We start from the raw sequence: 63,273 nt of genomic DNA, 5'->3' as shown, positions 1-63,273 counted from the left end.
AAAAAAGGCGTCCTGCCCCCAGGGCTTTGCCTAAGGCTTCCCAGCCCCAAGCGCAATTCAAAGAGAGCGTAATCTGAACACCCCTGATTGCTCTCTCTGAAACAACAGAAGCACAGCATCTGAGCTTTGTTTTATAAGAGCTATTGGCTATCTAAGATTTTCCCAAAAAAAGAAAAATATATATACATATGTGTGTGTATATATATCGCTTTAAAAAGGAAGGCCGTTTTTATTCCAGCACACGGAAGGTTTTTCCTGTTTGTGTTTTGTGTGCCAGATAGCAACGGTTTGACAAGTTGCCACGGACCCACAAATAAGAGTGAATTCAGACTCGACACAAGTTTGCCTCTTCCTGGACCCCTTAAATCTTTTAACGTTTTGTAAAATACAAACTTGTCTTTTTCTCTTACTTTTTTAAAAATTCAGTTATTTACCAACCTGAATTTCTACTTTCTCATATCTCCTATAAATTATAATATTACCTAACTGTACAGATCCTTTGAAACCGTGTACATTTTTGAAGTCCCTGCAACAGCCCTGTGTATAGTACTATAATCCCCATTTTACAGATGGGAAAAATAAAGTGAAGAAACTTGCCCAAGCGTCCCCATGGACTGCAGCCCACCAGGCTCCTCTGTCCATGGAACTCTCCAGGCAAGAATACTGGAGTGGATTGCCATTTCCTACTCCAGGGGATCTTTCCAACCCAGGGATCAAACTGGCGTCTCCTGCTTTTGGCAAGAGGATTCTTTACACTGCACCACATGGGTAGCCCTCAAGGTCATAGTATTAAGTGACAAAGCCTGTATTTTAAGTGACTGTTAAATTTAAAAAGTCTATTTGTATAATCACACTGCTATACTTAAATTTTTAAGTCCCACCTTTCCTCTGCCCTCCCACCCTTTTTTGTTGTTGTTTTGTTTTGTTCTTTAACCAGAGAATGGCAGATTTCGTTGCAACTAAGATCTCCCTTAAGGCCAGCTAAGAGCACTGGCCTCCTCTCATTGTCGCTGATGCTCAACCACACTTGGAATTGCTTCTGTGTCTTTGCAGCAAGATGACTCATGCCAGCAGGAGTACACAGCTCAATAATAATAGTACTACTTGGTATTCTCATAGCACCTTTTTCTGACCAATTCTGGGGACCTCTGAAGAATTATCTTACTCATATTCCCAAATGCTCAAAGAGGCAAATCTTTTTCAACAGTTACAGAAACTAAGGCAGGAAAAGGGTAAATGACCTTGGCCAAAGCAAGATCCAGCCACTAAGATGGAGCCTGGATGAGAATGCAGTTTCATTGGACTTTTATCTCTCATCCTCTAATTCCCCAAGGCCATTCTGTCTTTGGTGAAAAGGAGTCTGCAATTACTGCTATAATTTTCCTGTCCATCTGCATACACAGGGGAAAAAAATAACATCACTTTAATGTTTCTCTCTTTTCTGTTCCTTTGCATTCTCCTCTTTCATTTCATTACTTCTTGACATCTTATCTCCTGCCCAGTCTTTGGAAAAATGAGTGTTTTTTTTTTTTTTTAAATCAATGAATAACTAGCAGGAAATGTTCCACATTACCATCAGTGGTCACAGGATGTAACACAGCAAGACAATGAAGAGGTATTGACTTTATATCATGCTATCATTATATACTGAAAAATCTAAAGTAGGTCTTTAATATCATAATAATAACTTTAGAAATCTAGTACCGTAGTATCATTTGACTTTTTTACTTCATACTGCTGAGAAGTCATTAAGTTGACCATAGGTTGTATGGAGATTTCATTTTACCTGTGAATCTTTGATTTACAAGATTCATGAATGCAAGACATATTTCAAAAAGTGATTTAAAAAAGTGATATTCACTTAATAAAAATGTATATCTTACAAAATCACATTTGCAGTGCTTAAATAGTAACCTAAAATCTTATGTACAATTCCCTATGTCTCAAAATTTACGAAAGGCAGTAAATAAAGTTAGTGACAATATACAAAATGAGGCATATACAAAATGCTCCTGATTTGGAAAAGTAATAGTCCCTGTGGCTTCAGGGAAGCAATTAAAAGTGGCTTCGTACATTAGAATGTGAGGCACTCTGGATAATTTTCGCCCTTAATGAGGAAAGCTATATTCTTTAAATTTTCCTTGAATGTCCTTTCTCTGCAGCTTTATTGCCTTACCCAGGTCTGCTTTACTTTCTATTTGTGTTCATGTAGGAAGCGAAGAATCATGTCTTCTCCATCACTGAATCCTTCCTCACCTTGAGTCAGTTCTCAGATGGTTATTGGATTTCATTTTCTTCCCGGTGCTTTGGCCTCCCAACAGAGTTAGTTTCCAGAAACACATACCCTTTTTATCACTCTGTACCTCTTCAATAACTGACTCAGGTCTAAACTCCTATCTAACCTCTGCTTTTTATTTTTTTTATACTTCCATCTTATGAAACCATTCCATTTCATACATCATGATCTACCTTTTTGAGGCATATCAGCCTATGACTGTTGGAAAAGAAGTTTAAAAGTGCTGAGCACTAAAAGTAAACATCACTCTGTCTATACATACAGGACAATCCTTGTCCTAAAGAGCTTCCAGTTCAAATATAACAGAAAAATACACACTGTGACAAGAAAAATCAGAGGAAAGTTTCTTAAAATATGTAAAAGAGAACAAAATGACATCTTAGAAAACAGCAAATAAATTTTTCCCCCTTTTAATGGAAATGATAAAAGCATGAGCTCTGGAGAGTAGACAAAGAGGCTCTAGAGAGAGAAGTTTCTTTTTCACTATCAAGAACCATCTCTTATTCATGTACATTGTTATTGTTCAGTTGCTCAGTCATGTCTGACTCTTTGCCACCCCATGGACTGCAGTACTCCAGGCTTCCCTGTCCTTCACTATCTCCGTGAGTTTGCTGAAATTCATGTCCATTGAGTCAGTGATGCCATCCAACTATCTCATCCTCTGTCGCCCACTTCTCCTCCTGTCCTCAATATTTCCATTTACCAACAAAGTTTTATGACTTTGATTAGGTTGTATTTCCAACTATGTTTGTGTTACCTTATATGTTGTGTTACTTATTCATTCACAGAGTAAAGAATATTGTAAACAGTAACTTTAATTACTCAACTATAACATGTTTTGTTGTTTTTGTTTAGTTGCTAAGTCATGTCCGACTCTTGTGACCTCATGGACTGTAGCCCACCACGCTCCTCTGTCTATAGGATTTCCCAGGTATCAAACCCACATCTCATGCCTTGACAAGCAGATTCTTTACCACTGAGCCACCAGGGAAAGTGAAAGTGAAAATTGCTCAGTTGTGTCTGACTCTGCGACCCCAAGGACTATAAAGTCCATGGAATTCTCCAGGCCAGAATACTGGAGTGGGTAGCCAGTCCCTTCTCCAGGGGATCTTCCCAAACCAGGGATCGAACCCAGGTCTCCTGCATTGCAGGTGGATTCTTGACCAGCTGAGCAACCAGGGAAACCTCTATATATCAAGAAAAGTTGTGAGGAGGGGCAAATAGCAGATGCAATTAGCTTATTGAAAATCCAGAGAGAAAAGGTGGAAATTGAGGATCTAAAAGAAGACAAATAATATTTCAAAGTCAATGTTTTAGAGATTCTTTTTCTGTTAAAGAATAAACTGATCAACGAGTTATAGTTGAAATTATTTCCCTCATTCATTCAATGGCCATTTATAGAATTTCCCTACTCTATATGAGGTACCAGCTGGGTGAGAGGAATCAGAAATCTTGGCCTTCTCTTGGAGGCTTAGAAAGAAAGATGGAGATGTAAATATTGAAGTACAGTTTAGAAGAAGCATCTCTACCCTTCGCATAGAAATAAACCACAGCAGTTGCTTTTTAAGGGAGTCTTGTGAACCCTCAAGGCTTATCCCAAACTACAGTCTATTCATGTTGATGTTTTGGAGAGCTCTTCAATTCTAAACGGGGATAATTGAAAGAAATATGTAGTAGCACTAGTAACCCTATTATTGGCTGATCCGTCTACCACAGCTGGGGTTCTAGGCTAAGTTGACATCTGCTTGGAGGCTTGGAGACTCCCAGGGATGGATATCAAAAATCTCTTCAAGGAACTTACCTGTTAATCTCTGGATTCTTTCAAATTAAACACCTCTTCCTTTATCCCAGTCATCAAAGCTTCAGTCATCTGCTTTTTTCTTTGCTGTAAAAGGACTTCCACCAGGGAAATCCTTAACATTTCTTTTAATTCTCCACTATTTGCATTTTGGTCTTTTCTCTGGTGGCTCAGTCAGTAAAGAGTCTACCTGCAATGCAGGAGACCTGGGTTCAATCCCAGGATGGGGAAGATCCCATGGAAAAAGAAATGGCAACCCACTCCAGTATTCTTGCCTGGAGAATTCCATGGACAGAGGAACATGGTGGGCTACAGTCTATAGGGTGACAAAGAGTCAGACATGACTGAGTGACGAATACTTTCCTTTTCACTTTCAGTGGTTAAGACTCCATGCTTCCACTCCAAGCGGCACAAGTTCGATCTCTGGTTGAGGAAGATCCCACATGCTGCAGGGAAAAAGAAGTATTCTATGATGCACAGGCAAGAGGCTGGATACAGTGAGTCATGAGTCTGGCTGAATTTCCTGACTTTGCCATGAATCAGTGTGTGACTTTGAACAAGTCATTTAACCTCCTTTCCCGTCTCAGACCTCTGGATTCTCATCTGCCAAGTAAGGGTATTGCTCTATTTAGTATGTCACCCATGATTCTCTTTGGCTCTGAAGTTCTCTGCTTTCATGGGGTGAGCATTCCCATAGCTGAAGCTGGGGATGTTTCACCACTGTGAACAGACACAATCCTAAAACTGTTTAGGATTTTCTGCTGCTCAGATGGTTTATTATAGAAAACTTTGGAAGAACAGTTTAGAAAGTTCTTTCACATGCAGTGTCATATTTAACTTGTACAACGGTATTATTAATGTATTATAATCAAGAATATGGGCTCCACAAATATATTATGCAATCTAGCCATTAAGTGGCAAACTTAGGGCTTGAGCCTGGTCGATTTCGATGAGCCTTAGGGTTTGGATGTTCAATTTCAAATTCTGTCCATAAGGGATTCCCCTCCTAGCCAAGCTCCATTCGTTCACTCTCTTCCTTACCTGTAATCACTCTCACCCTACTGCAGCTGGTGTCTGTTCTCACCACGTCACTGCACCTGCTCTTCTGAGTCACCAGGCCCCTCCTGAAGGCTACCAAGTCCAGTAGATGCTTTCAGCTCCAAGCGTTCTTGATCTCCCTTCCGTAATCCATATGTCACCACTTCCACTCCTTGAAACTTTCCATTTTGGAGTTTCTTAACGTCACTTCCTTGTGGTTCTCCTCCTGCTCTTTGCTCTAAACCATCTGCAGCACAGTCACCTGGTAGCGTATCTCAGTGTTGATTCCTGGGCCTCCCCCAGATCCATTCAACCAGAACCTCTGAGGATTAGACCAAGGAATCCACATCTGACTATCACTTCAGTGATTTTTGTATACATTAATGTCTTAGAACCACCACCTGATATGATGATAATCCCTAGCTTATTTCCAGCCTAGACCTCTCTCCTGAGTTCTAGACCATATATCAAATTTCTTTCTAGACATATTTCTTATGGAATATCCCTTCTGAGTGGTCCTCAAGAACTCAAATTCAACATTCCCAAAGAAGTCATTTTCCTCCAAATATTTGCCCCACTCCATGTGTTCCCCTCTTATTGACTGATTTGTTGTTGTTGTTGCTGTTGAGTCGCTAAGTCATGTCCAACTCTTTGCAACCGCATAGACTGCAGCACACCAGGCTCCTCTGTCCTCCGCTATCCCCTGGAGTTTGCTCGAATTCATGTCCACTGTGTCAGTGAATGGTACCAGCATCCAAACAAACATCCACACCAGAAACTTCAGAATCATCCTACCATAACCAGTTAATAAATTGTATTAATTATTCATTAAATATATCACAAAGCTATCCCCTTCCTCACTTCTCAGGTCCTAATATGAGCATTCATTGCTGCTACAAGGATTGTTTTTTTAAATGCAAATCATATTATGTTTCTTTCTTGCAGAAAATCTTCTCAAGGCTCAAAAAAACTGAGAAGACAGATCCTAGGCCTGTTGCCTGGTATTCGAGACCCTTCTTGCTCTGAGCCCTGCCCACCCACTGGTCACCATGAGTTGCCTGGGTGTGTGCTCAGTCACTTCAGCATCTCCAGCTCTTTCCACCCTATAGACTACAGTCCTCCAGGCTCCTCTGTCCATGGGGTTCGCCAAGCAAGGATACTGAGTGGGTTGCCATACCCTCCTCCAGGGAATCTTCAACCCAGGGACTGAATCTGCATCTCCTGTGTCTCCTGCATTGCAGGCAAATTCTTTACCGCTGAGCCCCCAGGGAAGCCCAGGCTTACTGTTCTCTAATTGAGCCAGGCTCTTTCAGGTCTCCATACATGCTCCTCTCTCTTCCTACAATGTCCTCTTCCCTGTTTACCTAACAAACTCCTACTTATGTTTATACTCTTAGCGCAAGACTTCCACGAAGAAACCATCTCTGGGGGACTTGCCTGGTAATCCAGTGGTTAAGACTCTGCACTTCACTGCAAGGGGCACAGATTCGATCCCTGGTCAGGGGAGTAGGATCCTGCATGCCTGATGGGGTGGCCCAAAAGAAAAACCATCCTTGATTCCTTTGGCTCAACAAGCTACTCCTTCTGCCGTATTCCCATACCTTCTCTACTGAATTGCACTTATAGTTTACATCTCTTTCTCCATCTTAATTCCCTCGGTGAAAACATCTTATTTATTTATCTTTATCACCTAACATTCAATAAACATTGCTTATGTGAATGAATAATAGTACTGATATTTACATAGTGCACTGTATTTTTATGAAGAACTCCTTATTTGATACTTATTTCTGTTTTTATTACTGCAAGTTGCCAGTGAGTCACGCTTCTTTCCTTTCTTAGATTTAACATTCTGTTTAGCTTTTTATAGAATATCCCATATAGAAGAGAAAAAAAAAAATGGCATGAGCCCAAGACCAGCATAGCAGTATATGAAAATAGCTGCTTTCTGGATAACTGTCTACCTGGCTTAAAGAATGGTAAGATTTGTAGTTCTATTGAGTGAGATATTGAAGGACAGAAAGGATTAAGCATTGTCTGTAATTGCTAAAGGGCCTTATGGCGTCTTCTTTTGAATATAAGTTCTTCCTAGAAAAAGCAATATTGATAAAAATAATATGTAGTACCTAGAAAATCAGATACTATAGCTGAATGAACTGGAGGAAAAAACAAACTTACAATCATGAATTATGTGTGTAGCTGTAAGTGATAAAGGTTATCAGATCTCATGCCCTAAGCCCAAGGAATAAATGAAAGAAAGTGAAAAAGGGAATGAAAATGAAAAGGGAGTCATTTTCTCCCTCACTGTTAGTGTTTTGGGCATCTCAGGTCGCTCAGTCGGTAAAGAATCCACCTGCCAAAATTTAGGAGATGCCAGTTTGATCCCTGGGTCCAGAAGATCCCCTGGAGGAGGGCATGGCAACCCACTCCAGTATTTTTGCCTGGAGGATTTCATGGACAGAGGAGTCTGACGGGCTACAGTCCCCAGGGTCACAGAAAGTTGGACACAACTGAAGTGACTAAGCATGCATGTTATTGTTTTACTTTCTGAACAGATGATTTTTCTTTAATATTTTGAGTCACTGCTTGCTTAAAGCAACAGATTTTCTCCCAGCTCATCTTATTATAGAAAACTATGTGCGTGTACATATATGCATATATTTCCAGATGTGTCATTCTGAGCCCAACTTTATCATTTGTACAGAGTAGATAGAAATAGCTCTTTATCTTGCTTTTTTTGTTTGTTTTAGTATTTATTTATTTATTTGGCTGCGTCAGTTCTTAGCTGTGGCATGCAGAATCTTTGTTACATCATGTGAGATCTTTCACTGCGGTACATGGACTTCCTATTATTAGTTGTGGTCCATGGTACTCGGGCTTAGCTGGTCTGTGGCGCATGGCATCTCAGTTCCCTAACCAGGGACCGAATCCACATCCTCTGCATTGCAAAGCAGATTCTTAACAACTGGACCGCAAGGGAAACCCCTGTGTATGTTTTTTACTAGAGTATTTTAAGAAAGTTTCTTGGGTAAGCAATCTTCATAATAGGGTGATTTTAAATTTTTTATAATTGTCATAACATTCATCATAAGCAAAATGTAATGATTTATGAATTTGTCAGTAATATTTAACATGCTCAGAAGATTAGATGATGTTCTAAATAGTGATGAAAATAGAAGAATCCCTTCTGTTCATAAGTAAAAAGTTTGGTGCTAAATATGTTGATAGCTGGAGAAATTTTCATTTATACTGTTACCTGTGGTAACTAGCTTTATTATGATTAGAGATTCTTTATCTGCAGTTTATTTATCCAATTTAAGTAATAGACACTTTTCATGGACCTAATTATATGTCTCATCCTAGGCTAGGGAAAGTGGGGATAAAAAGAAATACGAATGCAGCTTATGGCCCTCAAGGGTCACAGTACTCAAGTAGAGGTAGAGGGGAGTGGATAAGAGATAAAAAATATTATATTGGTAATAGATGATATTAGATGATACACAGGATGGAAGAAAGCTTGTAAAAAAGACATCCATCTTGCAGCCATGGCAGGGGGAAGGTAGGTAGGTCTTTCTGGGAGAAAGCATTACCTGAGTTGTGTTGTTAATCAACGGTACCTCTTATAAGCCTTAATTTTTAAAAATCATTTATTTTATTAAAGTATAGTTCATTTACAATGTTGTATTCATTACTGCTATACAGCAAAGTGAGTTGGTTATTCACATACATATGAAAGTTGAAAGTGTTAGTAGCTCAGTTGTGTCTGACTCTTTGTGACCCTAAGGACTGTAGCCCGCCAGGCTCTTCTGTCCATGGAATTCTCCAGACAGGAATATTGGAGTGGGTAGGCATTCCCTTCTCCAAGACACTTTCCTGACCTAGGGATTAAACCCAGGTCTCCTGCATTGCAAGCAGATTCTTTACTGTCTGAACCACCTTGGAAGCCCATGTAGATTACACATACATATACATACACATATACATATACACACACAGATACTCTTTTCCATATTCTTCTCCATTATGGTTTAGCAAAGGATTTGAATATGGTTCCCTTGCTGTATAGTAGGGCCTTGTTCGTCCATGCTGTTGCTAATCCCAAACTCCCAATCCACCTGTCTCCCAGCCCACTCTCTCCTGGCGACCTCCAGTCTTTTCTCTATGTCCATGGTTCTGTTTATGCTTCATCTCTGGGGTCCTTTGTGTCATATTTTACATTCCGCATGAAAGGGGTATTTGCTTTCTGACTTCTTCCCTTAGGGTGATAATTTCTCCTTTCATCCATGTTGTGGCAAATGGCATTATTTTGTTCTTTTCTATGGCTGAATAGTATTCCATTATATATGTATATATACTTCATCTTTATCCATTCGTCTGTCGATAGACTTTTAGGTTGTGTTCATGAATTGGCTATTGTGAATGGTGCTACTGTGAACAAAGGGATACATGTATCTTTCTGATTTATTATTTTGTTTGGATATATGCCAAGGAATGGGATGGCTGGATAATATGGTAATTCTTTTTTTTGTTGTTTTCTAAGGAATCTCTATACTGTTTTTCACTGTGGCTTCACTAAGTTATATACCTACATACATTTACATGCTACATACATCCATATACATACTACGTGCCTAGTATGTACATACTACATACAGTAACATACTAACTTACAGTCTACATACATAACTTACACACCTAACTTACATTTCCTACAAAGTGTAATAAATTCCCCTTTTCTCCAAACCCTCTCCAGCATTTGTTATTTGTAAATTTTTAATGATGGCCATTCTGATCACCATGAGGTGGTACCTCACTGTAGTTTATATTTGCATTTCTCTAAAAATTAGCAATGTTGAGCATCTTTTCATGTGCCTACTGGCCATCTGTATTTCTTCTTTGGAGAAATACCTCTGTAGGTCTTCTGCCCATTTTTCAACTGGGTTGTTTGTTTTTCTAGTGTTGAATTATATGGGTATATTTTGAAAATTAAGCCCTTGTCAGTTGCATTTTTTGCAAATTTTTCCTCCCATTCTTTCGTTGTTGTTACTGTTCAGTCACCCACTCATGTCTGACTCTGGGACCCCATGGACTGCAGTACGCTAGGCTTCCCTGTCCTTCACAATCTCCTGGAGTTTGCTCAAACTCATGTCTATTGAGTCAGTGATGCCATCCAACCATCTCTTCCTCTGTCGTCCCCTTCTGCTCCTGCCTTCAATCGTTCCCAGCATCAGGGTCTTTCCTAATGAGTCGACTCTTCGCATCAGGTGGCCAAAGTACTGGAGTTTCAGCTTCAGTGTCAGTCCTTCCAATGAATATTCAAGATTGATTTTCTTTAGGACTGACTGGTTTGAACTCCTTGCTATCCAAAGGACTCTCAAGAGTCTTCTTCAACACCACAGTTCAAAAACACCAATTCTTTGATGTTCAGCCTTCTTTATGGTCCAACTTTCATATCCATACATCAGTTCAGTCGCTCAGTCGTGTCCGACTCTTTGCGACCCCATGAATCGCAGCACGCCAGGCCTCCCTGTCCCTCACCATCTCCCGGAGTTCACTGAGACTCACGTCCATCGAGTCCCTGATGCCATCCAGCCATCTCATCCTCGGTCGTCCCTTTCTCCTCCTGCCCCCAATCCCTCCCAGCATCAGAGTCTTTTCCAATGAGTCAACTCTTCGCATGAGGTGCCAAAGTACTGGAGCTTCAGCTTTAGCATCAGTCCTTCCAAAGAAATCCCAGGGTTGATCTCCTTCAGAATGGACTGGTTGGATCTCCTTGCAGTCCAAGGGACTCTCAAGAGTCTTCTCCAACACCACAGTTCAAAAGCATCAATTCTTCAGTGCTCAGTCTTCTTCACAGTCCAACTCTCACATCCATACATGACCACAGGAAAAACCATAGCCTTGACTAGATGGACCTTAGTCGGCAAAGTAACGTCTCTGCTTTTGAATATACTATCTAGATTGGTCATAAATTTTCTTCCAAGGAGTAAGTGTCTTTTAATTTCATGGCTGTAGTCACCATCTGCAGTGATTTTGGAGCCCCCCAAAATAAAGTCTGCCATTGTTTCCACTGTTTCCCCATCTATTTGCCATGAAGTGATGGGACCAGATGCCATGATCTTCGTTTCCTGAATGTTGAGCTTTAAGCCAACTTTTTCACTCTCCTCTTTCACTTTCATCAAGAGGCTTTTTAGCTCCTCTTCACTTTCTGCCATAAGGGTGGTGTCATCTGCATATCAGAGGTTATTGATATTTCTCCTGGCAATCTTGATTCTAGCTTGTTTTTCTTCCAGTCCAGCGTTTCTCATGATGTACTCTGCACAGAAGTTAAATAAGCAGGGTGACAATATACAGCCTTGAGGTACTCCTTTTCCTATTTGGAACTAGTCAGTTGTTCCATGTCCAGTTCTAACTGTTGCTTCCTGACCTGCATACAGATTTCTCAAGAGGCAGGTCAGGTGGTCTGGTATTCCCATCTCTCTCAGAATTTTCCACAGTTTATTGTGATCCACACAGTCAAAGGCTTTGGCATAGTCAATAAAGCAGAAATAGATGTTTTTCTGGAACTCTCTTGCTTTTTCCATGATCCAGCGGTTGTTGGCAATTTGATCTCTGGTTCCTCTGCCTTTTCTAAAACCAGCTTGAACATCAGGAAGTTCACGGTTCACATACTGCTGAAGCCTGGCTTGGAGAATTTTGAGCATTTCTTTGCTAGCATGTGAGATGAGTGCAATTGTGCGGCAGTTGGAGCATTCTTTTGCATTGCCTTTCTTTGGAATTGGAATGAAAACTGACCTTTTCCAGTCCTGTGGCCACTGCTGAGTTTTCCAAATTTGCTGGCATATTGAGTGCAGCACTTTCACAGCATCATCTTTCAGGATTTGAAACAGCTCCGCTGGAATTCCATCACCTCCACTAGCTTTGTTCGTAGTGATGCTTTCTAAGGACCACTTGACTTCACATTCCAAGATGTCTGGCTCTAGATTAGTGATCACATCATCATGATTATCTGGGTTGTGAAGATCTTTTCTGTACAGTTCTTCCGTGTATTCTTGCCACCTCTTCTTAATGTCTTCTGCTTCTGTTAGGTCTATACCATTTCTGGCCTTTATGGAGCCCATCTTTGCATGAAATGTTCCCTTGGTATCTCTAATTTTCTTAAAGAGATCTCTAGTCTTTCCCATTCTGTTGTTTTCCTCTATTTCTTTGCATTGATCGCTGAAGAAGGCTTTCTTGTCTCTTCTTGCTATTCTTTGGAACTCTGCATTCAGATGCTTATATCTTTCTTTTTCTCCTTTGCTTTTCGCCTCTCTTCTTTTCACAGCTATTTGTAAGGCCTCCCCAGCCATTTTGCTTTTTTGCAGTTCTTTTCCATGGGTGATTACTGGAAAAACCAAGCTTTGACTAGATGGACCTTTGTTGACAAAGTAATGTCTCTGCTTTTTAATATGCTTTCTAGGTTTGTCAAAGCTTTTCATCCAAGGAGCAAGCTTTTTTAAATTTCATGGCTGCAGTCACCATCTGCAATGATTTTAGAGCCCTCCAAAAGAAAGTCTGTCACTGTTTCCATTGTTTCCCCATCTATTTGCCATGTTTGTTTTGCTTATGGTTTTCTTTGCTGTGCAAAAGTCTTGTAAATTTGATGAGGTCCCATTTGTTTATTTTTGCTTTTATTTCTATTGACTTGGGAGTATTTCTTGAAACTGGTAAATTACAGCATCAGCTGACGCTGCCCTCACTCCTTCCTGCTATAGCTCTGTTAGAATATTAGGTACAAGAGGTTTAGGGCCATAAGAGGCAGAAACTGATGATTTACCCATCATCTTTCCTTCCCTCTTAAAGCCCCCTTAGTTTTGTTGTTGTTGGTGGTGTTGGATGCATGGATGCATGAACTAAACACATATCACAGACATGCTTTAACTTAGATATTAGCTCTTCAATTGGGTTTTGCTGAGTGGGATGTAAACAGAGAAATGTATGGCAGATTATGGGAAATTTCCTTAAAAGATGGTTAGCAAATACTTGATTCTGCTATTTCCTCTTCTTTGAACTGTTGCTTAAGATGTGGATTGGACGACTGTACCTCCTGCAATACTTTGGCTACCTGATGCGAAGAGCTGACTCTTTGGAAAAGACCCTGATGTTGGGAAAGATTGAGGGCAGGAGGAAAAGGGAGTGACCGAGGACAAGATGGTTGGATGGCATCATTGATTCAATGGATATAAGATTGAGTAAATTCAGGGAGATAGTGACAGACAGAGAAAGAAGCCTGGAGTGCTGAAGTCCATGGGATCACGAAGAGTCGGACATGATGGAGTGACTGAACAACAATAACAACCTCCATCTGGGCTGAGGAAGACAAAGCCTACACCCCAGGGATGCACAGCAGACACCTGGTTATAGTTTGGGTCTCTTAGGACTTCAGGCAGCAGCACCAACATAACAACTCTAGAGTGCTTTCTTCAGACTTGCGAGTGAGGGAGAAATTAAATTCCATCTCGATTGAGCTAATGCTGTTTGGGGAAATCAGGGTGATCTGCTGCTCTCAGCTCAGCCTAATCTTATGCATCACATTGATCTTACTCCCCAGCACTCACCACACGCTGCCTATCCCATGGCAGATAGTAGTTTTTTGAATGAATAAATTAATGAATATATGAATGTCCACACACACATCAAAATTACTTACCCAAACTTTGCCTTATGCTTCAATAACTCCTAATTATTTTTTTGGATGAATTAGGTAGTCTTATGCTGTACCTCGTTATTTCCTGGGAGTGAGGCAGGCTGCTTTAATACATTCTGGGAATTAGACAATTTCTTTGATATCTTAATTTGAAGTATAGCAGGCAAAAGTTAGTTGACTGCCCATAATAGTCATACTACTTTACTATGACTACACATTGCCAGTATGCTATCATATTATTGCAAACAAAAAGCAAAACAGACAGAAAACTTGGATCAAAATAAGCATCTTTGCCAACTGTGTGCTGTGGGATATGTGTTGTGTTGTGCTTGTCTTCTCTCTACCCAGGTCTCAGGGAGAGGGTTTGAACACCAGCTATGCCAGTATCATCAACTTTCTCCCAGCTACATGCTTTGTAGAAAAGCACTATTTATTAGGGGCAAGACACAGTTTTCAAGATTTATATCATCTAGTTTGTTCTATATACAATGAAATCTAAAGAGTAAACATCTTAGAAAACATTAAAAAAAAAACCCTTCTAAATGGTTCCAGTTCATTAATAGGAGTGCACTTTATTAAGCATTTTGAAATGCAGCAAAGAGCATTAGACTCAGAGATCTCAGCCTTATGTCACTTCAGCATCAGTTGTTTTCACTTTCCATCTCTCTGTAAAATGGCAGAATAGTTATCCAGCACGTTTCGTTATGTGTGTTGAAACAGATAATATCTTGAAATAGCTTGAACTGCTCAGATATAAATGTTTTAAAACAAACGTGGCATTTGTCTAGAGTAGGGGAAAAAGGAAGGTCATTTAAATTAGTAGTAATTTGCATGCTCTCTCCATCTCTGGGCAGCTTGCTGTGATTTTTTTTTTCCTCTAAAGACCATCACTTATTTTCAAAATGACTACTCCAAAATAAAACTAGAACAGCAGCTTTTGTTTTGAAATAGTTGTGGAGGAGAATTTTCCTCCATGAAATTATGCTTAATTCAGGGATGGAAATGGATTGCTCTTAGAAACACAAGAGAGGAAGGACGGAAAGGAGGGAGGAGAGAAGAAAAGGAAGGAAGAAAGAAAAGAAAAGAAGGAAGAGGGAAGAAAGAAAGTGAACAGAACCCTACTGTTCTGTGACTCTGATTATCTACAAGGTAAATCTTGTGCTTAGTTGCTCAGTCGTGTCCAACTCTTTGCCACCCAATGGACTGCAACCTGCCAGGCCCTCTGTCCATGGGGATTCTCCAGGCAATACCAGAGTGGCTTGTCATGCTTTCCTCCAGGGGATCTTCCCAACTCAGGGATCGAACGTCTCCCACATTGCAGGAGGTCTCTTTACTGTCTGAGCCACCAGGGAAGCCCAGGTTAAAGTCAAATTGATTTTCCAAATTTTTTCTTTTTGTTTCTGCTCAATCCCCTCCTTATAGAAAATTTTACTGGATATTTCTTTCTTTTTGGACCATAAGAATTTATCGTCATGAATAGCTTTCTCTCTTCCAGTTCCTTCATACTAAAAACGTAATGGTTGCAGTGCTACGGGAGTGAATACAATCCAGTGCAATGATGAAGCTAATTGAGAAAGGAGAGGCTGGAGGAGACTATTTAAGGAGATGGGTTAGAGAAAGGGGCTGAGCAATTCACAGAATGGAGGCTCTCCATCAAGCAATTAGAATGACTCTCAAAATTGTTTCAAGATATTTATGTACCTAAACAGTAGCCTCGTGTATTCAGGAAGAACTCATTGAATCAAAATTGCTGTAACTTGAACAGGCCTAATTTTCTTTTATTATATTTTACAGATGAAGAAGTAGAGGCAAAACGAGCTGTAGAGTTTGCCTAAATGAAAACGTTGGGCTCCTTGTTCAAAAAATATTAGGCAGGTCTTCCTTGGTGGCCCAGTGGTTGAGAATCTGCCTGCCAATGCAGGGGACACAAGTTCAGTCCTTGGTCTAAGAAGACCCTGCATGCTGTGGGGTGACTAAGCCAGTGCTCCGCAACAAGAGAAGCCACCTCAAAGAGAAGCCCAAGCTCCACAGGCAGCGAGTCACCCTCACTTGTGGAACTAGAGAAAGCCTGCGTATAGCAATGCCGCAGCGGAGCCCAGATAATAAGGAAATAAACTGCTAAGAGTCGGACACAACTGAGTGACTGAACTGACTAACTGAAACTGCTAGTTGCTCAGTCTTTGAGATCCCATGGACTGTATGGAATTCTCCAGGCAAGAATACTGGAATGGGTTGCCAGTCCCTTCTCTAGGGGATTTGCCCAATCCAGGGATCAGACCCACATCTCTTATGTTTCCTGCATTGGCAGGTGGATTCTTTACCACTAGCACCATCTGGGAAGCCCCCAAAAGAGGTCAGTTCAGTTCAGTCGCTCAGTCATGTCCAACTCTCTGCGACCCCATGGACTGCAGCATGCCAGGCTTCCCTATCCATCACCAACTCCCAGAACTTACTCAAATTCATGTCCATTGAGTCGGTGATGCCATCCAACCTTCTCTTCCTCTATTGTCCCCTTCTCCTCCCACCTTCAATCTTCCCCAGCATCAGGGTCTTTTCAAATGAGTCAATTCTTCGCATCAGGTGGCCAAAGTATTGGAGTTTCAGCTTCAGCATCAGTCCTTCCAATGAATATTCAGGACTGATTTCCTTTAGGATGGACTGGTTGGATCTCCTTGCAGTTCAAGAGACTCTCAAGAGTCTTCTCCAAATACTGCAGTTCAAAAGCATAAATTCCTTGGTGTTCAGCTTTCTTTATAGTCCAACTCTCACATCCATACATGACTACTGGAAAAACCACAGCCTTGACTCAACAGACCTTTGCTGGCAAAGTAATGTCTCTGCTTTTTAATATGCTCTCTAGGTTCATCACAGCTTTTCTTCCAAGGAGCAAGCGTCTTTTAATTTCATGGCTGCAGTCACTATCTGCAGTGATTTTGGAGCCCCCCAAAATAAAGTCTGTCACTGTTTCCATTGTTTCCCCATCTATTTCCCATGAAGTGATGGGACCAGATGCCATGATCTTCGTTTTCTGAATGTTGAGCTTTAAGCCAACTTTTTCACTCTCCTCTTTCACTTTCATCAAGAGGCTCTTTAGATTTTCTTTGCTTTCTGCCATAAGTGTGGTGTTAACTGCATATCTGAGGTTATTGATATTTCCCCTGGCAATCTTGATTCCAGCTTGTGCTTCATCCAGTCTAGCATTTCTCATGATGTACTCTGCATAGAAGTTAAATAAGCAGGGTGACAATATACAGCCTTGATGTTCTCCTTTCCCAATTTGGAACCAGTCTGTTGTTCCATGTCCAGTTCTAATTGTTGCTTCTTAACCTACATACAGATTTCTGAGGATGCAGGTCAGGTGGTCTGGTATTCCCATTTCTTAAAGAATTTTCCACAGTTTGTTGTGATCCATACAGTCAAAGGCTTTGGCATAGTCAATAAAGCAGAAATAGATGTTTTTCTGGAACTCTCTCTCTTTTTCAATGATCCAACGGATGTTGGCAATTTAATCTCTGATTTCTCTGCCTTTCTTAAATTCAGTTTGAACATCCAGAAGTTCACGGTTCACATACTTTTGCAGCCTGCCTTGGAGAATTTTGAGCATTACTTTGCTAGCATGTGAAATGAGTGCAATTTTGCAGTAGTCCGACAGGTTAAATTACTTGCCTGATGTGATAAAACTGGTTAGGAGAGCTAGCCTCCTAGTTCTTTTTCTGGATTTTCTTTTTTTTTCCCACATTCTATTATTTTTCCATGTTTACCTGATGTTCCACTTAGAATAGTATATATTCATTCATCTTTAATTTAATAAATAAATTTAATGAGTACAGAGTATGTGCCAGGCACTATATTAAGAATCAAATAAATAATTTAAGACAATTCCTTTCCTTAAGTACTATTTAACGCTGGGTGCAGAAAAAGGATTTAAGGGGGGAAAATACATTTCTACAGAGTTTGTGCAGAAGGTGAAACTCTTATATTCTACCACTGAGAGTTAAAGAGTGAAGTGAAAAAAAAAAGGTGAAGTGAAAGTATTAGTCGCTAAGTCGTGTCTGACTATTTGTGACCCCGTGAATGTAGTCGGCAAGGCTCCTCTGTCCATGGAATTCTCCAGGCAAGAATACTAGAGTGGGTAGCCATTCCCTTCTCCAGGAGATCTTCTCTACCCAGGGTTCGAATCCAGGTCTCCTGTACCGTAGGCAGATTGTTTACCATCTGTGCCATCAGGGAAGCCCCAGTTGAGAGTTAGATAGATATTAATTTTCTGGAGGGCACCTTGGCCATATTTGACAAATGTCTTAAAATGGGTATATCCTTTGGCCCAGAAATAATAACTTCTTGGAATTTATCCTAAGGCAATAATAAAAAAATGTGCCAAAGTTATGTATACAGAGTTGTTCATCACAATGACTCTTTTTTCTCATAAAGGCTCAAGAATTTGGGTTTTTTAGGCACATTTTTGTATATCTATTCTGTTAACACACACACCATTAAAAATGTAGTTTTACACGTGTTATGCATCGAACCTGGACTGGCAATTCGTTTCATATATGATATTGTACATGTTTCAATGCCATTCTCCCAAATGATCCCACCCTTTCCCCTGCGGATTCATGTTGATGTATGGCAAAACCAATACAATATTTTAAAGTAATTAACCTCCAATGAAAATAAATAAATTTATAGATTTTTTAAAATGTGGTTTTAGAAGACTATTATCACAGGGAAATATAATTGTCTGCTTATGACTAGAAAAGCAGAGGAGGACATATACCTAAATCTTGCAGTGATTAACTCTTAGTTTAGTTTTTTTTAGAAACTCATCATATTTTCTAATAGTTCTTTATGGAGTATACTTTATTTTCATTATAAAATAAATTTCATTTCACTTGTATTTAGCTATGAAAATTTATGTTTTCTAAAATTCCTAGAGAAGGGTAGCAATTCTATATTTTTCCATTGGGAAAAATTAATAAAGTTTCATGTATAAAGCCTCATGATAGACTAAACTCAATGTCCATCATAAACTTGGGTGAATTAAAATATTTCCCTTATGGCTGAAAGAATTATACAGGTCATATAAGCTAAATCTCTGTAGAAATTGACTCTACAATACCCTTGATAAATTTTATCTAAACTTAATGAGTTTAGAGATTCATTTTATTCATGAAAAACTGGATTTTTAGATAAACTGTAACAAATAGAAGCCAATTTGGAATCAGAATACCAATGTTCTGTAACTACCCTATAGATAATTGTGTTTGGAAAAAGAAAAAGGGAGTGGGTGGATTACTGGATAGACGCTTTTTAAAAAATTCATCCAAATTGAATAATTGACTTTTGGCTACTGTATGTTTAGTGTCACTATTCACCAGAGATTCTGTTTTTCAATGTCTGGGTATGAAAGTTAGAAGCACTTCACCCAGAACCCTCTCACAGGGACTGATCTACCAGACTCTATCCATAAAAATACCTAGGACAAGTGTTCATTTAGAACCTCACCCAGTAAAAGTTTATATTTGTAACTCTATAGGAAAAACTGTTTTTATGATCATTACATTAATATTTTGTAAAGTGAAAAGGCAACTTTCAAAAATTGTTATGAACTTATAGAAACCAGAAATGCATACACAATAATAATATTAAAAAAAGATGAACCCATAGAAGCAGAGACTGAATAGAGGTTGTAGGGGTCTGGGGCAGGGGAGATGAGGGAGTAGGAAGACGTTGTAAAAGGGCATAAACTTTCAGTTATAACGTCAATGAATGAGCAAGTTCTGAGGATCAAATATACAGCATAGTAACTGTAACTGATAACACTGCACTGTGTAATTAAGTTTCCTTAGAGTGAAACATAAATATTTTTACCAAAAAAAAAAAAAAAAAAACCATGTGAGGTGATAGATGTGTTCATGAACCCAATGGGAGAATCTTCTCATAAGGTATATTTTGGACCCTTTAAATATCTTACAGTTTTGATGATTTAATTCAATAAAGCTGAAAAAATAGTATTAATAGTCTGGTGCCATTTTAAAATCCCAATTTTATTAGGAAAAATATATGCAGAGAAAAATGTCTAGTGGATTAAAAGAAAATATTAATAGTAATTATCTTTGGGGAAAAGCTTATAATTTCATAATAACAAAACTCTGAGAGGAAAATTCCTTTAGAACAATACTGAAGGCAACACACTACTGGAAAGAGTTGGGTAAGCTGCAAGAGTGTGCTGACTGACAAGGCTATTGCATTGGACCCGATCATCCCTTTACTCTAAAATCCCATTTTCTATCTTTTTGGTTTTTGCTTGTAAATATCTAAATATTTTGTACTAGTGGATTGCAACAATTTTTTTTTTTACTTTCAAAAGTTGTCATTCATAATTGTTACACTTTTAGTGTCCACTGACTAGAGGGAAATATGTCTATAATTCTTTTATCCCAGTTGCCATACATGTTCTGTGCCCCAGATTTCTAAGGAAAATAGTTTAGGAACTACTATTTTATATCTTGGTATTTGATACATAACGTTGGTCCAGCACACTCTTCAAAGATAAAGATAATGGTAAAATTACTTTTCCTTAAGAATGATGATCACGAAAACAATCACAAAAGCCTATGCTCTGTAGCTTAGAACATGCTTTCTTATTCCAGAAAATATTTAAAAATTTTTGCTCAGTCCTGGTCTTTTGTGAATTCTTTGAAACCCACAACAATTCTTGTAGCGTTTGTTATAATCACTTACTTGACCAGTTTTGTTACAATGCAGTTAGATTGAGTTTATGAGTTAAGAATTCTAGCTATGATAGTTTCTCCTCCTCTTAGTTTTTTCTGCCTGCTTGGCAAAACATAAACCAAGGTGTTATTTAACACCTAAGATCCTTTTTTAAGTATCACTGCATCCTTCTTCTCTATCCACTTCACAGCTCTCAGAGCTCATGATCCCTTTTAACCCTAGTGTAGTTTTACTTCTTCTCCCAGCCTACCTCCTCCTGAGCTCCTTCTTGGTCCCCATTTAATCCAGAGGACTACTGGTGAATTTTGCCATATCTATCTTGTTAAAAAATGAGAGTGGACAACATGGGAGAAACAAACTTTGCTTTAAAACATGTTGCTTTTTGGTTTGGGGAATTGCAGCTTAGAGAATACCTATTAAAATTAGTGTTATTTTTTTCACCTTAAAAGAACAAATGCAAAGAGAAACTTTTCAGGGATAAATAATGATATCATAAAGTAGGGGGAGATGGTGAGCAGAAAGAAGAGCTTGTTACATACAAGGAAACCCCCAGGAGACTATCAGTTGGCTTTTCAGCAGAAAGTTTGCAAATCAGAGTGGAGTGCTATATTCAGAGTGCTAGAAGAAAAACACACACACAGGTGGAGACTGAACAACAGGCTTACTGATTCACTGCATTCTCAAATTCCAATGGAACTTTCCATAGAACTAGAACAAATGATTTAAAATGTGAATGGAGAGACTTCCCTGATGGCCTAGTGGTTGAGACTCCGCCTGCCAATGCAAGGGACATGGGTTCAATCCCTGGTTGGTAGGATCCCATATGCTGTGAAGCATCTAAGCCCATGTGCCACAACTACTGAAGCCCAACTACCCCGGAGCCTGTGCACCTCAATGAATAGTACCCCCCACTCACCACAAAGCCCAAGAATAGCAACTTAGAGAAAGCCCAAGAACAGCAACGAAGTCCCAGCCAAAAAAAAAAAAAAAAAATTACATGGAACCACAAAAGACCTCAAACAGCCAAAGCAATCTTGAGAAAGACAAACAAAACAGTGGTTTTGAACTATATTGCAAACCTGTAACAATCAGTATGTGCCTGAGTGCTCAGTTATGTCTGACTCTTTGACCCCATGGAATGTAGCGCACCAGGTTCCTCTGTCCATGGAATCTTCTAGGCAAGAAAACTAGAGTGAGTTGCCATTTCCTTCTCCAGAGGATGCTCCTGGCTCAGGGATCAAAGTCATCTCTCTGGCGTCTCCGGCATTGGTAAGTGGATTCTTTACCACTGAGCCACTGGGGAAGGTATTAAATTATTAATCTGACTCCAGAAGTAAAGGCTCAGTTCAGTTCAGTCCAGTTCAGTCGCTCAGTCGTGTCTGACTCTTTGCAACCCCATGAACCACAGCATGCCAGGCCTCCCTGTGCATCACCAACTCCCAGAGTCTACCCAAACCCATGTCCATGGAGTCAGTGATGCCATCCAACCATCTTATTCTCTGTCATCCCCTTCTCCTCTTGTCCTCAATCTTTCCCAGCATCAGGGTCTTTTCAAATGAGTTAGCTCTTTGCATCAGGTTGCCGAAGAATTGGAGTTTCAGCTTCAATATCAGTCCTTCCAATGAACACCGAGGACTGATCTCCTTTAGGATGGACTGGTTGGATCTCCTTGAAGTCCAAGGGACTCTCAAGAGTCTTCTCCAACACCACAGTTCAAAAGCATCAATTCTTCAGTGCTCAGCCTTCTTTATAGTCCAACTCTCACGTCCATACATGACTACTGGAAAAACCATAGCCTCCACTAGACAGACCTTTGTTGGCAATGTCTCTGCTTTTTAATATGCTGTCTAGGTTGGCCATAACTTTCCTTCCAAGGAGTAAGTGTCTTTTAATTTCATGGCTGCAATCACTGTCTGCAGTGATTTTGGAGCCCAGAAAAATAAGGTCATCCGCTGTTTCCACTGTTTCCCCATCTATTTGCCATGAAGTGATGGGACCGGATGCCATGATCTTCGTTTCTGAATGTTGAGCTTTAAGCCAACTTTTTCACTCTCCTCTTTCACTTTCATCAGGAGGCTCTTTAGTTCTTCTTCACTTTCTGCCATAAGGGTGGTGTCATCTGCATATCTGAGGTTACTGAAGCAAAAACAAACAAATGGTACCACATCAAATTAAAAAGCTTTTGCACAGAAAAGGAAGCCATTAACAAATGAAATGGCAACCTACTAAATGAGAGAAAATATTTGAAATAAAATTTCCAATAAGGGCTTAATATCCAAATTACATAAACAGAGCAAGCAACTCAATAGCAAAACAAAACAAACAAAAAAAAGCAACACTTTTCTGCCCCCCACACAGTTTGTGGGATCTTAGTTCCCTGACCAAGGATTGAATCTAGGCCCATGGCAGTGAGAGGTTGGAGTCCTAACCACTGGACTGCTGGGAAATTCCCCAAACAGGACAATTAAAACTTGGACAGATAATCTAAACGACATTTTTCCAAAGAAAATATGCGTACATGAGTGCTAAGTCACTTCAGTTGTGTCCAGCTCTTTGCGACCCCATGGACTGTAGCCCACCAGGCTCCTCTGTCCATGGAATTCTCCAGAAAACTGGAGTGGTTAGCCATTCCCTTCTCCAGGGGATCTTTCTGATCCAGGGGTTGAGCCTGAGTCTCTTACATTTCCTGTGTTGACAGGTGGGTTCTTTACCACTGGTGCCACTTGGAAAGCCCAATATAATGTTATATACAATGATTATCTCTCTCTCTCTCTCTCTTTTTTTTTTAAAGAACTAATCCAAGGAGAAAATTTTCATGAATAAATAATGTTTGTAAAGTGGAGGAAGATGGTAAGCAGAAAAGGGTTGTATTGAGAGATGAAATCTGTCCAAGTCATACCAAAAGCTCTAGAAACTTTTATTTCAGATCTCATTATTATTTTAAAAAATATTTATTTATTTGACTGCTCTAGGTCTTGGTTGCTGCACGTGGGATCTCACATCTTCGTTGCAGGATGCAGGACCTTTAGTTGCAGCATGTGGGATATAGTTCCCTGACCAAGGATCCTGCCTGGGCCCCCTTCACTGGGAGCTTGAAGTCAGCCATTGATCCATCAGGACCTGAAATCTCATTATTAATGGAAGGGTGTGCAGGATTGAGAGATGTCAGTAAGATTTTTAAGAAACAATAAGCCTACGTAGAAATGTTAACTAATGAAATAAAGACTATAACAGCAATTTTTTGGGAGTGAGAGGATGAAATTTTGAAGATGTAAGCATTCAAGGAAATGATTAGTTTCGCCTTATCCTTGGGTAGATAAGAAGCAAGCAGTAGTCATCAAAAGGGAAAAGGGAGGACATCGGGACCACATGGTAGCATGCCAAGCTGAAACATAGACACTGAGGACTGGTTTTGCATTGACCCAATGGCTGAAGTTGGGAGAAAGTGGAGCAGGAGGAACAAATGTACTTTTATTCATACTGTCTTTGTTATGCTTCCCTGGGAGCTCAGCTGGTAAAGAATCTTCCTGCAATATGAGAGACCTGGGTTCGATCCCTGAGTTGGGAAAGGCCCCTGGAGAAGGGAATGGCTACGCACTCCAGTATTCTGGCCTGGAGAATTCCATGGACTGTATAAGTCAGTCCAAAGAGTCGAACATGACTAATCGATATTCTCATTGTAATGCTACTTGGTTAATCAGTTACCTTCTACCACATCCCAAGAATGTTCCTTAGCCCTAAATATTGTGAAGAATTGCTTTTTTCTATAAAATATTATGATTAAAATTCCTGCTAAATTTTATATTCTGATAGTATAAACTCTTGCATAAGATAGCAAAATCTACACTTTATTAACTTAGCAATTAAGAAAAACATTCAGTCACATAAAAAATAAAAACATGAGTTCCTCAAGAAGTTAAAAAAAAACTCTAGTTCCTCAAAAAGAATATCATATGATCCAGGAATTCCACTTCTATGTATATTACAAAAGAATTGAGACAGGGTCTCAAACAGATACTTATACACCAATGTTCTTACCAGCATTATTTACAATAGCCAAAAGGTGGAAGTAATTCAAACGTTCATCAGTGGATAAATGGGTAAACAAAATGTGGTATATACATACAATGAAATGTATATATATTTAATCCAAGAAAATAAAAGGAATGAAATTCTGATTCATCTTACTACACAGGTGAACCTTGATAACACAATGCTAAGTAGAATAAGCCAGACAAAAGAACATACATTTTATGATTCATTTTAAATAAGGTACCTAGAATAGAAAAACTAATAGAGACAAAAAGCATAATGGAGTTTGCCAGGGGCTGGAAGAAGAAGAGAATGCAGCTATTGTTTAATGGGTATAGACTTTCCGAGAATAAAGTTCTGGAAATGGATAATGATAAAGGTTACATAACATAGCAAAGGTACTAATGTCACTGAATTGTAACTTGAAAATGGTTGAAATAGTAAACTTTATGCTATATATATTTTACCACAATAAAAATACATTAACAATAAATATTAAAACAGCATTTAACTACCACAGAAACTTTGCGAAGTGCCACAGCTTCATACCAGAAATGGCCCTTGTTTTTGAATATGCATTGTATTTAATCTTTCAAGCATATAATGCAACTTAATTTTATGTGTTTTTCAAACTTTGAGATTATTCATTTCCTCAAATTTCTCAGTCAGAGCCAGATGACTGAACACTCTACAGAGGAAAAACGTTCCGTGCTATTAACCAAACAAAGCTAAACAGAGACCTTAATAAGCTAATGTTCATTTCTTAAAATCTCCATGGTCTAGTTTGCTGCCTTTTCAAATGTACATGATTATAAACCTTTCAACATGTCCCTGACCCAGGCTTCTTTGGGACACGGTTTGGAGGATACTGAACATATTACCTACATGGTGCAGTTTATGAATTGACCCCCACAATTGATTGATCCATTTACTTCCTTTTCATTCTTTCATTATTTTATTCTGTCATTCTTGGCTCAATTCAACACTTATTTATTGTGCCAATCAGTCTACTAAGTGCCCTCAGTGTCCCTGGTCAATTTCCTATGTCTAGCTATGAATAATCGGAAATACGTCTGTCTAGCATTTACAATTATCCTTGAGTCTTTCCAGTTAAAAATTTGCCCAGGGACTTCTGGTGGTCCAGTGGCTAGGAATTCACCTGCCAATGCAAGGGAATGTGGGTTTGATTCCTGGGCCAGAAGGATCCCGCGTGCCACAGAGCAACTGAGCCTGCTGTCCAGAACTACTGAGCCCACATGCTCTAGAGCCCGTGCTCTGCAACAAGAGAAGCCACTGCAATGAGAAGCCTGCGTGACACCAGAGAGCAGCCCCCACTTGCCAGGACTAGAGAAAGCCTGCGTGCAGCAGTGAAGACCCAGGGCAGCCAAAAATACATGCATTAATTTTAAAAAAGAATTGCCCAGTTTCATGTGGACCCATCTCACTTTCTTATATGGAAATGACAGAAGAGGAGCTTCGCAATGGAAATTGGCCACAGTTTAGGATGTGAAAGGAGGATCTTCAGCTCCTATCCAGGGATCTTTTCTCCTTTGCCCTCAAACTACAGTGAGTTTGCTTTCTCTTCCAACCCTGCAGGTTGACATCATCTGCCCATCTCCACTTCTGCATCCTTACTTTTCATGTAAGTGGATCTGTGGTTCCCAGGCCAGAAACACAGGATTCAGTATCTTCTGGGACTCCTCTCCCTCTGCAATTCTGTTTTTCCAAGGGAGGAATGTCCTTGACTTCCAAGTGCCAGAGGCTTGTTCATTTATTCATCAGAAATATACTGAGTATCTTCTTGCCTGTATTTTGCTAGGCACTATGGATCCAAAAATGAATAAAATTTGTTTCTTGACTAGAGAAACTGGACTCACACAAATCTAACAAAATGCAATGGACTAAGTGATATACTATCCTCTTTATAGAAATTCAAATATCTACTGAATACTCATTTCCTACATAACATTGTTTTCGGTGTTTACTGTGTGTTAACCTGCCATATATCCATAACAAACTTATGAGGTGTCACTTACATTACCCTCATTTTATAAAGGAACAGGCCCACAATTATGCAGATAAATCTGATAAATGGCAGATCTGGAATTGGAACACTGCAGTTTGACTTCAGAATTGGTACTGTTAGTCACTATTCTATGGTGCTTCCCTAGGTCTTATATAAGGAAGGAGACAAGCCTTTCCTGGGAAAAATCACAATGGAAGTACTAATGAGCTGGGTCTTGATGGATGAGTCCCATTTCACTGAGCACCACGTTGAAGTGTGTATGTGTGAAGGTGGGCAGGGTTAGAAGGACCACCCCATAGATTGTAGCACTCCAGGCTCCTCTGTCCATGGGATTCTCCAGGCAAGAATACTGGAGAGGGTTGCCATTTCCTCCTCCAGGGGTCTTCCCAACCCACCGTTTGGCCCGAATCTCCTGCATTGACAGGTAGATTCTTTACTGAGTCACCTGAATCCACTTTTCACATTCCCCTCGGAAAGTCATCTCCAGCCCTAACTCAATCCCAGCTCGGGTAAATTGAAACAGAGCACGATGTTTTTCTTGAACCTTCAGTATGATCTGCCCCAATCCATTAACTAATATTATTTAACATAAACTCCACATTATGTAGAGTTGTCACTCTCAGCACGTTCAGAAGTGTTCCTGGCTTCCCTCCCATAAGGTCTTTTTATTTTTAATGCAAATACTCCAAGTGTGAATAACGCTTTTGGCTAATTTACACTAAGGTGTTAGGGATTTTTTTTTCTTTTTTGGGAGGGAAGGAAGAGAATAGGGGAGGGAGGATATACAAAGGAAAAGAGGAAAGGAAAGAGGCAAGAAAAGGGAAAAGGTGGAATAAGCATAATTGAAACCGATAATACCTGATGGCTTCGTCATTTAACCACTTCACAGTTTTTACTTTTGGCACAATGATTTAGAATCATATCTTAAGGAAGCACATCAAATGAGTTTATCGACACTTTTTTAAACCCATTTTTTAAACTTGAAGTATAGTTGTTGTACAATATTGTATGTTCAGTTCAGTTCAGTTCATTTCAGTCGCTCAGTCGTGTCCAACTCTTTGTAACCCCATGAATTGCAGCACACCAGTCCTCTCTGTCCATCAGCAACTCCCGGAGTTCACTCAAACTCACGTCCATCGAGTCGGTGACACCATCCAGCCATCTCATCCTCCGTCGTCCCCTTTTCCTCATGCCCCTCAATCCCTCCCAGCATCAGAGTCTTTTCCAATGAGTCAACTCTTCACATGAGGTGGCCGAAGTACTGGAGCTTCAGCTTTAGCATCATTCCTTCAAAGAACACCCAGGACTGATCTCCTTTAGAATGGACTGGTTGGATCTCCTTGCAGTCCAAGGGACTCTCAAGAGTCTTCTCCAACACCACAGTTCAAAAGCATCAATTCTTCAGCGCTCAGCTTTCTTCACAGTCCAACTCTCACATCCATACATGACCACAGGAAAAACCATAGCCTTGACTAGACGGATCTTTGTTGGCAAAGTAATGTCTCTGCTTTTCAGTATCCTATCTAGGTTGGTCATAACTTTTCTTCCAAGGAGTAAGCGTCTTTTAATTTCATGGCTGCAGTCACCATCTGCAGTGATTTTGGAGCTCCCCAAAATAAAGTCTGACACTGTTTCCACTGTTTCCCCATCTATTTGCCATGAAGTGATGGGACCAGATGCCATGATCTTCATTTTCTGAATGTTGAGCTTTAAGCCAACTTTTTCACTCTCCTCTTTCACTTTCATCAAGAGGCTTTTTAGTTCCCCTTCACGTTATGCCATAAGAGTGGTGTCATCTGAATATCTGAGGTTATTGCTATTTCTCCTGGCAATCTTGATTCCAGCTTGTGCTTCATCCAGCCCAGCGTTTCTCATGATGTACTCTGCATAGAAGTTAAATAAGCAGGGTGACAATATACAGCCTTGACGTACTCCTTTTCCTATTTGGAACCAGTCAGTTGTTCCATGTCCAGTTCTAACTGTTGCTTCCTGACTTGCATATAGGTTTCTCAAGAGGCCAGTCACGTGGTCTGTTATTCCCATCTACAGGTGTACAATATAGTGGTTTACAATTTTAAAAGTTATGTTCCATTTATGGGCATCCTAGGTGGTGCTCTTGGTAAAGAAGCTCCTGCCAATGCAGTGCAGGAGATGCAGGTTTGATCCCTGTGTCAAGAAAATTCCCTGCAGGAGGGCATGGAAATCCACTCCAGCATTTTTGCCTGGAGAATCCCTTGGACAGAGGAGCCTGATGGGCTACAGTCCATAGCATCGCAGAGTCAGATACGACTGAAGTGACTTAACACACACACACACACACACACACATGCATTCCATTTATAGTTATTGTACAATATTGAGTGTATTCCTTGTATTGTATAATATATCCTTGTAGGTAATTTTATTTTTCATTTATTTTTTAATTGGAGTATAATTGCTTTGCAATGTTGTGTTAGTTCCACAACACCATGAATCAGCTATATGTATCCATATATCCCCTCTCTCTTGAGCTCCCTCCCAACCCTTAACCCTACTTGGGCTTCTGAGGATCCCAAGAAGACCTCTTGTGAATAGGTTTCCAAATTTTTTTAAATATTTATTCAGACCTTTCATGATATATATTACAGAGAGGCAAGATTTCCTACTCTTGATAAATAAGAAACAAGTTTCCCTTTCACATATCTTATGGACCTTGTGAATTCTTTAAAGTTTGTGAGAAAATAAAAACTTTCCCTCAAAGTCTGAGAACATTATATTACATGCCTTAGGACATATTTGATATAAGGAACAGATTTCCTCTGAGCTAGCTAAAGAAAAGAAGAATCTTTTATAAAGAGGCAAGGTATCTCAGAGAAGTCAAGGGCAAGAAATACAATCAGATCTCCTGAGGGAGTGGAGTTGAGGACTGAAAAGTTGTCAGTGACCAAGGCAACACTTGGTGTGCTTCTTCCTTTCCCTCCTTATTCCCACCCCCACTGCACATTCACTCTAGTCTTTTTTTTTTTTTTTTTTTGCCCTTTATTTATGTATTTAGTCCTTTGGCTGAACTGCTTGGCATGCAGAATCTTAGTTCCCCGACCAGAGATTGAACCTGTGCCCCAGGCAGTGGAAACAGGAAGTCTAAACCCCTGGACCACTAGGGAAGTCCCTCACCATATTCTTTAACTTTGCTTATTGCTATGTTTTTACTCTGTTTTTACAGAGCAGCGTTCTTCACTTTACATGGCATATGTGTTGATTTGCCAGATTTAGCAAATGAAAATCCAAGATGCCTGTAGTTTACCTGGCAACCATATCATGCCTAGTCAATCCACTGCCCTCATTTACTGGGTGTCCCTGACCTGTGTGTATGTGTGTGTGTCAGTCACTCAGTCGTGTCCAACTCTTTGCAACTCCATGGACTGTAGCCTGTCAGACTCCTCTGACTGTGGGATTCTCCAGGCAAGAATACTGGAATAGGTTTCCATGCCCTCCTCCAAGGGATCTTCCCAACCTAGAGATTGAACCCAGGTCTCTCACACTGCAGGCAGATTCTTTACCATCTGAGTCACCAGGAAAACCCGTACCTGACCCATGCCAGAGATAATTTTCAGGCCTCTGTGTCCTCATGGAAAATTCAGTAGGGAGAATTTAATTAATTCACCTTGGGTCAGTGACCAGTCCTGGTGCTAAGGTAGTCTTAGGGCCCTTCTCTATAGGTGGGAAGCATTGTCACAAAAGGAGTAAGTGCTGATGAATCAGTCCAAAATATTACCTGCTAACTATCAATTGAGATTATGAGTAATTTTGCTGCTCATTGAGAAGTCTCTCTTGCAGACTTCTTGAGTTCATAGACTAAGTTCAATTGGTCTTTGTCTTTCCTGGTATCTGGCTTCTGGTACTTCATACATACTGCTAAATTCAGTTAAACAAGAAAAATTTCAGAAATTATTCTATATCTCTATTATCTTGAATATCCAAAAATATGGGGAGAGGACTTCCCTAGTGGCTCAGTGGTTAAGACTCCATGCTCCCAATGCAAGGGACATGGGTTTGATCCCTGGCTGGGGGAAGTTCACATGAGGAAGTGCAGCCAAAAAATAAAATGTGGAGAGAAAACAAAATAACCATCCAGAAGTGGTGTTCTAAGTTACTACTGTGTTGCCTTTAAGGAATAGTATAATAAGGGATCAAATGGAAAATGATGTGGACCTAATGAAGACAAGTCATTGAAAGGCTCAGTGATTTAAAAATAGCTTAAATATTTTCTCTGCAGCAAGTTTTATCATGTAGATATATATTTTTTAAGTATACACATTACCCCAGGAAGGCTAATATATTAACCAATCACCAACCTAGACAGCATATTCAAAAGCAGAGATATCACTTTGCCTAGTCAAGGCTATGGTTTTCCTCTCACATGTATAGATGTGAGAGCTGGACTGTGAAGAAGGCTGAGCGCCGAAGAATTGATGCTTTTGAACTGTGGTGTTGGAGAAGACTCTTGAGAGTCCCTTGGACTGCAAGGAGATCCAACCAGTCCATTCTGAAGGAGATCAACCCTGAGATTTCTTTGGAAGGAATGATACTAAAGCTGAAACTCCAGTACTTTGGCCACCTCATGCAAAGAGTTGACTCATTGGGAAAGACTCTGAAGCTGGGAAGGATTGGGGGCAGGAGGAGAAGGGGACGACCGAGGATGAGATGGCTGGATGGCATCACTGACTCGATGGACGTGAGTCTGAGTGAACTCTGGGAGTTAGTGATGGACAGGGAGGCCTGGCATGCTGTGATTCATGGGATCGCAAAGAGTCGGACACGACTAAGCGACTGAACCGAACTGAACTGAAGAGGAGGATTTATTCTTTTGTAACATTTAGATGAAATGCTTTTCTCCTAATAAACAATTTTTTAAAAACCTGTTGTAATGGACCGTTGCTCTTTTATTTTCTTGCTTCTTTTTTTGGTCATTCATAATACTCTTTCTATGATGATTTTTTAATTTAATTTTTAAAAATTTATTTTTGGCTGTGCTGGGTCTTTGTTGCTACGTGGGCTCTTCTCTAGTTGCAGGGAGCAGAGGCTACTCTTTATTGCATTGCACAGGCTTCTTTTTTTTTTTTTTGAGGAATATCTGACTTAGTTTTATTTATTTTTTAGGAACTTTTAATTAATTAATTAATTTATTTTATTTTATTAAAAATTTTTTTAAATTTTACTTTACTGTATTGGTTTTGCCATACATCAGCATGAATCCGCCACTGGTGTACGCGTGTGGCTTCTTTTGTTTCAGAGCACAGGCTCTAGAGCACAGGCTCAATAGTTGTGGCCAATGGGCTGAGTTGCTCTGGGACATGTGGGGTCTTCTTAGATTAGGGATTGAACTTGAGTCTCCTGCATTGGTGGATGGATTCTTTACCACTGAGCCACCAGGGAAGGCCCCCATGATGATTTAATATTATTTTTCATGTTACTTTATGCACTGTAGGAGCTAGTGACTTTTAATTTACTACTTATCTCTTTTATTATGCTAAGTAAACATGGGGTAAAATCATCTCTATTATCAACATCTATAACACTGATGGCTAAAAGTCATGTACTGATCAATCCACTCAGGGTCATAAGACAGGAGGCAAAATATGGAGGAGAGGAAATAGAACCTGGATTACATGACCTGGGCGTGAAGAAACGTGGTCTAGGTTTAAAACCTACCGCTCCCTACTATATACTATGATGCCTTAGGCGAATTTCATAACCTCTCTAAGTTTCAGTTTCTTTAGAGCAGGGATAAATATGTCTGTCCTGGCCATCTGCCAGGTTGCTAATCAAATGAGATAATGTATGTGAAGGTATTTGTAAACTATAAAACACTTCACAAACATAAGATTCTTATTTTTTTAAATTGGTAAAAGATGCTTATAAATCACATTCATAGTCAAAGAAAATACCTAAGAAAAAAGTCATTGCTCTATTGATGGTTACTACGAGCTAGAGGTATAAACTATAAAGATAGAATCAAAGAAAAATCATCCTGAAATGAATATTACTTTATGTGCCATCTTAAGAACAAAACTATTATCAGTATTTATTATTATTTTTAATGTATCATTTAAGATGAATGGAAAACACAAGGCTTGGCAGAAATATGAACCATAATGTAAAGTAACACAGATAACAAAGCTTTTGTGGTGACCACAATGTGGTTTGCTATTATATAAAGTATTTTTGCTTATTTTTAAAAATAATTTTATTTCTTTATTGAGGCTACCCTGGGTTTTTGTTGCTTCCATGGGATTTCTCTCCTCGCAGTGAGCAAGGGCTGCTCTCCAGTTGAGGTGTTTGGGCTTCCCACTGCCAAGGCTTCATTTATTGTGGAGCACTGGCTCTAGGCATGCAGGCTCAGTAGTTGTGAGGAATTTGGCATGTGGGATCTTAGCTCCCAGACCAGGGATCGAACCTTGGTCTTACACATTCCAGGGTGGATTCCTAACCACTGGGCCACTGGGGAAGTCTGCCCACATTGTTAAAAGGTAGAATCTTTGAGGCTCTCCTGTTTTATTCCCATCCCATGCCACCATCTCCCTTGTCCTTATTTGGTTGGAATCCCCAGAGAGAAGCAAGAACCTAGCTGCTAGTAAATCCCCTGCCCCACACAGAAACTTTAACCTTGTAACTGTTCTCTTCTTATTCTATTTTCCTCCATGATCTTAAGCCATGATATAGTAAAATGAGAAATGGCAAAAAGCAGACTTGTGTGAAAGCAAAGGTCTCTCTGCTGCAGTAAGCTCCTTTTTCCTTGTAATGAGTTTGGAACATATTGATCTTGTCTATGGTGATTTTCAGTTCATCAGTAGGGCTTCCCATGAGGCTCAGTGGTCAAGAATCTGCCTGCCAATGCAGGAGTCTCAGGAGATGCAGGTACAATCCCTCGGTCAGGAAGATCCCCTGAAGGAGGAAATGTCAGCCTACTCCTGTATTCTTGCCTGGAAAATCTCATGGACAGAGGAGCCTGGTGGGCTATAGTCCATGGGGCCACAAAGAGCTGGACACAACTGAGCAACTGAGTGCACACTCGCACACACACACACAGGGATGATTTTCAGGCCCTAGCTGGGGGTTCCATATACATAGGTCCCCAATAAATAACTATCAAAAGGATTGATAGTAGTCTGGCTAAATTATTATTGGCTTTTAAAAGATTTATTTCTTGATTTGGCCGAGTCGGGTCTTTGTTGCAGCATAGGGGATTTTCATTATGTCATGCAGAACCCTGCAGCTCTTGGACTCTCTAGTTGTGGTGTGTGGGCTCGGTAGTTGTGTTGTGTGTGCTCCAGAGGTTTGGACTTCAGTAACTGCAACACACAAACTCTATTTGTGGCACACGTGCTCCAGAGTTTGGGGCTCAGTAGTTGCTGCATGTGTACTTAGATGCTCCAAGGCATATGGCATCTTAGCTCCCTGAGCAGGAATCGAACCTGTGGATTCTTAACCACTGGACCACTAGGGAAGTCTCTTGGCTAAATTATTCTCAAGAAGAAAGATAAACATCTTTTTGTTAATTAATCCATTTAATTATATAAAAATATTACAAAACATTTGGCCCTGAGATTGTCTATGGATGTAATTCCCCAATATAAAGCAGCTGTAGAACAGATTGCTAAATCAAACTATTAAATACCGTTAAATCAAACCCTTGCAACTTGTTTTATTTGGGAATAAAAAAATTTGCAGAAATTCATTTTAAATGTTGATAAAACAGTATGCCTACGTTCTTTTGTATTAATAATTTTTATTATTTCTTTTTTTTTATTTCTTATTTAAAATTTTAAAGTCAACTTAATTCATGTCTAACTAGACTGAACTTAATTTCAAGTTCATGTTGTTAACTTGGAAATGATTAACATTCACAATGGAAAAACAAACAGGCTATTTCCAGGCAAATTTTATGTTTACAAGTTGTAGAAAGATTGCTTATTTTAACCAGTGAGATCGGTCTGGAGTGTCAAACTTTTAAAACAGGAAGGACTATGACCAGTTTGACCTAGAGACATAGAAAATGAGTTATGAAAACAAAACAGGCAGGATAGACTTACATTGAGGGGCAGTTTTTGATATGGGATTTAAGCACTGGTTATTATTCTATTTCTTTTGCTAGATTCATAGATCCCGATCATTGTAATATTTCGACCAGCGAATGTATCAGGTTGCTCATGTGCTTACTGCAGAGTCTGTAATTGCTTGCCATATCACGATGTTTTATTTGTTTCATGCTGCTGTTCCTCATCTCCATCCAGGCTCATCAAATTCTGCCCCTTGTTTACACTGTCAGTTTTCTGTCCTTATGCCTGAAAAAATTATCTCCACTTTGTTGCTTTCCTTTGTGACTTGTCTGTTGCTTAGGTCCCAAGTTTCTGCCTAACTGGTTGGAGAAATACTTCTGGGCTTGCCACTGTAATTTGTTTAATCAGGTCCAGGTCATGGGAACAGAGCAATGATTCTGAGAATGGTTTGCCCTCAGCTGAGGTCTGGCCACCCCAGAGAATAGAGTTAACATTATGGGAGCCACAGCATCCTGTCTCAAAGCAGGGGACAGCAAGCCCTGAGAAATCATTCTGGGGAAAAAAAATTTGGAAATTAACCTGAAAATAGGAGACACTAGTGGGTAGTCCAGAACAGAATATCTGCCATGCCTGTATGGCAGTTGCAGTGGTCATATAGTTGGACTCAACTGTCTTGTCTTTAGTTAAAATGAATGTAACATATTTTTTGCTTCTACTTCATAAGCAATCACATTTGTTTATCAGTCAAATCTTTCCTTTTGCATGCCACCAAACTTTTCCTGTAAAGATTTACCAAAGAGTTTTCAGTTGCAGTCATTAATTCATTGATCAAAGCAGTATTTTTCTAGGAGAGAAATAGATACAACCTTAAAAAAAATCATACATGATAATAATGATATCAACATGATATCTTGATATTCTCTAAAGATGACTCTGGATGTTGAAAATGAAGATAAAACTAATGCTACAGCAACAAAATAACTCTATCTTCATGCTTGCACACATAAACAATAGACTTGGTAATTGCATAAATGTCTTTTGCCTCCCATACTTCAACATGCCACTGAGGTTATGTAAAATTATATCTAAGAGCCACTTTTGTCCAATTTGAAGCTGAAGAAAAAGTGTCCCATAGAGGGTAATTAAGGTTTTTCTTTTTTTCCCACAAACTTTTTCTTAGAGAATGACTTATTCACCCCAGAAGGACTGTGGGGTCACAATACAAGTTAATTGCTAATAATAGGCACTATGGAGTGTGCAAATAAAACCAAGTTGCTGAGGTCTGATTCATTTTTTTATTTTTCGCCACACTCTATGGCATGTGGGACCTTATTTCTCCAACCAGGGATTGAACCCACGCTGCCTGCATTGTAAGGTCTTAACCACCGGATGGCCAGGGAAGTCTTGAGATATTTCTTTGGATATTACCATTTTAAATGTGCTTGCTTATATTCAGTTCAAAATATGAAGACAAACCTTGCTATATGCACGTGCTTCCTGATGACTGATTTGTGATTGCTGCAACCTCAGCTAAAACATAATATTTGGAAAATCTGGCCTTTATTGGGCAATACAGTCAAGGGTTGGGGCTGGTGTGGTAAGACATGAAGTTCTCATAACATTCTCATGAAAGTTCAGTGGTCAGAGGGGGAAAAAATTAAGTCTTTTGTGCCCTTATCATGTTTGTGCAACATTAAAAAAAATTACTGCTCTAAAAATTGTGCAATAGAAAGTAGTCATACTTGGAGCTTTATAAGATTGAAATACACGGGCCACAGATGTCATTTAATTATGTACTGATATACCTGTTTAAACATGTCTTTGCTGTCCCTGGGTATTCAGCAAAAGTTCAGGTGCAATTATAATTAAGATTTTAAGCACTTAGTATTGTACATATATAGCATTTGTATAATTACTGCTTTTTGGCAAAAATTGAACCATAAGTTTTGTTTTAAAGACAAGAGTAAAAACATATCATTTCCCAAGGTTATGCTCCCTCAGTGTTAATTTTTAGCTGAAAGAAAGAAATTAACTTTGCCAGTAAAAATTAATATTTTTCTACTAGTACTGAAATTTAAAATGTTATGGCATCAAATTTTTTATGAAAATGTAGGCCTATCAATTTTGTTTAACTTAGCATTACATATAAACTGTTAGGCAGAATTTTAAATATGATAAACTTGTTGACACAGTATGCAAACCTTTTTGCCTTCATTTGAAGATATTTCAAGAAACACCATATGTATATATCTGATATATATATATATGTACGTGTATATATACATATATACATACATATTCATTCCATTTCCTCTCCTCTTTCAACTCTTACAAAATTAAAGTTCCTGATATTGGAGTAGTTAACTCAAAGAAGGTAAATACAAAAATTGAATACTACCCCTGTACTGCAGAAACAACCAGAATTCAAGATAAGGGTAGTGAAACTGCCAGAAGCCTTCTTTCTTTCTAGCTAAACCTACCACACCCATCACAATAGGACAAAGTTCAGTGGGTGAAGCATAAGCTTCCCTCAAAGCAGTGGCTCACAGATTTTTTTTTTTCGAATGACACTTTTGCCAACAAAATGCCACATACTCTGTTCCCTTCTTCCTTATAAAAAGTGCTTTTCTGAAGTTTACTTCTTAAGTGGTTCATAAGTCAGTCCGTTCCTAACTTAACTGGAGAAGGAAATGGCAACCCACTCCAGTACTCTTGCCTGGAAAATTCCATGGACTGGGAGGCTCCTCAGAGCCTGGTAGGCTACAGTCCATGGGGTCGCAAAGAGTCGGACATGACTGAGCGACTTCACTTCACTTCCTAACTTAATACTTCCTAAAGCAAACAACACATTTGTGCACTAAGAATACAAATATGAAGATTCTTAGGAATTATCCAATAAGTTTCATTGTGATAAGATAGTGCTTAAATATAAGAAAAGGAGGGGGTATGGTTGCAAATCTTTAAAGCTCTTCTGCATACAAAAGGAAAAAATCATATAGAAATAACTAGGCTTAAGAAAAAAAAGAGTTCATAGTACTATTGTGGCAGTAGTCTAGGACCATAGATCCTGATAGTTCTAAGTTGCTGATGGTTGGAAGAGGGAATAAAAAGTTTTAGACCACCAAGCATTCTTACCTGCAGTTCCTTCATAAATGATAAAAAGTGGATTTGTTTCAGGGTATCATCCTCCTTTGTTTTGGAAGAACTCATACTTCATGAGTTAGATATTTGTGAATTAAGTAAATAATATTTCTTTCAGTTGAATATTTGTAAATGAAGTACCCACCATTCCCTTTCAGGAAGCCCATTGATAAAGTCTTCCAAAAATAGATCTCTAAGTCTACTGACTTCTTTAGGGAGATATATGCCTCTCACAGAAGAGATTTTTGATTATATGACCTGACTATTTTTCCTCTGGCTGGGTCTGAGACCGTGTTTAGGGATAAGGTACTAGGGAAAGAAATGAGATCAAAAACAGAACTTTGGCCAGAGGAGATGAAGTTGATTCTATAAACACACAAGCAGACTGGGTCCCAAAGAGACAATCCAACAAGAGATTTCCTGTGAAGAGGCATGTTAATAAACTTTAGGCTTTAGGATGAACATCTCACATCAATGTTCAGATTTGTCTTTTTCTTTCTTGTTTCTTTTATTTTCTTTTTGTTACTTTTTTTTCTTTATTATAATCTCTTAGATCATCTTCAAGCACTAGTGAAATACCCTAAACCGTGTGAATTGTGTTTTTTCTAAATTCAATGTGTACATGTGTCAGGGGGAATCCATTTCTATACTTTGGGAGAAAACTGTGTCTATACTTTGGGGATGTTAAGCCTGGAGAGCTTCAGTCAGGCGAGAACAGTGGAGAAATCTGAAGCAGCAGCCCAGAGGGAGTTGACACAAAACACTCAGGTTGGATTTGTGAAACATGTGAGAACTTTCTGTGTGACTTCATAAAGTCTGGAGGAGGGACTGGACTCTCTGCATTCCTTGGAGGGAGGCTCTGATCCTTCTTCTTCAGATACCAAAGAGAAGAGTTATGTTGGGAAGCTAGAGAAGTTGTGTTAAAGAATTCATGCTACAAGAGTATGTGATGAAAATCCAGTCACACCGATACAATAGTATCTGGCGGTAAAGTAGCAAGATCATGCCAGCTGTTGAAGAAAAATTAACCAGTCCATCTAAAAAAGGATTGGAAATTTTTATTTGAGCCAAATTTGACAATTATAACTCAGAGCATCTCAGGAAGCTCTGAGAACTGCTCCATCCATTAGAAATCAAGACACAGTTTATGTAAGTTTTTTGAAACAAAAGACTGTACATTAAGTGACATATTATTGACAGTTAACATAATCCAGATATAAGCACCAACATGATGGGTCATGTGACCCTTTACAAGATCCAGAAGGAATGTTATCTTTTAAGGAGTTGTCTTACTGATGCTGGGAAAATGTTGCTGTTAATGGTTAGAAGGTATTCCTGCTGATGGGGGAAGGTCTGGTTAATTCCTAAAGTGGATACACAATGCACAGTAGGGGAAGAGAGCAGTCAATGGGCAGAGGAGACATTTTATGTTTAAATTTTTCTTTTCTTGCCATAAATATGAATTTTATTTTATAGAGGCAGTTTCAGAATAACTTGTAAGGTAAAGAGAGGAAGCTTTAAATAGAAAAGTCTTTTACTTCTCTACTAACTAATACACCCTACTGTTGCCTAAGGACATATAGAAAAAAATTCATAGGCATGCAAAGAGAAGACTCTTAAATGTGCATTAACAAAAATTATAAAAGGTCTACTGTCCACTCTTCATGGTGAGAAATGCAAAAAAATGTTTGCAAACACATTCCTGCCTTTGAGAAGTTTCCCATTATGATGTCTAATTTGCATACAAATAGAAAGATATATCTGAGAGACCAAAGAAAGCCTGTGCAGAAGCCCTCACCTTTCTTCCCAGACAGGACACGCCTCCCCAGACAACAATGTTTGGAAGACATAGGATGTGGTGGCTCCTGTTAGACCATATTTGGGGTGTGGGAACCAAGAGAGTGGTGATACTTCTACCAAACAAGTGTCTGGAATCAGTGGGGTGCCACTGGGCATCTTGTTTGTCAGATTTCAGCAGAGGGGTGTCTCACTGCTACTCTTCAGCAAGGAGAGGAGTTGAGCAATACTATAAGAGAGGGCCCATGCAGTCCAGAAGTCCAGAGTAGGAATTTTAGGTCACCTGAGTTCTAACTTAGACAATCCACTTCTTTTTCTTGAGAAGTCACATTATTTTCAGCCCACAAGAATCAATTTAGATGAGTCACTAAAGAGGTAATGTGTTTAAGACTTGATTTGAGTATTTCCATCCAGGCTTTCACTTTTCATTTTCATGCATTGGAGAAGAAAATGGCAACCCACTCCAGTGTTCTTGCCTGGAGAACCCCAGGGACAGGGGAGCCTGGTGGGCTGCCGTCTATGGGTTCGCACAGAGTCGGACACGACTGAAGCAACTTAGCAGCAGCAGCAGCATCCAGGCTTAGAAGAGGTCTTACATGATCATTCTGGATGACAACTGGTTTCTGCCTACTCTGGATTCCTTTCGGAAGTAAAAGTTATTCTTGGTTAAGAACAACGGAATTATTTCCAATGGATTCCTTCCCCTAAAATCGAGGTTAGGTCTGTTACATTTTGGGGGCTTCCAAGTGGCTCAGTGGTAAAGAATATGCCTGCAATGCAGGAGACACAGGTCCTTCCCTGAGTCGGGAGGATCCCCTGGAGAAGGGATTCCAGAGTTCTTGCCTGGGAAATCCCATGGACAGAGGAGCCTAGTGGGCTACAGTCCATGGGGATGCAAAGAGTCAGACACAACTTGATGACTGAAACAACTGTTACATTTTAGATTTAGGGTGCAGATGAGCTTGACAGGTTTTGGGCCATCTCTAGGGCAATCAGCAGTGAAAACATTGGTTTTGGATTAGTAGTGGCATTAGAAGAGTTTCTGTAGTCATCATAGATTTTCTGCTACAGTCTGCCACGTGGTGACATGGTAGTCTTGTAGAGTAAAGGAAGCAATGATTGAAAAAAAGTCAATAGATAGTTCTTTGCTGTCATGGAACAACAGACTGGTTCCAAATAGGAAAAGGAGTATGTCAAGGCTGTATATTGTCACCCTGCTTATTTAACTTATATGCAGAGTACATCATGAAAAACACTGGACTGGAAGAAACACAATCTGGAATCAAGATTGCCGGGAGAAATATCAATAACCTCAGATATGCAGATGACACCACCCTTATGGCAGAAAATGAAAAGGAGCTAAAAAGCCTCTTGATGAAAGTGAAAGAGGAGAGTGAAAAAGTTGGCTTAAAGCTCAACATTCAGAAAACGAAGATTATGGCATCTGGTCCCATCGCTCATGGGAAATAGATGGGGAAACAGTAGAAACAGTGTCAGACTTTATTTTGGGGGGCTCCAAAATCACTGCAGATGGTGACTGCAGCCATGAAATTAAAAGATGGTTACTCCTTGGAAGAAAAGTTATGACCAACCTAGATAGCATATTCAAAAGCAGAGACATTAAGGTCCGTCTAGTCAAGGCTATGGTTTTTCCAGTAGTCATGTATGGATGTGAGAGTTGGGCTGTGAAGAAGGCTGAGCACCGAAGAATTGATGCTTTGGAACTGTGGTGTTGGAGAAGACTCTTGAGAGTCCCTTGGACTGCAAGGAGATCCAACCAGTCCATTTGAAGGAGATCAGCCCTGTGATTTCTTTGGAAGGAATGATGCTAAAGCTGAAACTCCAGTACTTTGGCCACCTCATGCGAAGAGTTGACTCATTGGAAAAGACTCTGATGCTGGGAGGGGTTGGGGGCAGGAGGAGAAGGGGATGACAGAGGATGAGATGGCTGGATGGCATCACGGACTCGATGGACATGAGTCTGAGTGAACTCCAGAAGTTGGTGATGGACAGGGAGGCCTGGCGTGCTGCGATTCATAGGGTCACAAAGAGTCGGACACAACTGAGCAACTGAACTGAACTGATAATGCATAAACTGTGTTGTCTGGTTAGTTGAGAGGCTCTGTAGAAATATAATGGTGTAATAATACCCCTAACAGCAGTATTCTATAAAACTAAATAAATTCCCTTTTTATTAAAAAACTCCTTATTAGAACAGACTTTCGGACTCAGCGGGAGAAGGGAAGAGTAGGATGATAGGAGAGAATAACATTGAGACTTATACACTACCATAGGTAAAATAGCCAGCAGGAGTTTGATGTATGATGCAGGGACCCAAAGCCAGTACTCTGTGACAACCTGGAGGGGTAGGGTGGGGAGGGAGATGTGATAGGGGCTCAGGAGGGAGGGGACATATGTATGCCTATGGCCGATTCATGTTGAGGTATGGCAAAAACCATCAGAATATTGTAAAGTAATTGTCCTCCAATTAAAATAAAAAAAAAAGAAGTCTCTTTTTAAAAAATGATGTCTGTCAAAAATTGTAGCATTTACATCGCATTTAATGTCCTCCTTTAAAAAGAAAAGGTGTTATGATGGTAAAATTGTTTCGTACTACATGTAATTTAACAATAGTTGGTTTCCTCTGTATACACTGTACTACTCTGTGCTGGGATTAAAATATGCACTGAAGTTCAGGGAAGGAAAGCCAGGAGAACAACACTACAATCAGAAACAGACAGACTACACTGCACAGGAAGAGGGTACTTATAGGAAAAGCACATGTCGCAAGATCTCCAATTACCTTTTAAAAAATTATTTATTCATTTACTTTTAAACTTTTTATTTTGTATTGGGGTATAGCCAATTCACAATGTTGTGACAGTTTCCGGTGAACACCAAATGGACTCAGCCATACAAATATGTGTATCCATCCTCCTCCCAACTCCCCTGCCATCCAGGCTGCCACATAACATTGAGCGGAGTTTCCTGTGCTCTACTCTAGGTAGATCCTCCAAGCAGTTTTTTGAAAGTACAGTTCTCATACTGATACAGAGAGTCCAAGACCTACTATGGCTCAGCTTTCAATTTTTTGGACTTGACCATGCAGCCAAAGTGACAAGCATTTGGTAGAAGCCGTACTTTGAATTCGGACCTTTTCTGGGGCTACTGATGATGCTGTATGACATTCTCTCATGACCCTGAGCAGTGGCAGCCACGACAGCTCCCGGTCAGCCAGGCGGTCAGGAGGCTAAACAACCGATACACTTACAACCATTCTGCATCCAGACTAGCGTTATGTTTCTTTCACTTTCAGTACAGTCATCAATAAGTTACATAAGCTATTCAACGTTTTATTATAAACAGGCTTTGTGTTAGATGGTGCTGCCTAACTGTAGGCAAATGTGTTTTGAGAGCATTTAATGTAGACTAGGCTAAGCTATGACGTTTGGTAGGTTAGGTGTAATAAATGCATTTGACTTATGATATTTCCATTTTTGATGGGTTTATAAGAATGTAACCCACTTGTAAGGCTTCCCGAGTGGTGCTAGTGGTAAAGAATCCGCCTGCCAATGCAGGAGACTCAGGAGATGCAGGTTCAGTCCCTGTGTCGGGAAGATCTTCTAGAGAAGGAAATGGTAACTCACTCCAGTATTTTTGCTGGGAAATCTCATGGACAGAGGAGCCTGGAGGGCTACTGTCCCTGGAGTCGCAAAGAGTCAAACATGACTGAGCAACTAAGCACAACCCATTAGTACTTAAAATATTTCAGGTTAGAGTTCTAGGTACTGTATAAATTGTCAACTGCCGTTGTTTAGATTTTCTTGAAGTTAAACCTATCCTTAGTTTTATAGATGGATAATATAAACCAAGGAGTAAGAAAAAAAAAGAAAAGAAACACAACCACATCTGCTAACTCTCGATTTCTGCTGGAGCCAAGAAGATATACTTCCATCATTCTTATCCAAAAAGTTCAAAATATCTGAAATGTCCATTCCAGAATCTTAATTGGGAGAAGCCTCTCAGAAGCTACTTTTAGCATTATGCATTTACAATGGCTAGGGTAAAAAACCTGCTTTTACATTCTGCCTTTTTTTCCCTTCTATTTGAGATCAGCAAGTAAGACATTATAAAATTCAGAAATTTGCAGTTTCATCACCTGGTCTCATTTGAAGGGTCTTTCCTTCTCATACACTATACTCAAAACTTCTTAATTTCCATTTTTCCTTTGTGTCCATCAGAATGAAGAAATATGTCTGCTGAGAAATTTCTCCCTCGTATATAACTACCACGTCAAGAGTCGGCTTGAGGTCCTGCCGAGACTTAAACCCATGCCAAAGCCACGTGAGATTAAGATCTGACTCTGCACTCTTCCCTCCTGCCACAGCCCCAGTGCTGAATGGACTCTGCAGCAGCAGGTTCCTAAACTCGTTAGCAAATCATTAACTCAGAGTCATCCTAATGCTCAGGACACACAGAGTACTCCTCTGTCTAATTTAGTCTCAGGCCTGGCTGGGAAACAAAGTAAAGACCCCAAAACTTGTTACACCACTTAATGTCTCAGAGGCCTGTGCACCCAGGCTCTTTGTCCTTAGTTAGATGTTTTCCTGGCCACATAAGGAAAGCTGCGTCAATGTAGTAAATTGTAGCAGTCTGCATTGTGTAGCTGCCCTTATTCTTGCTAAACCCCACCTGCCTGGCACATTGGTTTACAAGACTGACACTCCTGGCTCCCATACACTTTTGTAGGGTGCAGCGGTCCTTGGCTTTTGCTCTGTGGTCCAAGTGTCTAAGAGGTGTTTACTGGGAGCTGCACTTAAGTAGAGCGCCCTCTGCCCAGCAGCACCCCCCTCTACCCCCACAAGTAGCCTTTGTCTCTTAGAAACATCTGTTCATCTCTGGATAAAGCTGCCATAAATTGTAGTTACCATTCTGTATGATCCTAAACTCAAAGCTCACTCTCAGACTCTAGCCATCTGCCCATCTGTTCAGTCAGCTTGGCTAATAGGTGCCTCCACAAACCATTCAGGTCAAAATGTTCTGCCTGTACACTAAAGTCTAAAGCCCTTTGCCACCTGTTCTGACCCCATCAAAAGCCACTCTTGAGTATATGGATTTTTTCTGTCCTCTCATTCCACTTCCTTTGTTTTATTTCTCAATGTTAATAGCTCATCCAAATTAGGGGTCCTGGTGAAAAGTCACCAAATAGTGCCTTTCTTCCTTATCTGGATTCAGAACAGATTGGAAACGTAAAAGAATAAGACAGCTGGAACGTCCAAACAGTACCATTATTACCAATAAAGGTTTTATTCAAGAGCCAAATGGACTTCTTCATACGGAATCCCATGATGAAAGTCGCAGCTGGACCCCTACAAGAAGAGTTTTAATTTGCCACACTTCATGGAGGTGAAAGAAGGCAGGGGAACCAGCTCTTAGAAATGTCAGCTTAATTCTGTCATTTCACACTGTCTTATAATTCAGAGAAGCCTCCATTGGTCCAGGAATCTGTAATTCATCAGGAATTCGACAGTGCCGCTTGTCCAGAAAAAGAAATTAATCTATGGAACCTGTCTTTTACCTTTCTTGTGAAGATTCGGGTGTAACAACTGCCTTCTATTCATTACAGAAGCTTTGTTTCATTTTTCCAGAAACACTGGTTAGGTCTGTTCTACATCAGCAGCCAATCAGCCTAGCTACTCCCGGTAAACAAGGACTTGTTCTGCTCCGGCTCTGCTTAGACTTCCAGAGGTTGTGGCGCAGCTTTTCAGCCTGGAAGATCTAGTTTTTATTGTTGCTGTTTTTGTTGTAGTTGTGGTGGTGGTGGCAATGGTGTGTGTGTGTATGTAGGTGGGAGCAGTGAAGAGGGAAGAAGTTTATGGTAAATCTTCTTGTTTTAAAAAAAATTAGTGAAAATATGGCATATGGAAATGTGCCTTTGGCTAGCAAACGTGAGATAAAATCAAATGCACACTGGCTGAAGGTTTACTGGGGAAACGGAAAGAATAAGAATAATTAGAGGAAAATTATATGCTGAATAGAAAAATGGATATAGAAAAACAAATGTACAACACTGAAAATTTGTGATTTGCTAAGAAAATATGGCCTGATCTTTTCTAAACAGACAGAAAAGGAATTTAGAAAGAGGAGAGATTTAGAAGTATAGCATCACATTTAAGAAAAAAGTCCACAAACAATAGGGCATTAAAGGCAGTGTTCATCTTACGTAAAAGCTGAATTAGATTTTTTTTTCATGATGTTAATGGCCTAAGGGGTTTTTGTATAACCATGTGATTTAAAAAGACAGCTTTCTTTCTTTGACTTGCAAAAAAAATTATGGTAGAGCATTTAAAGCTTGTTATTATTTTCATTTTCAAGAATAAAGATTTTTCTATCCAGATGGAAGACTTTATCTTAAGTGAAGTCACAGTCATTTGCAATAAATAATTATGCCTAATAATAGAAAAACATATGGACTAAATGCAACTAATTTATAATGTGTTCTTCTAAAAAGCTATTCTTTATGTTGATTTTAGGATTAAAGTAAGATTATAAAGGAAAGGCAAAAAAAGAAAGAAAATTTCCAAGTTTGAAACCCATTGAAAGTTTTCACTTCCAATGATAACACTTTTACAAAGAACTATATTTAGAAAACTATTGGCAATTTGAACAAATATTTGATGTTGTGGTAATTCATTTAGTATGCAGTTTAACATTTTTGACTTTTCTAAAAACATGGTCACTACAAAGTCTGAAGTATCTGTGAGAAATAAATGTTTTATGATTGAAATTATAGGTTATCGAAACTAACAATTTTATTCTTCTTTCTTATGATATCTTTTAAAAAAACAATAAACAAAAAAATTATCGTAACACCGTATTTCTCATTCTATAGGATTGCAATGAAATTTAAAAAGATAATATAGTTTGACCTGAGTGTTTTTTCAAACTGATGGTGTTTTATGAAAAAAAAAAAAAAAAATCAGGGTTAAATAAATTGGGGAAACTCTGAGTAAACATTTAAAAATATTCTAGAGATTCTGATATGCTAATAAACATTAAATGAATATCCAAAGAGTGAAAACATTAGTTTTTCACTCATGTTCAACTCTGTGTGATCCCATGGACTGTAGCCTGCCAGACTCCATCACTGGAATTCTCCAGGCAAGAATACTGGACTGGGTTGCCATTTCCCTTCTCCAGGGGATCTTCCCCAACCCAGAAATCGAACCCAGGTCTCCTGCATTGCAGGCAGATTCTTCACCGTCTGAGCCACCAGGGAATATCCAAGAAGTAAACCTATTTCTCAACAGGTTTTATGTTGATTACAGAATATTTATTCTTAGAATATCTGTCAAATCATGCTTTCAGCATGCAGCTGTTATGTTATTTTTATTTGGATGTCTGTGAACAAGAAGAAAGGGATCCAGGTAACATGCAAGTTAAATAATCAGTGTCAAGGGTGATAGTCTTTGGCGCCACTTACCAATATTTGGTTCTCCTCTTCTTTCCGGCTTCTCTGATAGCTCAGTTGGTAAAGAATCTTCCTGTGATGCAGAAGAGCCTGGTTCAATTCCTGGGTTGAGAAGATCCCCTGGAGAAGGGAAAGGCTACCCACTCCAGTATTCTGGCCTGGAGAATTCCATGGGCTGTATAGTCCATGGGGTTGCAAAGAATCAGACATGACTGAGTGACTTTCATTCACTCATTCACTCCTTCCTGGCTAATCAAATACTGAACCTTCCAGTCAATGAGTTTTGTGGAAGTGATGCAAGGCACTTCTAGTTTGAAGCATTCACATCCCAAAGCAGGCAGCTGTCTTTTTCTCGATCACAGTAACTCTTGGCTATATTCCAGATGGTGCCTACATGTAGACTTGGATCCCAGAATAAGGAAAGCAGAAAGTATGACAGAAGACAGAGCAGATGACCTCCCGTCCCACCCTGCCAACTGACTTTTAATGGACATACAGCAAAAGAAAGAAAATAAAGCTTGGTTGTTTTAAGCTATTGAGATTTGGAGTTGTTTGTTATCATTGCATAACTTAACTGACAGCTATGCCAAGTAAGGAGACCCAGGTTTGATCTCTGGGTTTGAAAGACCCCCTGGAGAAGCGAATGGAAATCCACTCCAGTGTTCTTGCCCGGAGAATCCCTTGGACAGAGAAGCCTGGCAGGCTATAATCCATGGTGTCACAAAGAGTCGGACATGACTGAGCAACTAGCAACGTGTCAAATGATCAAGAGTAAGTTGTGTGTTTTTTTTTAATTTTATTGGGGTATAGTTGATTTACAATGTTGTGTTAGTTTCAGGTGTACAGCATAGTGAATCAGTTATACATATATCCACACTTTTTAAAGATTCTTTTCCCATATAGGTCATTACATAGTATCCAGGAGTTCCCTCGGCTTCCCAGTGGCTCAGTGGTAAAGAATCCGCCTGCCAGTGCAGGAGACGTGGGTTCAATCCCTGAGTTGGGAAGATCTCTTGTAGAAGAGAATATCCACCCACTTCAGTATTCTTGCCTGGGAAATCCCATGGACAGAGGAGCCTGGCAGGCTATAGTCCATGGAGTCGCAGAAGAGTCAAACACAACTTAGCGTCTAAACAATAATCCTGTGATATCCAGTAGGTTCAGATAGATAACTGGTAAGCTGTATTTTTTTAAACTAGGAAATAAAATTTTCACCGTTTAGTACAAAGAAAACTAGGTCAAAGCTTACTTAGTAAGTGGCTAGACAGGGCAGAGCAAACAGGGATCCAGAAAATGGCTAGATACACCAAGTTGGAACAGACAATCAGGGGAGGTGCCAGCTATAGAATGAACCACCCAGAAAGTCACGAAACAGTCTTAGTCAGGGAGACTTAGAGCTGCCAAAGAAGCCTAACGTGACCTGGTCTTTGGGGATAGGCCCCAAAACTGGGATTGGTCATAAAGAACAAAAAGAGAGCCTGTTGACTAGAACAATGCTTAGCCATTTTCCAAGATGAGTAGATGATTAGCCTACTATTATTAAATATCCTCTGACTAGGAATATCTTTAATTTCAGAGCCGGAGTGGGGCTGAGTCTACAGATGAAAAATAAATGACTTAAAATTAGAATAAAAGTAGAAAGAGTCAAGTGAGTTATTACAAGTGAAAGATTTTGTGAATGGATCTATGACATGGAAGAAAAGGATTCTTGAAGCAGATATTAGGAAAGTGACTTTTTATTGATTTTCCACCTAGCTCTCTAAGATGGAAAATATTTGGTCTGGCGTGGTCATGGTGTTTTCTTAAACTTTAGGGTACCTGGTAGAATATTCTGGTTTAAGAGCCCCTCACAGACTTCTTAGGTGCACTCTTAGTACCTTGTATGGATTTGGGCTGACTTGACAAAATGAAGCCATTTACTGTTTTGCTAGGTGTATACTTACAGCTCAGACTATAAAGAATCTGCCTACAATGTGGGAGACCTGGGTTCAGTCCCAGGGTTGGGAAGATCCCCTAGAGGAGGGCATGGCAACCCACTCCAGTATTCTTGCTGGAGAATTCCATGGACAGAGGAGAGGAGCCTGGCGGGCTACAGTCCGTGGGATTGCAAAGAGCTGGACACGACTGAGTGACCCAGCAGAGCAGAGGCGTGCCATACCAACTACTATAAACTAAGTGGTTTAAACAGCAGAAATTTATTGTCTTAGTTTTGGAGGGTAGAAATTTAAGATCAAGCTGTTAGCAGGGTTGGTCCCTTCTGAGGTCTGTCGGGAAGAGTCTGTTCCAAGCTTCTCCCCTAGCTCCTGGTGGTTTTCTGGCAATCTTTGACATTCCTTGGCTTGTGGTGGTTGTTTAGTCACTAAGTCATGTACAGCTCTTTGTGACTCCATGGACTGTAGCCTGCCAGGCTCCTCTGTCCATGGAATTCTCCAGGCAAGAATACTGGAGCGAGTTGCCATTTCCTTCTTCAGAGGATCTTCCGAATTCAGAGATCAAACCTGTCTCTTAGGTCTCTTGCATTGGCAGTTGGGTTCTTTACCAGTAGCGCCACCTGGGAAGCCCACACACTGAGGTATTGGGGGGTGTCAGATGTCACCATATGAATTGTGGGAAGGACATAATTCAGCTCAGCAGCACATATCAAAGGAGAAGATTGTTTCTCCCATCACACCTACTTGTCCCTGTTTTCCTCTCTTTTGTGTGGCCTTTTACAGAAGAGTTTACATGTCATCCACCCCCCAGACACTGAGCTTCTTAAGATCAGAGGCTCCTACTTCCCTGGTGGCCCAGTGGTTAAGTCTCTGCCTGCCAATGCAGGGGACACAGGTTCAATCCCTGGTCCTAGACGATTCCACTTGCTGCTGGGCAGCTAAGCCCATGCACTACAACTACTGAGCCTTCACTCTAGAGCCTGTGCTCCACAAGAGAAGCCACATAACAAGAAGCCCGTTCACCACCCTAGAGAGTAGCCACTGCTCATTGCACTGGAGAAAGCTTGTGTACTGCAACAAATAAAGCTGTAAAAATGCATATATATGTGTGTGTGTGTATGTGTATATATTTTAAAACATCAGAGACTACATGATTTTAACCTGTTCAGCTTCTGGCACAGAACCTGTCATAAAGCACAGTAGTCCTATCTCCCTTGAACTAATAACTGCAATAGCCTTCTAATTTTACTCCCTGCTTCCTCTACTTTTGGTTGAGTCATTCTGATTCATCTTGCACAAAGCTGCTTGCTCATTAAAGAATGCCCTTGGCCGAGTAGTCTATCTGGCAAACTCCCATTCACCCTGCAAATCTCAGATCAAACACTCTCATCTCCAATACCTCTGTGACATTACTGGGCAAAGTTGGGTATTTAATTCCTCTTTACTTCCATAAAACATTGTGCATACCTATGGTGGGCATTTGACACTCAGTAAATGTTTGAATGTATGTTCGAATTAACTAAGTGAGTGATTTATAAAGCAAATCCTATAAAGTAATTTCATTTCTAAAAACTTTGGGGAATATGTTCCTACTTCTGTTTGTACTCTCACACATGTATCATAAAAACTAATTTTTATAATTGACATATAATTGATATCACTTTTTTTGTTCACTTTATTTTTATTAGAATATAGTTGCTTCACAATGTTGTATTAGTTTTTGCTGTACAGCAAAGTGAATAAGCTATGTGTATACCTATCCCCTCTTTTTTTGTATTTCCTTCCCATTTAGATTACCACAAAGCATTGAGTAGAGTTCCCTGTGCTATAGAATACGTTCTCTTTCGTTTTCTATTTTATACAGAGGAGTGTATATGTGTCAATCCTAATCTCCCAGTTCATCCCACCCTCTTCCCCCCAACCGTGGTATCCATATGTCAGTTCTCTGCATCTGTGTTTCTATTTCTATTTTGCAAATAAGTCCATCTGTATCATTTTTCTAGATTCCACATATAAGCAATATTATACAACATTTGTTTTTCTTTTTCTGACTTACTTTGTATGACAGTCTCCAGGTTCATCCATGTCTCTGCAAATTGCACAATTTTGTTCTCTTACATCGTTTAACTCCAAAGAACTACCTATAAATATCACAAAGAATGTAGTTCAAAAACAACACAGTATCAGTATATGATTTACAACTTTTTATCCAAGTTAAAAAAAAATTCCCATAGGGCCCTCAAATCTTCTTTTGAATAAAGATCGATATTCATAAAAGAGCCAAAAGAATGGCATACCATTGCTAAGGTAACTACCCAGGAATATCATTAATATCACTGGACAAATCAGAAAACTTCATCTGGAAAAGAAAGCCCTGGAATGTATCACTCCTTAGCTATCTGGGCCGTGGAGATCAGGTGTCAACTGTTTGGGTAGGGCACATGAAATAGATGACAAACAGGTTAACAAAGAGGGCTAAGACAGTAAGTGGAGCAACTCAAGCATGTGCTGAAAGCAATTCAAAAAGCTCCATGTATCATCATTAGAGACAAATAGGAAGCTACTGTTGCTCTCAGAGCTAATTTGTGTATCTTGGGTTTGCTGCTACTGCTGCTGCTAAGTCGCTTCAGTCGTGTCTGACTCTGTGCGACCCCATAGACAGCAGCCCACCAGGCTCCCCGGTCCCTGGATTCTCCAGGCAGGAACACTGGAGTGGGTTGCCATTTCCTTCTCCAATGTATGAAAGTGAAAAGTGAAAGTGAAGTCGCTCAGTTGTGCCCGACTCAGCGACCCCATGGACTGCAGCCTACCAGGCTCCTCTGTCCATGGGATTTGCCAGGCAAGAGTACTGGAGTGGGTGCCATTGCCTTCTCCATCTTTGGTTTAAATTGTATGAAAAAGTAGATTATCTCACCCATAAGAAAATGCTCACAGCAAAATCCAGGGACTAACAAGCCATCCACCCTCCATCTGCCACTCAGTCTCTTGTCATCACTTCACATGGATCCTTCTCCAAAATGTCCTCTCCATTTTCGGTCCACGTCTTCAATTCTCTTTTGTGTTCCCTCAGTCCACTTCAATCTGGCTTCTACCACTAGGCTTCCCTACTGGCTCAGTGGTAAAGAATTTGCCTACAATGCAAGAGCCACAGGAGGCATGGGTTCGATCCCTGGGTAGGGAAGTGGTATTTTTGCCTGGAGAATTCCGTGGACAGAGGAGCCTGGTGGGCTCCAGTCCATGGGGGTCACATAGAGTCCAGACATGACTGAAGTGACTTCGCATGCACTCAGAGGACTTGAAGCTATTTTTCTTTTTTGAAATGTTGTTTTCTTATTGTTTGACACTTTAGCTCTTGTATGAATGTCTTTTTTTTTTTAATTGTAAAAAACATATAACACAAAAGCTACCCTCTGACACAGTTTCAAGTGTATGATACAGGATTATTAAGTATATGCCCATTGTTGTACAGCAGATCTCTAGAATTTTTTTCTTCTTTAAAAAAGATTATTAGTACCTAGAATTTTTCATATTTATTAAGTGAGCTGTTTTTTTTTTTTTTTTTTTTTTTTTATTTTGGCCATACTGGCTTTTCATTGCGGCATGCGGGCTTCTCTAGTTGCAGCACACAGGCTCTAGTGTGTGTGGGCTTAGCCACACAGTGTAGGCCTCTAGTGTAGCTGTGGCACTGTGGACCTCTCTAGTCGCAACGCCCAGGCTTAGTTGCCCCGAAGCATGTGGGATCTTGGCTCCTAACCAAGGATCGAACTTCAGTTCAGTTCAGTTCAGTTCAGTCGCTCAGTTGTGTCCAACTCTTTGTGACCCCATGAATTGCAGCACGCCAGGCCTCCCTGTCCATCACCAACTCCCAGAGTTCACTCAGACACGTCCATCGAGTCAGTGATGCCATCCAGCCATCTCATCCTCGGTCGTCCCCTTCTTCGTGTCCCCTGAATTAGAAGGCAGATTCTCAACCGCTGGACCATCAGGGAAGTCCCTGTAGAAATTTTTCAAATTGCAGGACTGAAACTATACACATTGAACAACAATTGCCCATTTCCTCCTCCTCCCAGCTCCTGGCAAACCATTTTACCTTCTGAAGCCATTTTTCTGGGTTGCCAATGACCTCTTAAGTGCAAAAACCTAGCATGCTTTTCTGTCTTTATCTTACTGGGTCTTCTACTGCATTGCACACTGATGAAAAAGCTTTTCTTCTTGAAACCTTTTGTCTCTCAATTTTCCTTCCATTTCTTTGTGTGTGTTAGTCGCTCAGGCATGTCCGACTCTTCGTGACCCTATGGACTATAGCTCGCCAGGTTCCTCTGTCCATGGAATGTTCCAGGCCAGAATACTGAAGCAGGTTGCCGTTTCCTTCTCCTGGGGATGTTCCTGACCCAGGGATCGAACCCAGGTCTCTTGCAGTGCAGGCTGATTCTTTACCATCTGAGCCACCAGGGAAGTCCATTTCTTTACCATCCTCTCTTTCCATCAGTGACTCTTGTCTTTTTACCAGTAAATGCTGGTGGCCTCCAAAACCTGGTGGTCTTCTCACTCTCACTCTCCTAGAACTTCCCTAAGTGGTTATATCAGAACTTCTTTCTGCTATTCTATCTGCCCATATCTGCTCCAGTCCTTGGCAATGTATATTCTGATGGCCATCTTTACCCAAAGATTCCACGGGCAATCGATAGCTACACTTGTTGAAAACTAAGCTCTGTATTTTCAGTTATTATTTCCTTCAGCTGGTAACACTAAAAGTCTTACAGTAACCCACAGCAAAGATGTCGGAATCATCTAGAACAACTCCTTTTTTCTTTCTGTCTACATCACTCATTCACCAATTCAACCTGTTTTAATTTTCAGACTCTCTTGCCTTTCCATCCCTCACTATTTCTGCCATCACTGACTCAGTTCAGGCCTTCATCCTTTCTGATTCGAAATTCTGAAAAGTCTTTTAATCTCTTTCTTTGTTTGTAGTGTTTTTTAAAATTTTTTAAAGATAAGCTTGGAAATTTTTGTTATATTTTCTTAAAATCTTTCTTTTCTTTGGAATTTAATATAGCTTCTACTTCACATTATGTGTCAATTTTAAGGATTTTTTTTTTTTTTTTGATGTGGGCCATTTGTAAAGTTTTTACTGAATTTGTTACACTTCTGCTTCTGTTTTACATTTTGGTTTAGAGAAGAGAACAGCAGACTTGAAATAAGGAGATCTAGGATCTATCCCAGGCTCACCAGTCATTGAGTTAAATTACTTGTTTGTCTCTTTATATCTTAAACCATAAATTGATCCTCACTATAATACAATCCTACCCCCTCCAGTGTTGCTTTGAGAATAAAACAAATGTATACGTGCAAAGGCTTCCCCAATGGCGCTGGTGATAAAGAATCACCTGCCAAAGCAGGAAACATAAGAGACACAGGTTTGATCCCTGGGTTGGGAAGATCCCCTGCAGTAGAAAATGGCAACCCACTCCAGTATTCCTGCCTGCAGAATTCAATGGACAGAGGAGTCTGGTGGGCTACTGTCAACAGGGCTGCAGAAAGTTGGACACGACTGGACAATTAAGCACACGTGTGCACATGCACACACACACACGCAAAGTGCTTTGTATATTGCAATACAAATGTTATTTCTTTAAAATTATGAATTCTTTGATGGTAAGAACTATTTCTTATTTATTTCCAAGGTTCACCATCTCATCTCCTCACCACAATAGTGGGCAAGCAACATGCGTTTATTAATAAAGTAGAAAAAATTGTGGAGAAAGCAGAATAAAACCCCGCCTTTTGCCCCTGGAAATTATTTGGCTATACAACTTTTGCCAGATTACTAAAATATTAGGTTTCTGAGTATCAAAACAACTTGAGTGGCTATAGAATCAAACAATAATAAAAAGTTAAAAAAAAAAAAAAACAACACCAAACTCTGTAACTTGTGTTACAGTGAGGTTGGAAGATCCCTCCAGGGGTGATAGGGAGCAGTCTCAACTCAAGCAGGGACTTGCCCAGCCTGAGGTCAGCTCTCTCCTGTAAAAATGGAAATGAGAAAACTCAGTGTGCAGTTTAAGTAGTAAGATGATATAAAAGGTTTCAAAATAGTGGCTTTTTTTCCTCCTTGAATATAAAATTTAAAAATTTTATTGTAGAAAATAAATATTGGATTATATATAAGAGAAGAAAATTAAATTCATCCAGTATTTGGTTATTTAGAGGTAGCAATTTTTAATATTTTGGTGATTATCTTACAAGGGGACTTTTTTCAGTGTAAGAATGAATTTGGCATCGTAATACATATATACTATTTTATAACCCTTAGTCTTAGTTGATTAAAGGTTATTCTATAAAATGATGTTTAATGACTCCCAAACAATTCACTAAACCAATAATAATATTAGTTGCTATGATCTCCTGAGCACTCACTGTATACTATAGTTAGATATACTTTAAACACTTATTTAATCTTCATAAGAACTCTGCAAGGCTATTTCAACTGAGGAAGCTGAGCTTTAGAAAATTTCAATAACTTTCTCACTGTCACACTGGTAGGATGTGACTTGAACCCAAATTTGTATCATTCCACGTACTAAGATCTCAGTCATTGTTGACTACTGGTTCATCTGTGGACATAACACCATATATGGACATAACATAATATATATTTATTTGAGCAATTAACCAGTTTTGTATTATTTTGCATTTCTGTATATATTTAATCAATTTTATATTCTTGGAGTTTAGGTGATTGCTAATTTGATGATATGAAAGAAACTACGATTAACATATTTATAGGAAAATTTACAAACATGGGGAGATTATTGCTTAAAGTTAAATTGCTAGAAGTAAAATTGCTCAAAGAGACTACACAATTTTAAAGTGGCTTTTTAATACTTATTGCCAAATTGCTCTCCAGAAATACTGAAGGAATTTATAGTACCTAGTTTCCTAAAATCTTCTCAAGACTAGGTATTGTCTTTTCTTCAGATGTTGGCAAAAAATGTTTAAGGAGTGCCCAGGAAATTAAAAATTCTATAGTTTTGAGGGAATAGATTATTTTCTTTTCGGAAAATTTGTCAGAGTAGATTTCTACTATTAAGATGGTATTGTATCTGAGCAATTAAATCAATAAACAATTTGCTGAAGATTGGAGCCTTAAAATAATAATAGACTCCGACAGTTTATGTTAGCTGGAGCTCTTCACCCTGACTTATTTAATTTAAGAACTTAAAGTAAATGGAAGCTAAAAAGAGGATTTATTTTGTCATGGCCTAAGGGGATCATTAAATGCTTCTTCTTTGTTATATATTACATTATATACATCTACACAAACTTGATAGGAAGAATGATTTTTCAATGTCATTTTTAGTTCTTGGAAATATGAATTATGGTGTTTTTGTGTGATCTGAACAAAACTTCTCTTTCCAAACTTCTTTAAATATTTGAGGTCAAAGCACATGGAAGAACCAACGTTAGATAAAAATCAGAGCTAACGGCCAGTATTGTAGTAAGATGGTGGACTGGGAGTCTCTTGACCTGGATTTTTGCCCTACTTCCTTTATCTGTGAGCAAGATTCTTAGCTTCTTTGGGCTGTGTTTTATGTGTATTATGAAAATGCTTTTCAACCAAATCAATGGTTTTCATATTGCTACAGGCATTCTAAGAAATATGACTCAAGTTTCACTTTGAAGTGAAAGTCACTCAGTCCTATCTGATTCTTTGTGACCCATGGATTGTACAGTCCATGGAATTCTCCAGGCCAGAATACTGAAGTGGGTAGCCGTTCCATTCTCCAAAGGATCTTCCCAACCCAGGGATTGAATGCTGGTCTCCTGCACTGCAGACAGATTCTTTACCCGGTGAGCTGATAAGAAAGCCTTTAAAAGGTAATTTTTGACTATTAAAAAGTCAGTTGGTACAAACTTAAGGTTGTTAAGTCCCTAATTTTAATGTATTTGAGACCACTTACACATTGTTATGGGCGTCCCTGGTGGCTTAGAGGGTAAAGAATCTGCCTGCAATACCCAGGTTCTATCCCTGGGTTGGGAAGATCTTCTGGAAAAGGGAATGGCAACCCACTCCAGTATTCTTGCCTGGAGAATCCCATGGACAGAGGAGATAATCCATGGGATTGCATAGAGTCAGACATGACCGAGCAGTTAGCACTTTCCCACACTGTTGTATCAAACTCTTTTTTGAGGTCAATCTTGGTATAAGGATCTCTGTGCTTATATTTGAGTGCCATGAGAATGTGGCCTTGACCAAGACAGATACAGTTTTTCTAGGAAATTCTGCAAATTTCCTGCAAATTCAGGCCCAGGTGTTCTCAAATACAACTATACACGTGAATACAAAGATGGGTGTCAAAGAAATGACAGTTTAAGGATTTTCATGGCAGTCCAATGGTTAAGACTCTGAACTTCCACTGCAGGGGGCACAGGTTCAAACCCTAGCTGGGGAACTAGGATCCCACGTGCTGCTTAGTGTATCCAAAAAGAAAGAAAGAAAAGTCAGAAGCACATACATCTGCCTGGCCTCCTTCCACTCACCATCTAATCATTATTGGGATAGTCAGGGTGACTGCTTTCTATATCTTTGCCTGAGAATGCAATTGCAGTGTGTTTAAATGCTTACTTTTCATTTTAGGTGCTTGTTATCTGATCTTAGTGCTAACGTTGTTACATGTTTTGAGTGTTTTGTGGATTTGTTTTTGTTTGTTTGTTTGTTTTAGGTGAGGTGGAATAATTCCTCTGTAACTAGAAACAGGTTGCTGGTTAAAAGTAAGACATTTGAAAAGCAAATGTGATAAATGATCATATCAACTAGGCTCACATTTTAGGACAGATATGCAGTATTGATTAGGTTAAGAATAAAACGAGTCATACTGTTAAGAACTGAATGCATCTTACAGTTTTATCGACCAGACTGACAGCAGTATACAAAATGAAAGTGATATGCAGAGTATTCTCTTCAAAGTCACTGTGATACAAATTTATATCTATTTGGCCATTCAGGCTCTCAATGAACTATAGCTACAGATTGAAGAATCAGTAAAAAAAAAAAATCTGAAAACACTATTTTTTTTTTTTTAACCATTATTTATCACTGAGACTTGCCTCTGGGATAATATGAATGCCCAAAGCTTCAATATGAAGATTTGCAAGATACATAGTGAAGTTTTGAAAGATACTTTTATGTTCTAACAATCAAATTACATCATCATTTTGAAGTGCAATTTTGTGAAGTAAACATAAGGATTCAAGATCCTTTCAGAGGTGGAATCTATTTTTTGACCCCTTGAGTCTAAACTTGCCTCTTGACTTGCTTTCTATTTTGGCTGTGCTGGGTCTTCATTGCAGTAAGTGGGCTTTCTCTAGTTGTGGCCTGTGGGCTCTGTTCCCCTGGGGCATGTAGGATCTTAGTTCCTCCGTCGGGGATCGAACTCTCGTGCCCTGCATTGGAAGCTGGATTCTTAACGACTGGAGCACCAGGGAAGTCCTTTGACTAGCTAGATGGGGAAACAGTGGAAACAGTGTCAGACTTTATTTTTCTGGGCTCCAAAATCACTGCAGATGGTGATTGTAGCCATGAAATTAAGGGATGCTTACCCCTTGGAAGGAAAGTTATGACCAACCTAGAGAGCATATTCAAAAGCAGAGACATTACTTTACCAACAAAGGTCCATCTAGTCAAGGCTATGGTTTTTCCAGTAGTCATGTATAGATGTGAGAGTTGGACTGTGAAGAAAGCTGAGCGCTGAAGAATTGATGCTTTTGAATTGTGATGTTGGAGAAGACTCTTGAGAGTCCCTTGGACTGCAAGGAGGTCCAACCAGTCCATTCTAAAAGAGATCAGTCCTGGGTGTTCTTTGGAAGGAATGATGCTAAATCTGAAACTCCAATACTTTGGCCACCTCATGTGAAGAGTTGACTCACTGGAAAAGACTCTGATGCTGGGAGGGGTTGGGGTCAGGAGGAGAAGGATGAGATGGCTGGATGGCATCACTGACTTGATGGACGTGAGTCTGAGTGAACTCCAGAAGTTGGTGATGGACAGGGAGGCCTGGTGTGCTGCAACTCATGGGGTTGCAAAGAGTCAGACACGACTGAGCGACTGAACTGAACTGAACTGAGGTTACACTGTGCAAAGGCTAGCCCTCCAAAGCCTTGGAGCACTCGTCTCTCCCTCTTAGAATGCTCTGGTCATCTCGTCAAGAAGTCTAGTGACTGACTGCTGAGAAACCACACAGAAAGAGTGCTCTAGCTAATAGCCAGAACCAAGGCCCAAGACATGAGTGGGACCATCTTGGACACTCTGGCCCGAGGCAAGTCATCTTATCAATACCACCACAGGAGTGAACACAGGCATGACTAGCAGAAGAGCCAACCAGTTAATTTATAGAATTGTGGAAAACAATATTGTTTTTTTTAAGACACTGATCTCTGGAGTGGTTTGTTACATAGCAACAAATAACTGATGCAACATAGTAACAAATATGGGAGCAGATCTGTACCTTATCTGATAAAATATTCCAGAAAGGATTTCAGAATGTACCTACTGAAGGTAACCTGAGATGATACAAATTCTTTACAGTTCAACTGACAATGCAAATACTGTGAATTTTTCATGTTTGCTTGATTTATCATATGTCTGGTACGCATAGAAGAAGATGATTTAAGGCTGTGTCAAACACATGATTCATAGGAACCAGAAAGAAATAGTAAGAGTTAAAATCAGTTTTCAAATATTGAATATTACTAATGTAGTAATGTTTTCAGTGAGTATGTAAGAGCAGTATTGGGGGAAAAAAGCACGAAGGGATTGGTGGCTCAGAGAAAATTTATTGCCAAAATGTACTTAGTCATCATATGTTATTTAAAAGAAATACTATTTAGAGGATTCTAGCATCTTTGTATGCAGTGTTAGATAGTGCCATGTGCTCTGCTTAGTCACTCAGTCATGGCCAACTCTTTGCAACCCCATGGACGGTAACCTGCCAGGCTCCTCTGTCCATGGGGATTCTCCAGGCAAGTATGCTGGAGTGGGTTGCCATGCCCTCCTCCAGGGGATCTTCCCAATCCACGGATCAAACCCAGGTCTCCCTCACTGCAGGCAGATTATTTACCGTCTGAGCCATGAGGGAAGCCCAAGAATATTGGAGTGGGGAGCCTATCCCTTTTCTAGGGGATCTTCCTGACCCAGGAATCGAACCGGGGTCTCCTGCATTGCAGGTGGATTCACCAGCTGAGCTACCAGGGAAGCCCTAGATAGTGCCATACTAATTTCATCAACTCTTAAATTTTCAACTGCAGGTTTTTTAGGATTATTTGCATTGATATGGGTAGTAAGTCATAGAATGTAAACAAGCTCATGTTTATTTGGTGATTCAAGATCCCCATGAATTGCAGCCACAGATTAAAGTGTCAGTAAAGAAATGAAAAGACTTGATATACAAAATAACACAATCTGATTATTTTACAAATCTCAGGAAATATCTCACAAAATTGTCCTAGTACCTTTTCTTTTTAAGTTTTAAAAGATACCATTGAACATGTCATAATTTAACAATATATGTTTGAAAATTATTTTTCCACCAATAACAGTCTGAAGAATCCATTCACTGATTCTCTTGACATTGAACATTTATCAATTAAGAAATGTTTGTAGATACTGTTACTTATTAGGGCTTCCTTGATAGCTCAGTTGGTAAAGAATTTGCCTGCAATGCAGGAGATGTGAGTTCAATCCCTGGGTCAGGAAGATCCCCTGGAGAAGGGAAAGGCTACCCCTTCCAGTATTCTGGCTTGGAGAATTCTATGGACTGAATAGTCCAGGGGGGTGCAAAGAGTCGGACTTGAATGAGCAACTTTCACACACATTATTACTTAATAGATATTAAAACTTTGCTCTTAATTTAAATGTCTGGATTGGTGCTTCCTGAATGTGGTAGCTTGTTTCTAAAAGGGCCACCATCCATTCCTTCAGCTTTTTAAATGCATATACCATTCCTCCATTGAGAGTCTATTCTTCTCTCCCCTTGAACCTGGGCAGGCCTTAGCGACTTGTTTGTTCAATAGAATGTATTGAAAAGGATGCTTTAAAATTCTGAAGTGAGCTCACAAGAAGACTTGCAACTTCTGCCCAAGCCTCTTGGAACTCTCACTTTTGGATCCCTGAGCTACCATAAAAGAAATCTGACGACCTAGCTGGAGTGCCACATGGAGAGGTCCTGAGCTTGCAGGGAGGTGTAAGGGCTCAACTGAGCCCTCCTATCAGCTGTGTCCACCAAAGAAATCAGATGTGTGAGTGAAATAATTTTGATCACTCCAGAAGAGGTCATCTTTCAATTAAGTACCACTGAAGAATGATCTCAGTTGAAACCACATGGAGCAGAAGAACCAACCATCTGAGTTCTGCCTAAATTCTTAAATTGCAATGATTTTCTAAGCCACTGTATTTTAGGATGGTTTATTACGTGCAATAGATAATTAGAATATTGAAGAATAATCTGATAACAAGATAAACTATTAGAAAGTTATGATCACTTACACCTGTTTATCTTGAGCAACAGAAATGGAGAATGCAAAATATAGAAATAAATTAGAACATCTTGTCTGATTTCAGACCACATGTCAGATTTAAGGGGCTTCCCTGGTAGCTCAGACAGGAAAGAATCTGCCTGCAATGCAGGAGACCTGGGTTTGATTCCTGGGTCAGGTCTGATCCCTGGGTCGGGAAATCCCCTGGAGAAGTGAATGGCTACCCACTCCAGTACTTTTGCCTGAGGAAAAACCCCATGGACAAAGGAATCTGCCTGGCTACAGTCCATGGGGGTCACAAGTCTGATTTAAGACTACAGTTAACACCAGTAACCTTTAGTTTTCAATATCTTGACATTTGCAAAACTGCTTTGCAATTTTCATTGGTTGTTCTTTTAAAGAAAAACTTATTATAAATTTGAGTTAAAAATAAAATTTTGCTAGTATAATACCCCCTTTATCTCTTGGGGGTCTATTTTCTTTTTAAAATATTATACCTGGGAAATATTTTCTGAGCTTAAAATTGTTTGAAACCACTGGAGAAATGGTATCTCTTTCTAGTTCTAATATTTATAAAATGTGTCACAGTGGGCAATGGTGGATTTCGAGTCGATTTTGATTTGAGTCACAATTTCACTTGGTCAGGGGTATTGAAAAATTCTTCTTGGTGCTTGGATAGGATATTTTTCTTTAAAAACAAAACAAAACAAAACAAAACAGAGTCTCTTGAAAATAGCACCTGCCTTAATAGTGGTGAAATCACTTCCATTTTATGTGCTTATGTACATGTTATAAATCTCAGTGCACAGGTCAAAGTATGTAAGAAATATACCTCTATTTTTCAAATTTAATTTCTCTTTGAACACTCATTCCTCTAGAATGGTAGAAACTTAATGGTGGTTAAAGTGGTCAGTTTCCCTATACTTTTATTTCCCTTTTACTTAGGTTGCATTTAAGACCAGAAGAACTTACTTAGGTCTAAGCCCTTAGGGCTAAAGAGGACGTTTGATGACACATGCATCTCTGAGACACCACAGTGGCCCATCCTGTCCTCATATCTCATCATGCATGCATTCTTCATTTCTGTCTGGAAGAGGCCTTCAGTTCTGGCATTGGTCTCAGGCATTCCCACATTTGCAGGGCTTTTGAAGATCATATTACCACTCCAGATCATGCTGGCGTTTGTAAAACTCTGTGGAGGCTGGGAAGACCCTCTCTTGCCAATACTTAGAGGACTAGTTATAAAATAGGGCTCATGTTTCCTTTCCTCTAAGATTCCAGAAAGTTATCTGGGAGTCCTGCTACCTCACAGCAGTTTGGTTCTAGGACAAGAGTGCTGGGTCCTGATTACCCCACCTCCCTGTACCAAGGAGACCTATAATAGTCAGGGGCTTGTTGCTACTCTTTATGTCTTCTCCTAAATTGTTCCTATGCCATGAGTCCTTACTAATCTACAGAAGTTCCCTACCTTCCTAGGTTTATGGTGTCCATAGTGTGTGGATAGTTTTTTTCATGGCACCCGTGTGCCTAAACAAAAAAACAAACAAAATATAAGCAATGAGCAAATGAGTCTTAACAGTTCCATTCATTAAACAGTTAGGTCCAAACAACTTAATAGCAGTACTTTGTGCACAGACGGCTCAAACATTTAAATATGCCACTGTGGTCCTATACGTTCGTGGTAAAACTATGGCTATTGAAACACAAAATCCAAGAAGACTCACACTTTGATTTTATATGTTTTCGTATGCA

At 39.6% G+C, this 63,273-nt stretch overlaps 1 long non-coding RNA gene across 2 annotated transcripts; it reads left to right on the top strand.

The window, feature by feature from the left end:
* Positions 1-4,471: 4,471 nt before the first annotated feature.
* LOC120858916 lies at positions 4,472-47,587 on the top strand. 2 transcript variants are annotated; one of them, XR_005719970.1, is made up of 2 exons: positions 4,472-4,591; positions 47,440-47,587. It is a non-coding gene; the product is annotated as an uncharacterized LOC120858916 (long non-coding RNA). The 2 variants fall into 2 exon arrangements; XR_005719969.1 differs by lacking the exon at positions 47,440-47,587 and adding an exon at positions 6,078-7,399 and having other exon boundaries at positions 4,478-4,591.
* Positions 47,588-63,273: the final 15,686 nt, after the last annotated feature.

This window comes from Oryx dammah, unplaced genomic scaffold (assembly GCF_014754425.2).
Source record: "Oryx dammah isolate SB20612 unplaced genomic scaffold, SCBI_Odam_1.1 HiC_scaffold_29, whole genome shotgun sequence".
Lineage (NCBI taxonomy): Eukaryota > Metazoa > Chordata > Mammalia > Artiodactyla > Bovidae > Oryx > Oryx dammah.
The sequence above is the reverse complement of the archived record's forward strand: the minus strand, read 5'-3'. Positions and strand labels throughout refer to the sequence as shown.